General features: G+C 36.1%; 2 pseudogenes; both read left to right on the top strand.

Moving 5' to 3' along the window:
• The first annotated feature begins 9347 nt into the window (after window positions 1-9347).
• LOC122136036 lies at window positions 9348-16011 on the top strand (annotated as a pseudogene).
• Window positions 16012-18330: 2319 nt separating this feature from the next.
• Window positions 18331-45045, top strand: LOC122136035 (annotated as a pseudogene).
• The last annotated feature ends 5469 nt before the right edge of the window (window positions 45046-50514 follow it).

Raw genomic sequence — 50514 nt, 5'->3', positions numbered from 1 at the left:
GGAATGCAAAATACACAGACTTGTGGTCAATATAATTATCATTTGCATATTGCATGGACTAGTTCTCAGAAAAGTGCTCTGAGAGCAAGTTCGTGTCAAGTTCGCTTAAGCAAGGGATTAATTACTGACATATTTTATTGTCATAATTGCTCCCTAAAAAATTATCTGAAAGTGCTACCACAATATTATCTGATAGTTGTTAACTTTGTGGTTTTAGTTATTGTCTTGTGTAAAATGCCTTTACACTAATGACGGCCAATTTCTGCCACATAAGGCAACAAAGAAAACTGCTTTGGGTAAAATCATAAATCAGTGCCATGTAAAAAATCATTATTATGATAAAAAGCAGAATAATGAGATTAAAAGTCAAAATTTGAGATGCTTATGACGAAGATGTGCAAATGTATATGACTGTAGCTCAGTAAAAAATAGAAGTCAATATAGTTCTTACCAGAAAAACAAATGTTTGTGTTTGAGAAAAGAGAACTAACCACATTATTCACATGGATGCTCATTTAGGAAAACGAACTGCTTGCCAATTCAATAGTTGGTCTGTCAATGACATGTGGCGTTTTGTGAATGACATATTAATTCTCATATGGGGGAATTCAGAGTGGAGAGTATTTGTGAATTATTTGCATGAGTTTTACCAATGCAATTTCAGGGGTTGTGTGTTTTTTGTGTTTTTGTGTGACCACTGCTCCATCACCGTCACCCACATAAACGCTGGAATGTATGTCAATTCTCTGATGGCCGGCAGGCAGTGTGAAAGCAGCACAGGAAACTCCGTTATGCGCCAGGCGCTGTACTGGGGTGTCGGCCCACTTACAGCCGTAAATGTGTGGCACATCCTAAAAATATCTGAAGAATGCTTTACGTACATACAGGACAAAAGCTAGCTAGCTTTTGGACGGTGATGGGCAGTGTCCACACACAAAAAACCAAAACCCTAAAAATGCATTGGAAAACTCAGGGCAAAAAATTAACAAATACTTCCACTCATGAATCCCACCATATGCAGAATTAAAAATGTCTTTTCAAAAAACGACACACTGTAATTGACATGACAATAATAAATTGTCAAGCAGTTCGTTTCTAAATGAGCATCCAATGTGATAATTTTGGTTATTTTCCCCTTTTTTTACAAACACAAACATTTGTTTTTTTCTGGAAAGAACTATATTGACTTCTATTTTTTACTGAGCTACAGTCATATAACATTGCACATCTTCGTCATACCCTCTCAATTTTGACTTTTTAATCTCATTATTCTGACTTTATCATAATAATGTTTTTTTATGGCATGTTTTATGTTTTTACCAAAGCATGTTTTCTTTTTCCTTATGTGGCAGAATTGGCCTTCATAGTGTAAAGGCATTTACCAAGAACAATAACTAAAACCACAAGTTAAAACTATAAGAGGAATATTGTGGGAATCACTTTCAGATTAATTTTTTAGAGCAATTATTGACAATAAAATATTGTCAGTAATTAAATCCCTTGCTTAAGCTGAACTTAAACACGAACTTGGGACTCTCAGAGCACTTTTCTGAGAACAGTCAATGAAAAGTATGCAAATGATAATTACTATTGACCACAAGTCTGTGTATTTTAGCATTCTTTGCATTCCTCAAAATGTTTTAGCGTTCCACACTTATTTAGTCTCCACAGAAACATTCATTATCATTTTAAACTTAAATTTTTTAAATGTTTGTTTTCATGACTATCAGAAAACACAGTTATATAAAATGTAAAAAATATTTATTAATATTTATAGTCCTTAAATTTTCGCTTTTATTGAAATGAAAATCACTAATAGCGGAGTTTGGCCCCCCTCTCTGTATTACAATATCTGCAGCTACAGCTTAGGATCCTCATGAAAGTAAAATGGCTACTATTATGTAACGTTACATGGACGCTCTTTATGTACACTCTCAATACTGTTTTACATTTGTTTTTATTTTATATTTCACTCACGTTGAGGACCAAGAAATATGTTAAATAATAGACTACATTTATTGTTGTTTTTTCCACACAAGATTAGAATTTTTTTAAAAGTTAAAATCGGACAGGTCAGAACTGAAAGCTTATTCTGAAATCTGGAAGCGTTTTTTAACCACAGTGCTCTACCATGAGCTGCTACGCAATGACATGAGCCAATCACGTGTTCCGCCCCTTGACCGAAACCCCGCCCATTCCGTTTCATTCACTTTGCAACACGGACGTACTACATCATTTATAATCAAACAGAACAGTCACGGGTCGCACTATTTCTAAATTCATTCAGAGCAACCGTCCAAACCCTATGTCCGTTTAACGGAGTCTATCGCTTATTTTTTTATCCGTTGAATTACAGTTTAGGGTTTCCCAGTTAGATAAACATGGAGAACGGCCTGGGAAAACACAGGAGACAGTCGTCTGGATCTGGCTGTCACGCAGTGGCTGAAGTATGACAAGGTAACACCAAACATATACTGCTGGTTTTAGCTTTAATAGCTTTAAATATTGAAATCTGACCATCTTTAGTGTTGAAACTGAAGTTCAGTAGCTTATAACCAAGCCTGGTTTAAAAAAATCCTTTTAAGTGGCTTATTAACTAACAGCTCAGTTATGAATCAGTGAAGGGAAACACCCTGGCATTGCTTTATAACGTAATGATCCACCAAAGCAGTTTTCAGAACAGAGCTGCTTGTACAAGATGCTTTTCAGGAAGCGCTCTTACTAAATAAATTACTCAACATGATCTGAACAGCGATTCAGTCCGTTCTTATTGATATGCCATTATTTAAAATAGACTTTTGCTCTCCAGAGACCGATCAGTCCTGCATAAAATTGTTAGGTCTATACTCATATTCAACACACAACAGAAAAATTAATATACAAAACTTTTAATAATTTTGAAATCAATCAATAATTTTAACCAAGGCTGCATTTATTTGAGCAACAACCAAGGCTGTATTGTATTTTGAGCAAAAAAATACAGTACAAATAGTAATATTTCTATTTGAATATGTTTTTAATGTGATGCAAAAGATTCTTCAGTGTTACATGATCCTTCAGAAAGCATCCTAATATGCTGATTTGATGCTCAGGAAATATGTCTTATTTTCCATGTTGAAAACAGTTGTGCTAAGCTTAAAAATGTTTGTGAAAAACATGATTTTTTTTCCAGGATTCTTTGATGAATATAAAGTTCAAAAGAACAGAATTGGATTTGACATAGAAATCTTTTGTATAAACATCTTTATTTTTTTTTTTTTTTTTTTTTTTTACAGTAGATTTTACTGATGTTTTTAGATCCAAATTTAATATGGATCCTCACAGAATAAAAAATACAAAAATCTTACTGACCTATAGAACTTTTTGAACAGTAGAGTAGATGTCAAAGTATTGATCATTTGATTTGCTTTTTCATATTAAATCTCTATTACTTTTTAATTGCATATATTGGCAAAATCTGAGGCAGCTCTGAATCACTGTGTTCTTTTTTCTCAAAAAAGAAAAATCAGAGAAGCAAGAGATTTAGAATAACAAGCCTCCCGGCGTATATATCAAGAGAAACATTTGTAATTTCTGTTTAAGTGTTTTGAATTGGGCAAATGTGGCTGATTTATTTGCTACAAGCGCGCTGACTTGCCTTAACTCAAAGTGAATGAGCATTGTGCTTGGATAAACAAGAAGCATGGCACAAAGCAGTTTCTAGACTTATTTGCACTGAAACACTTAAACAGTATTCGAGTGTCCTCCTAAGACACCATTTAAATATGTAAATCAGTGTCAGCGGACAGTTCCATAAAGCACTTACAATATTAGTGCTATCATTACAGTAACTGGAGTCTTGTGCTTAACTAGGGTCACATGAAACAGATAAGGGTTTTTACGCAGGGAGTGGAAGGTCATTAATTAAGTGAAATTAGACTTAATCAGAATTAGGACTTAAGATGCCACTGACTACATCCCATCTGTAGTAATAATAAAATGGGACAATGCTGAGGAAAAAAAGAAAATCCCGTGAACTAGCCTCCATTGTCTGTAAACTTTCAGATACCTAAAGAGCACTGTGTATTTTAAATAAAGTAATTGTTTTTATAAAGTAGTCTGATTATATAATAAAAATAAAGTACATTTTGCATAAAATTAAATTGGACATAAAATTTATATATAAAAATGTAGCCAAGTGTGCAGTAACAGTGAAAAATGATAATTATAATCCTAACTTGAATTGAATTGTGAAACCAGTGAAGATTCCACACCCCTATTTTTGTAAGATGGCAGTACTGATATAACTATAAACAAAAAAAAAGCATAGAAACTGCTATTTTTGGTTAAAATGTGAAGTTATTACAGATGTGTACAGAAGAATGATTAATTAGGAAAAAATGTTGATTTTTGAATTGTTTTTGAATTGGAGGTGGACTCCCAGAATCGGATCTGATCGTGGGGAAGTGCCTAAACATTCCCACCCCTACTATTTACTTTTTTAATACACATTCCTGGTCTAATTGTGATTTTGTAAGTGCACATTATTTAAAAATATATATATATATTTTTAATCTAGTATATATATTTTTTTGTGTGTGTTTACAGAATCCAAAGACAGCTGCTGCTGTGCGGTCTATGGTTAGGACAGGGAGCCATGTCAGAGCTGCAGAAGTGTTTGAGGGCCCGGTATGGAGTTTGGCACAGCAGGTTGAGAGCCGCCATGGGACCTGGAGTGTCCTGCATGAATGACCTCACCATCCATACCAGGAGCCACAGGTGAGGCATGCACTGCTACAAAGCTTTTCCAAATCTTATCACTTATTATCTTTTCACTCTGAATAATATACAGGAGGCCTAAGCTATAACATCAGATTAGGGTATTCAAGTGCTCTTGGTGCCCGCAGGTGCTCTAGGCTGGAGGTTTGGTAGTATCTTGGTTGTATGTAAGCGACCAAGATAGTCAAAACAGCAGCTGATAATGTTTGTTAGAATAGTAAAGTAAGTCCTGGGAACTGTATAACCTCCTACTATGCAACAGCCACAACTCAAAAATCCAATCCACAACCCATTAATAGTGTATATACATGCCATTATACTTGTATGTACGTCACAATACATAAAAAAAGTAACTTCTTCCGTTTTATCATGACTTTAAGGTGCGGTCACATTTGCAAAATCTTGTGGGCAAATAATAGTGTAGTGTATGTTATGGATACCGTTGAGGTCAAAAGTTTACACCCCCCTTTCAGAATCTGCAATATGTTAATTATTTTACCAAAATAAGAGGGATCATACAAAATGCATGTTTATTTAGTACTCATCTGAATAAGATATTTCACATAAAAGATGTTTACATATAGTCCACGAGAGAAAATAATACTTGAATTTATATTAAAAAAATGACCCCTTATTCTTAATACTGTGTTGTTACCTGAATGATCCACAGATGTTTTTTTGTTTAGTGATGTTGTTCAGAGTCCCTTGTTTGTCCTGAAATTTAAAATGCCTGCGTTCTTCAAAAAAACCCTTTCAGGCCCACAAATTCTTTGGGTTTGCAGAATCTTTTGTATTTAACATTTTTTAAAATGAATCTGGGGTAAATTAAACTGGCCTAGGGGTCTTTTGTTTTCCCATAAAATCTTTCGTTTGATTTCTCGTAATTTGCTTCACCCTCTTTATTTACACACAATAAAATCGTGGGCGGGGCAAAACCCGCAGTGATTAAAGCAGCTTGATTTCTTTTGTGTGGTGGGTTTACCCACCTATTATATCATAGAGTTGTACATTCCACAAGCTGTTTTTGGCAGACTGGTTCAAATAACTTTTTTTAGACTAACAACACAGTTTTTGAGTCCTAAAATTAAGGATTTTTATGCCAATCCCCTCTTACATAAAAGATCAAGGAATTTTGGGTTTCTCAGTTCATGACCCTTTAAATCTTCAGTCAAGGTTTTCCTATTTAAATAACGGATTTCCCCTCGAAATGGAAAAAATGGTAAAGGGACCTCCCCTTTATGTTGCTGCAGTGCTACTCTCTAATTTTATATGTTTTATATCTATACATAACACTTAGTGTACTTTGGGCAAAATGGAAGTTCACCCCCTTTGGGGTCTGTTTTTTGCATGGAATTTTCTGTTCAAACCAATGAAAAATTGGGCAATGGGCTAAAAAAAAGCCATTTTTTCTGCATAAGGGCATTCAGGGAGTCAACTTTTCATTTCTGACACCTTTTTGTTAAATAAAAAAAACGATTTTTTTGCTTCTATTCCCTTTGTTGGAAAAATTGTTTTTGTGAGTGCTCCCCTTTTGTTGGCTGAAGATGGATGACCCCTTTTTTCATTGGGTGAACGGGCTTAAAGGGTACTTTTACTATTCCCCGTAGATTTTTTCTGGGGGCCCCGGTTTGGAAAAACCAAAGAAAAAAGAATGGGCAAAATGGCAGAAACCATTTCACTTTGTCACAAAAATTTGGTGTCCAGAAAGGCTAGGATTGATGGAAATTCCCCTCTTTTGCTTCTGGGGGGTTTCTTGCTCCCGGGGCAGTTTTTCGATCTGAAGCGGGGGGTGGTACGGGTTCGATGCCCCTCCCCCCCAATGGGGGAGTAAAAATTTCCGCTTGCTGCTTCTGTCTTGTCGTGGGGGCCCAGTCTACCTCTTTGTACTCCCAAAACCCTCCATGTGGCTATGAACCGCTGTACTCATAAGAGAAAGTTCAGTTTATTTTTTTTCTGATATGTTAAAATGGTGTAAGCCAAAATCTGATTGACAAAGTTTCAGTACCATTTTCTTTTTTTTCCCCCCATTTAATGTTTCTTAAAATAAAAAAAAATTAAATCTACTATTTTTTCCCTTTTCTTGGTTGCCTTGGGAATAATATATCACCTGGATTTTTGACTATGCCTGTACTGAATGTTCCATAAAAATTTCTATGCACATATTCAAAAATATAACGTTTTCCCTGTTTTCTTTCATTATTTAAAATGTTGTCCATTGTGGTTAGAGGTTTGTGTTCTAAATCTTTGAAATTTTCAAATTCCGCTACAAAGAAGAATCACAACCAAAAATCAAAAGCAGAGAAAGGACAGGGGCACCTACTGAACAAATGTGGTTGTTGCATAAAGACTAAAGGGGGTTTATGAAGATTCTTTACCAAATCAATTTTCTGTTCCCCGAGTACTGGACCGCTCTCACTCATTTTCCCTTTTCCTCTTTTAAACCCTTTTCCCTTTTAGCCCTCAAACGCTTTCTCCCTCTGGTCCTCTACCCAAAAACCTTTTTGGTCACGTTAAAAATTGTATTAGTCCAAAAACATTTTAAAAAGTAAAAAAATTAAATTTGAGAGGAAAATGTTTAGCCCCACAAACTGTTTCTCTCTGTAACTTGGTGGCCCCGGGGATCTAAAAATCATATTTTCGATTTTCAGCTAAGCATGGTTTCTGGATAAAAATTTTGGCACAGTCAGAGAGCTGCCACAGCATGATCATGTGCACCTTGCATGCTCCGAGCACGTTTGTTCAACTGTGCTTTTTTTGGACATGCACCATGTACTTTTTTATGTTGTGTTACTTTTATAATTTATATGATGCATTGTTGTATTACTCTTAATAAAATATGTCTACTATGAACTTAGAAAAATACACTACTGTTTAAAAATTTTGGGATAGTATGATTATTTATTTATTTTTAAAGAAATTAATACTTTTATTCACCAATTAAATTGATGCATTAAATTGATCAAAAGTGACATTAAAGACTTTTACATTGTTACAAACATTTTTGATTCAAATAAATGCTGTCCTTTTGAAAATTTTATTCATCAAATTTATCATGGTATCCACAAAAATGAATAAAAACGAATATACCATATCATTGTAAACCACTGTTTTGGCTGATGTTTTAATGAAAAAAAAAAAAGCAGATGCAAAAAAAAAAAAAAAAATTCTTCTCTTTTATTTAGCCTTTTACACTATACACATCTAGGACTGTGTGCTGGTGTCATGGTAACAGCCTCCCATAATCCAAAACAAGATTAATGGATTACAAGTTATCATCGATCCCTAATTAAATGTGTTTGATTGAAAAGAATACAGCATGTTTTGTTATTGGACCTCACTATTTTCAATGCTGTTGTTTAAGGTGTACTTGGGCCTGATCAATGGAGCTCAGATATCATGCGCCCCTCCCCATTGATTAAGGGCAGGTAGATGCAGCTAATTGAACAGACACTTGAGCCCGTGTGCCTCAATCATGGGGACACAGAATGGAGCTCTCAGAGTTCCCTACTCAGTGACCCATACCAGGAGATACACCAGAGAATACTGCATAAACATACAACAGCACTTCTGTCTCGTCGCCTCTTTAACAGGTACCCTCACGAAGACATGCCTGGCAGAATTCCCCCCTTGAATGATCTGATATTCATTTTCAAAAATTCCATGATTCAATACTTGCAGAACAGCCTTTTAAAATGTTTTTCGGTATCTACGGTTATATCTTATTTTATAGGCTACTTAAGAAAGGTCAACCACTTCAATTCTCTCATCATTTTAAATCCTCCCAATCGAAGCACATGTTTAGAAGGGTTACTCCCACCCCAAAATAAAAAATTTTTGTCATTATCACGTAACTCCAATCGTCTCTCTCAAAACCCATAAAAACACGCGTTGTTTCGTCGTCGGAACACAATGTTAAGATATGTTTGGATGAAAACCGGAGGCTTGTGACTGTGCACCATAGTCCTGCCAAGTAAAAGACCACACGCTGTCGCCGGTCGCAGAAAAGTATGAAAGACATCGTCAGATTACTTCCATGGCCATCAGTGGTTCAACTGTAACGTTATGAAGCGTACACTCTTCTGGGCTCAGCTGCACCAACAAGTATATGTTTTCTACATATATTTATATGCTTTGAATTTTTGCTTGTGATTGAAAAGCAAACATAACATTAGGGGTTAATTAATCACTTCATAAACGTTGGTATTTTAACCACCACTGATGGCAGATGGAGTATTCTGACGATGGCTTCGTACTTTTCTAGACCTTGACAGTGTATTTTACTTGGCAGTCTATGGACAGTCACACAAGCCTCCCGGTTTTCATCCAAAAAATTCTTGAACTGTGTTCCCGAAGATGAACAAAGCTTTTACAGGTTGTGGCAACGACATGGGAGGTAAGTGATTATGACAAAATTTACCTTTTGGGGTGGTGAGTAGTCACCTTTTAAGACCGTATATGGATCGTGAATTCAAATCTGGAAGTGGTGCTAATAGCCATCTGATAATTCGTCTGGTTTTCCACGGCATCTTTGTTCTCACCGGGAGCTAGATACGAAATTCCGAGGTGAAGATTGTCCATACCTCAGGTTCATGGGGTGGGCCATATTTTTGTCCAGGCCTGCTTTTAAGGCCTTTGACCTTCATCCTCCATATGCTGTGGAACAGCAGAACAGAAAGAATCCTGACCCAGAGTTCCCCACCGTCAAATACCCCAACCCTGAGGAGGGAGAAGGAGTCTTTGGTACAATACACTGACACACACACAAATGACATTGAAAAAGTGGATTATATATAATATATTTTTTTTTTTTTTTTTTTTTATTTTGGGGGTGGGGTTTGGTTTATGTAATGCCAGATGGAACAGTAACTATTGGTTTGTGTATGTAGACCGTTGTCCTTCGCGCTTGCAGATCATAGAGGGAGCAACTGTTATTCTGGCAAATGACCCTGATTGCCTGACCGACTAGCTATGCAGAGAGAAACAGGAGGAGGTCAGTGTAATTTGGCATTTTGTGTTGATTTTCATTCAGTTTGTCATTTTTCTGAATAGCAATAATTCTTCCTGTAGTGGGCAGTGGAGGGTGGTTCTCTGGGAATGAGTTGGGTGCTTTACTCGGATGGTGGATTTTCCAGTGCTGGAAAGCTGCAGGAAAGGAGAGGGAAAAGCCTCCATTAAGGACGTCCTACATGCTATCTTCAGCACCGTCTCCTCAAAAATCCTCCGTGCCATTTGCTGTAAAAGAGGGCTTCCACTTTGAGGTACCTCTGCTTTTTACCCTACAAAGTGTAATGGTTTCTCTACCCCAGTGGTTCTCAATCTTCCCACCCCCTTTCCAAGAATATTTGAAGGCCCTCCAATATATATTGTTTTTAGCATTCCAATTAAGATTGTTGATATTACTACAGTGTTGAATAATTTTAAAATCTCTATTCTTTGGCTAGAAATTTACTTATTGTAAGCACAAACAAAGTTCACATAAAATGATTTTTAAAAATCCTTATCTAGCCATCAGAAACAACAGGAAGAGTCTTGGAAAAATTATGGAAACACAGAAGTGCAGCTACTCTAAAGACATACTCTTCTTGTGGAAAAAAAAAAGGATTACTCCCTTTTGATGTTCTACTGTCCTGACTCTATGCATCTGTCCTTTTACAGGAAAACTCTAACAGGCTTTAAATGGATGGGAAATAGAGCCAGAGAGCTGATGGACCAGGGGAAGAATGTTCTGTTTGCTTTTGAGGAAGCTATTGGGTACAGTGGCATCCACACTTTTATGTGCAGATGCTGAACATTTATGCATGCATTTGTCGTAAACAAAGTCTGAATTGGTAACCCACTGATCTTGGGTTCAAACCACAGATCCCTACATAAGTAGTTGTCAGTGGGCTGTCCATTTTTATTCATCTCAATATCATAATTGTATTGAAATGTAAAAAAAAAAACAAGTGGTGCAGACTTTATTAAAAGAAAGCTTTAATATTTTTCTTTGGTTTTGCTCTGTTGTTTGTAGGTTACATGGTGTTCTCCTGCAGTTTTGGACAAAGATGGTGTGAGTGCGGCATGCCATTGCTGGCGAGTTTGTCTCTTACCTGGCCTTCTAAAAATATAAAACTCTGTCCCATCAACTCAGATCCATTTATGAGGAGTATGTCACAGAAACTTTGGCATTGACATCTCTAATAATTTATGTTCTGAATCTTCTTGTTAATCATAGTTTTCACATCGTCTTTTTTCAGGTACGGTTACCACTTTCCAAGAATTCCTATTCATCTGTCACAACCAAGGGGGGGCACTATTAAGCAGATGTTTGAGCGTCTTCGGAACTACGATGGGGAGAATTCGTACCCTAAAGAGTGTGGGGGCTTTGCCATCACAGCAGTGAGAGACCTTACGACTGGCTATGACAGCAACCAGCCGGACAACAAGGCCGGGGCGTTTAGCCCGTAATGATTAGAAGTTAGTTGTGATAGTTGATCTTATTTAAAGTTTTCTTATCCTATATCTGCGTGTCCTTTACTATTACTCACAGATTCTGCCCACCAGTAAAACCAGTCAGATGATTACCTTCACCTTTTGCTAACGGGGGCGTGGCTACAATAAGAACCAGTGGAACAGAGCCTAAAATCAAATATTACACAGAGCTCTGTGCTGCACCAGGAAACAGGTTTTGGACAGCTTCATTATTTCACACTATCACTATTGGCTTAATTAAAAAAATAATTATTATTGATATATGTAGAATTATTATTATTATTTATTGCAAACATATCATTGCAGAAGTAATATTACTTTGATTTGTTTATTTTTTATAAATTACATTGCAATATATTATTATTGTTATTATTATTATTATTATTATTATTATAGATTATGATTTTATTTTAATATTATTTTAATTTATAAAAATAGACAAATCAGATAATTATTACTATTGCAGTTTTTTTACATTCAATAATAACAATAATTATAATACATTAAATAAATATAATTATTTAGTAATAATAACATTATTATATAGAATGTATTATTCTTTTGTATCATAATATACTATTAAAATTATAAGTATTATACTATTCTATTCTATAATACTATTCCCTGTGACTATGCAATAACAATATTACATTAATGTGTATATTACTTTAGGTAGAATTCTTAATGTTGTGTGTGGATCTGTGTGTGTGTGTGTGTGCGTAAAATTATTATTATGAAGTAATAGTATGGTGATATATTTCTTTGATTTTTAGTTTTTATAAATACAAATATTTTTATAATAATAATAATATATTACATATAATTCTATATTATTTGATTATTATTATTATTATTATTATTATTATTATTATTATTATTATTGTTATTTTTTATAATGCTTTTACCACTTTTAACTGTATAATAACTGTCATCTGGGTTTATTATAATGATAAACGTATTTCCACCAGTAGCTTTGTATGTGCTGTTATCATCATACAGCATATTTTATTAACTTTATTTATAGAATATGATTAAGTTAATAAAATGAATGAAAGGTAAAAGGTAGGGATGTAACGATTAACCTTGAGCCGGTTGAAAATCGATTCAAATATGTGACGATTCAAATTGGTTGAGATGTTAATTTTTTTTTCATCTTGCCACCTGCTGTCATGTCTGAGGGGAACTTACTGTTTAGATGGTATTTTTTCTTTTCATCTTGCCTCAGTATAATTCTATCTAATTCAAGTTTATTTGTATAGCGCTTTTTACAATACAAATCATTGCAAAGCAATTTTATAGAAAATTAAGTTTCTACAATATTTAGTAGTAGCTTATCAGTGGTGACTGTCAGTTTATGTGCTTTACGGCAGAAATGTTCGGAAAAATCAATTAAAGACGTAAACAAACAGACGATGAACACTATTAACACCAATATATGCAATCAAACCTTATAGCAAAAATGTGGTAGTTCTGTATGTTGTTTTTTCAGGTTTAGCATCATCTGAGGTCCTCTGAGGGGCAAAACAGAGAACGACATAGAGACATAATTAGCGTAGCTGCTGTTTCCAGCCCAAGTAAAATTAATTAGTTTAAACCCAAGCTAAAGAATAATAATGCGCATTTGATCAGTATATAACTGCAGTCCAAAATTATGAGATTCATTATTGAATGCTTGGCCAAAGAGATGTGTTTTAATCTAGATTTAAACAGAGAAGTGTGTGTCTGAACCCCGAACATTTATCAGGAAGGGCTATTCCAGGGTTCGGGAGCCAAATGCGAAAAAGCTCTACCTCCTTTAGTGGACTTTGCTATCCTAGGTAACTACCAAAAGTCCAGCGTTTTGTGACCTTAGGGAGCGTGATGGATTGTAGCGTGGTAGAAGACTAGTTAGGTACGCAGGAGCTAAACCATTAAGGGCCTTATAAGTAAGACCTATAATATATTTGTAACTGATACAGAACTTAATAGGTAGCCAGTGCAAAGACTGTAAGATTGGGGTAATACGATCATATTTTCTTGACCTGGTAAGGACTCTAGTCGCTGCATTTTGGACTACCTGTAGCTTGTTTATTGAAGATGCAGGACAACCACCTAGCAGTGCGCATTACATAGTCCAGTCTAGAGGTCATGAATGCATGAACTAGCTTTTCTGCATCAGGAACAGGTAACATGTTTCGTAGCTTGGCAATGTTTCTAAGATGGAAGAATGCTGTTTTTGTCACATGGGAAAATATGATTTTCAAAAGACAAGTTGCTTTCATATACAACGCCCGATTTTTGACTGTAGAGGAAGTAACAGTACATCCGTCTAGTTGCAAATTGTAATCTACGAGATTCTGTGTAATGTTATTTGGTCCAATAAGTAATATCTTTGTCTTAAATGAATTTAATAGGAGAAAATTATTGGTCATCCAATCTTTTACTTATTTTTTAACACACCTCTGTTCGCATAACAGTGGAAACTAATCAGCATAACAGTGGAAACTAATCCCGTATTTTCTAATAATATTACCAAGGGGCAACATGTATATTGAAAATGACAGAGGACCTAGGACAGATCCTTGTGGCACTCCATATTTTACTGGTGATAAATGAGATGACTCCCCATTTAAATAAACAAAGTGGATAGCGATCGGAGGGGGAGGATCTAAACCATCTTAAAGCCTGCCCTTGGATACCTGTATAGTTTTGTAATCGATCTAGGAGTATGTCGTGATCTATGGTGTCGAACGCAGCACTAAGATCAAGTAAAACTAGCAATGAGATGCAGCCTTGGTCTGACGCAAGAAGGAAGTCATTTGTAATTTTAAAAAGTGCAGTTTCTGTGCTATGGTGGGGCCTGAAACCTGACTGAAATTCTTTATAGAGATCATTTTTTTGGCAGGAAGGAGCACAATTGAACAGACACAACTTTTTCTAAAATTTTAGACATAAATGGAAAGATTTGAAATGGGTCTGTAATTTGCCAGTTCACTTGGATCTAGTTGCTTTATTCTTAATAAAGGAGGCTTAATAACCGCCAACTTGAATGGTTTTGGGACGTGACCTAAAGATAACGACGAGGTAATAATATTGAGAAGTGGTTCTTCTGCTACAGGGAACAACTCTTTAAGTAATTTAGTGGGTACAGGATCTAATAAACTGTATAATGCATATTAAAGTTCATAAGTGTAGTGCTACTTCGTTTACAGCATAAACAAAGGAAACACTTTAAGCGTAGTATATTATTAAAGTTATATTTCAATGTTACAAAGAAATGTACAGCATTTTGTCCAAGCAATAATAAAAAGGACACATTTAATTCATAATTTGTCTTAAATATAATTTTGTTTAAAAAAAAAAATCAAAATAGTGAATCGAATTTGAATCATGAGTGAGTGAATCGTTACATCACTAGTAATAGGTCATCAGTCAGGGTATTCTATGCTGACAGAAAATTTGCATACTCTGCACACTGTACGCTGCAATAATAGTAAAAGCAGTATGTTAGTATGATCATGGCCGCCATAGAAGCCTTAATCATAGTCTTGGCACATAAATGGCTCATAATCTTTTTAAAACATTTTTCTGTCTGTCTTTTCTCTAGTGATCTTAACCAGCTGAAAACTGAACTGGATAACTTGGTTGACGCCATCGTGGAACACTTCTACCAACCAGAGAAAAACAACTTGACTCCTCGACCAGAGTGAGAGAAACTATCACTCAGGTTTACAAAGATTTTGTCTCATTCAGTTATTAGTCTTAACATACAGTACCACACATACCCACTCTTATTAAAACGTACATATTCTGGGTCTCAATCTAAAGAGGTTTACCCTCCACTTTCTTACTTTTAATGCAGGATATTTAGATCAAAGTTGGTGCCACATGAACATACCTATTGCCTTTTTCATTTTTGCACTTTTACATTTTTTCATCTTTCAGTTTTGTAATCTACAATATTATCGGATGAGAGATTATTTTATTCATTTGCCTTTTTTGACCTACAGTAGTGAACTATGAATGTAATAATTTTACAAAGAAGGTGTGCTTGAATTAATATAAAGCAGATATATTAGTTGAGTTGATTCACCGAAATGATTCCAAATTGCTAGAGCAGAGGACAATATCTAGTTACGGTTTAATTCAGCCAACCAAATAACCTCAGAAATCAAAAAGCCTGCTCATTTTATACCAGCAATGCTCAAATGCAGAATAGAGACCTAACAGCCTTACTGTGGAAAAAACTATAATTATATCTACATTTAAGTTTTCCACGTTTACATTATTCCATTGTGTCTTTGTTCAGTCATCTATGTTCAGTGACATGTAACTGTTTGATTACATGTAATTTGTCTGTAAATGTTTATTTACATTTTGAATATCAAACTTAACCAGTTTGATCATTTATTCAGAACTTTTAGTTGTGAGGTTGACTGGGAACATATTTGGAAGGTTTTACATTTGAACAGAAAACAAAAGTATTCCTTGAATAGATTAGAGTTTGTGACCAACCAGATTTCTTGTGTTAAAGCAGCTTGTTTTTTATACATTGCATTTTGGCAAATAGTTGTTGCACTGTGATTTAACAGAGCATATGCCTTACTACAAACTCCAAAGTGGACTATGTCATCTAATGTAAGGCTGACTAGCCAAACCACTAGATACATTAAAATGCCTGTTGACTTCTTTTTCATGGAAAGTGATTTGATATGTTTCAGTTGCTCTTCAGTTTAATACTTTTCTCAAAATGCTGTTTTCCTCCTCTATTTGGAATCAATAAATAGCAAGTGGTAACAACAATATGGTCTTTTGTCTGTGTGGGAGTGTGCGATTAAAAATGTAGAAATAAAATGGATCTTGTATAACAAATGAAACCCATTTTATTCCTTGATTGAAGATGTTAAATCAACATTCACTGTCTATTTTTAAAAGTCTCAAACTCATGGGTTCATTAAATTGTACTTTCCTGAGGTCTGACTATGAAAGCAGGAAATTGCATGTATTATCTTTTTAAGGCCAGTAGAGGGTATAGTTGATCCTAAAACGTTTATTTTATTTTTTAGCATATGTTACATTCATGTTTTTGATTTATCTTTATTTGTTGCCTTTATTGTTATTTATTTGCATTACTTAATTTTTGTATTGCTTTTTTTTTTCATTTATGGAAAGAACTACAATGTAAAGAAAGTTACACTAGAATTTAAAGAACTACAATGTAAAGAAAGTTCCCCAAAAATATAAATTCGGTCAAAAATTTTGCTCCTCCAATGTTAGGGGTCCCTGTTCACTTTTATTAATATGGAATAAAAGTGCATGTTGACTGTCAGTCATCAATTCTATCATTTCCTTTCGAGTTCTTCAGAAGAAAGAATTCGGGAAACAGCATGATGATGAGTAATAATGAGAGTTTTTCTCTCCATTCTTCTTCTTCTTTTTTTTAACTATCTCTTTAAAAGCTTTCAAAAATTAAACGCTAATAAACTGAGCAGCTTTACTATGCACTGTGGATTTCAAAGCACAGACGGACTGAAAAAGATTTGTTTTTTATTTATTTCCTGTTATTGCTTGCAAGTACTACTCCTCTCTCCGCTCTCTCTCTCTCTCTCTCTCTCTCTCTCTCTCTCTCTCTCTCTCTCCCCGTGATCTGCTCGGTGCTCACCATCAGAAGTTTCATTCAAACGTCAGTTCAGAAGAAGACTTCCTCAATCACACCCGCAGCGAGCACAACTCACACTGCTCCGTATACTACTTGTCGGTTATTGCGTATATATAGAGAGCGACAGATACTTTGATGAATCGACTATTTTGTAGAAAGGGCAACCTGAAAAATCAGTTCCCAATGGGACATAATAGCCTGTATTGTCAAAAATCTAACGGGACCGTTATTCAAACACTTCCTCAAGGCGGTGCATTGTAAGTAAAGGTAAGTGAAAGTTACAACTTGACTTCTATGTTAGTTTTTTGTTGTTGTTTGTATATAGAATACATACTTAAAAGTAACCTATTATAAAGCAAATTATGGCGATGAGGCAACCATATGACCTTGTCACATGTCCTTAAAATCTTAATATTTGGTGTTTTGAGAGTAGCTGATATGACTCCATGACCTGACTTATATTTTTGTTGTGACATATTGCCTTATTGCCATCAGAGAAACTTTATGTTGACCTCTCTCTAAATAGCAGTTGTGTCTCATTAGACATGCTTGGCTATTTATACTCACTGCTGGCTTCAATGTGTTGGTGCCTCATGAGGAACCCGTCTCAGATCAGTGCAGGAAGACAATATCTTCCAGTGCTTCAAAGCCTTTGTTCAGATTTACTCTGCAAAGTCTGTTCTGAAGGGGTGCATACATTGAGACTATCACTATATCACAAAAAGTTGCTCTGATCCTGAAAAATTACTTTTATTTGTGTAACATAATGCAGGCATGATTCTAGGTTTATATTAAATATGCTAGCTAGACTAATCAGGTTATTTAGATGTTACCAAATTAAGCATGGTCTTATATATATATATATCTATATATATATATATATATATATATATATATATAATATATATATATATATATTTAGCCATTGTTGTTATTGTCAACTAAAACTGTTTTAAAATCATTTTTTGACATTTTTGAATGAAGCTGAAATAAAATGAAATATAAATATTAAAACTGGAATGAAATTGAAGAAATGTCATGGTAAATGTAAATAAATTTAAGTGGAATTTTGAAAACTAAAACTGAAATAATGAATAAATAAATGATATAACAATATTTAAAAAAAAATAAAATAAAGACAAAAGAACATAAAAAAATTACTAAAAGTAAAATTCAAATAAAACCTGTAAATATATAAAAGCCAATTCAAAATATTAAATAAATAGCCTACTAATCAATCAATCAACTAATGACATAGAAAATGCCAAAATAACAGTGGTTTTAGCCTACCTTAAATAAGAATTAATACTAGTGACTATTTAATGAATGAAGGTTGCCTTTTCTCAAGCTTGTAATTTCTAAAGAGAAATCAAAGTATTCTTTGCCTGTGTCCTTGTGTAACATTTGCAGGGGCTTTCAGAGTAAACTGTTTTAATCCCCTGCAAATGGCAAAGTTGATGAAAATGTGCTCAAAGGGTTTGTCATAGGCAATGATCTTCCTTAAACCAGTGTGTTGTACCTTAGTTGTATCTGCTCACTGAACCGCCTGCTTCATTATGTTGGTGTTTTTTTTTTTTTTGTCTTTTGAGGTTACACCTAGTTCCTCATTTTTTTAACTAGGAGCATGGAGGGCATTTTGTTTCGAGGTCAAACCCAGGGATGACCCAATCAAAGATCATCCTCTCTGTGACCTTACACAAACACTTCCTGGATCAGAGGGTAAGAGGGAGAAAGAAGAAGGTGAAGAGGAGATTCAGTACAGGCTAACTCTGGTTGGATCTTTGGCCGTACATCCACAGACCACCATGGGCGATGCTTCCTTGGGTGGTGGCTGAAATACGGAGACCCCGGCTGGGGGAGAAGAACAGAAACCTTGAATTCAATGGTGCTCACTCTCCAGAGGTTAGTATATTTAATACTAATAAATGTGTTACCAAAAAAATTAAAATAAAAACACGGCTATGTAAAGTCTAATGTATTGTATTGTCAATTTATTGTAAATATGTATTCTCTGCTGTTTAAAAGCTGGAGTCACCATCAAAAATATAGTAAAACAGTTATATTGTGAAATGTTATCACAATTTCAAATACGGTTTCGTATTTTAATACATTTTTAAATATAATTTAGTCCTGTGATGCAAAGTTTGAATTTTCAGTAGGCTAGTCATTACTCCAGTCTTTAGAGTCACATGATTTTTTTCAGAAATAATTCTAAATCATGCTTTTAATGCTCAAAGAAACATCTCAGATGATCCCAAACTTTTTGAACGTTAAAGTACAAATGAAACATGTTTACTGAAGAATAATAGAAGAACTGGTGTTAATTATAAGGGGTACATAGAAGTATTATTTTTTAAATACTATGGTAATAATTATTATTGACAATACTGATGTACTATAATATGTTTTTTTATTTTTTTCCTGATGGTACAAGATGCAAGATCAGCCTGTGGTTACTGCAGATTTCAGCCGATTCGGTATGTTGCATTCTGGACACGGCAGGCCCGGGGAAGCTATGGGACCCATTGCAACATATGGTTCTGTTTGATCACAGGCCTCATCGAATCACCAAACTCATTCACAACAGCCAAGAGCCCAGCTATTTCGGCTGTCTGCTCAGAGAGAGAGAGAAAGCAGCCTGCTATGTATTCCGCTGCCAGGACCAGATGAAGGTAAGGGGACATTTTTTTTGGACTAGCAGCATTTTATTGATTGATATGAACTTCAAATTAGGTTGAAGTGCCTGTGCAAGCTAAATTGAAAATGGAATGGACAGCAAGCAACAGAAGCTTATTTCCACCATGGAATACAAATATAAAAGAGGTAATTGCAACTTTATCTCACAGTTACACTTTTTTTCCTCAGAATTGTGAGGTTAAAATTGTGAAGTTATAAACTCATAATTGCAAGTTTACAGGTCATTCTTTCTCAAATTCTGAGTTGAAATATCACAATTTTGACTTTTTCTCTCAAAAATTTAAAGGGGTCATGAAATGAGAAACCAAATTTGCCTTGATCTTTTGGAATATAAGAGGTCTTTGTACCATTAAAACGTCCTGCAGGTTTCATAGCTTAAGACGTCCTCGCCATTATAAACGAGCCATTTATTTAATCAAGCTCTAAATACAGCTCGTTCTGGCTCCATGGTAAGAAGTGACGTCACGGTGCGAAGTGACGTTCCAACCATTTGCAAATGACCGCCTCCAGCACAAGACAACTACGCTCATTTCGTATCGTTGTCGCGCCGCGCGCCTCACAAGTGTTCAGTCGACGGACAGCGAGTGGGTCTGTGTACAGGAAAATTACAATGCCACGCAGATGTGCTCAAACATATAAGGTTTTATCATTGCAAGAGCCATCGCTTCGAATGCATCACCCGCTACTAAACAGTTACGCTCAATCCGCAAATGTTCTGGCTGGGGGTGTTAATAATTGATCCATAAGCGCTGTCGTTAGCCAATCATAACAGTGGGCATTAACACTGAACTCTTAAAGGGGAAACAACACAAAAACAGACTGTTTGAATCAAAGGATGAGAAACAGAGAGGTGGGAAAAATGTCATAATTCACTAACATTTTTAAAAATTAAAAAAAAAAAAAACTATAGTAATACTATAATTGCACCTAGGGGACCATAATAATAAAATAAAAAAAACCATGTCATGACACCTTTAAGTTTACGTCTTGCAATTCTCTTCTTTATTTTTTTCCAGAATATTTAGACAACCATACACATGCAGAGTTCTGCAAGATGTCAATTCACAATTGCAAAATATAAACTTGCAAAACTAAAAAATAAAATTACCTTTTTATTTCATGGAGGAAATAAACTTTGATACCAAGCATTGTCACTATAAGAATAAAATGGTATGTTTGTGGCTGTTAGAACTATTAGAGGTTAACCATAGATGTTATTCTCACATGACTTTGAAGTGAATCTACTTTCAAGCTCAGATGTTTAAATGTCACCCTCCCTCTTTATGGGTGTTGTGCATCTGTGGTTGAGTTTTGTTTAAATAAGACAAAGTACCATAACAGCACAAATGACAATCATTGAAAACAACCATAAAGTCATTTTAAGAGAGTTGTGTCCATCCATGCAAAGCCACCACCACAATGCTAGAGTGTTGCAGGTAGATGCTTGGCCATTGCTGGGCGGTTGCTAAGGTGTTTTGGGGGTTGCTAGGTGGCTTCTTATTATTGGGCTACCCCAATCTCAAGGGATTGATACCATCATCATTTACTCACCCTCATGATTTTAACACCTGTATGATTTCTTTTCTTCCGTGGAACACAAGTTACGTATTTTGGAAGAACATTGGGAACTAAACATTTGAACTGACTTTCAGTTACAGTTTTCAAATGATCTTTTATATTCAACAGAAATCAAGACATGAGGGTGAGTAAATGACATCATTTTCATGTCCTTTCAAGTCAAATAATATTTTGTGAAATAAGAGACAAAATGATGTCTTTATTGTAGCAGTAAACAATTGTGGTTCATTGCAGTGGACAGAATGTTCATGAATATTGATTTGTAGTGATGGAGAGTCTGAGAATAAATTGTGAAGCTTCCTTCATCAACCTGCATTAGTGGCAGGATGTAGATCTAAGTTGTCATGGTAACCATTTCCTGTGTCAGTGAGCCAGCCACAAATGTGGCTACGGACTCCTGGTGTCTTTTTATTGACGTGGTAAACAGACCGAGAGACAGAAAAAGAGATAGACAGGTGTTTATGTCGCTGTCTTTTGACCAGCTGTTACTCATGCACTCACACTTTCCAAAATCAGTGTGTGCGTGCAAGTTTGAATGTCTGAGATATCTGAGATCATAGTGGTGTTCCCTCAGCTCTACACACACTCCGTGTTCTTTTTTTAAACTGAAAAACAACAGTTGAATGTCCTCTTCATTTAACCATAAATTATCAGCTTTCATGTTAGCTTTTCACCAGCCAATTCAACCACATACTAACAAAGATAATTCCACATCTTTCATGTGAGACTGAGAACCCCACAGCTGTGCTTCGGCCTTTGGCTCAACAGCTTAGCATACACCAAATACCTTTGTATCCTTCATGTTGTTCATAATATCTCTGTAATATTAGAGTGACAGCTATAAAAATAACAAGTCAAATTTAAGCTATGTGTTTTATATGTAGTTATGGGTAACTTAAATTCGTGATGAACAGAAGAAGTGACAGATCTTTTCTTAAATATTGTGATGTACATCTGTGTGTAATGTATTATCAAAATGCAGGGCGATGACTTGGTTGTGTCCATTGGTGTTGATTGGATTATGAGGTGTGGCCTTTGTGCTTGCAGTTGATTTCAGTTGAGTTAAAAAGTCAGAATAGCAAGATAGAAAGTCAGAATGGCAGTATATGAACTCAAGATGTGAGTGGTGAGTTTGTATCCCGTAATTCTGTATTTTTTCTTTCAATTCTGAGTTTATTTCTGGCAATTGCGAGTAATACAGTCCAATTCTGAGGAGAAAAACCACTGATGTTCTCAGGAATTCTGAGTTCATATTCACAACTTCTGAGAAAAGTAAGAATTTCCAGTTTATATCTCGAAATGTCTAATTGATTTCTCATAACTGTGAGTTTTTATCATGCATTTCTGAGGAAAAAAAAAAAAAAGTCACAATTGCGAGATATAAAGTCGCAATTACTTTTTAATTTTATTCAGTGGTGGAAATGGGCTTCCATGCTGATGTATGGAAATGAATTACACAGTTTATGGAGCGAATCATGTTTTTCGGGAGGTGGAGGGCTTTTTAATAACACTGTGTGTCGCTTATTTTAATATTAAAATGAACTGGACCAATGATGATTCTGAAGGGAAATTGCCCCCCCGGGACCCTACTGTTGTTATAGCAATGACTGACAACTTTTAAACACATCGGATTGACAGATAAACTGCACACTTTTATCTGAGTGTTGTTTTTTAATTTATGTAGATATATTGTAGATATTTAAGTATGCTGCGTTAGGCATTCAGTTTAACAACATTAAGTTAAAGAGGATAAATGTTCTTGTTTTACTCTGTCCATGCATTAGGAATTGCATGTGCAGTTTTTCTAGCATAACTTCTTAGGTAATGTCAATGATGATCAGGTTGCTTCGAGGAGGCCAGAACTACAACAGCAGTGGTTACATATAAATATATTTTTATTGTTTGATCAAATTATTGCTAGGGGACAATTCAGTAATTCGCTGGATATTGTAGGAGACATGTCCCTAGGATCCCTACTACATTCTGCACCATTGTGCAAAAGTCCTGGGTTTACAGGAGGTTAAAATTAGAATATAACTTTACACAAAGTTATTTAGTGATTTTGTCAAACTAGTAGCCATGCCACATGTATAAATATGTTTAAGTCTTGTGGCTATACTTTAAAACTGATTGTATTTTAACATTTATTTCATATTAACATTATCCGATAAAAACAAGATATTATGGTATTATTTATTTTGTACGCCCTTGATGGCTCATGTATCATATTTATCATAACTTTAAGGAGGGAGATTTGTGTTTGCTGGTTTTCTAGTAGTAAGGGAAAAGAATTAGATGATATCCGTTACAGTATCAAGGTACCGGATCACTTTATGTAGGACAGAGAGAGAGTGGGACACGCAGACGAGGACACAAATTGATTTGAAATCATATAAATACCATGTCTCACTGGATATATTAATTTAGTTTGGAACTTTTGGAGAGTCACTTTTGTTCCTGTTCGTGGTCCAAACTCTGACAGCATATTACGCATTTAAAATTGTAAATAACGATTGTTGTTGAAAACAATCCACAGATGCTCTTTGAATCATTCTGGAAAATACTGATTGTCAACGAGTGCTTGTCATTAAAGCAAATTCATTAATACAAAGAATTCTAAAATGTATGTTTATTATTTAAAAATGTTTGGAAATTGTTAGGCTTATAATTTGCAATTAAAAAATAAATAGCAAAAAATGCGCTTAATGTTTAATAGATATAATTTTGTAATGAAAATATTTATAAAATGAAAAAACTATATGTTCCTGCAGTCCGTCAGTATATACCGTGTTATAATTTTATTATTTGTGATGAAAAGTATTGAGAAATACAGACAATTAAAATGCTATATGTTTCTGCCTGTCAACGAGTACAGGGATTTTATTCAATCCTATCTGCCCACAATGGTGGTGGTCAAATCTGCACCTTGGAAAATCCTTTAACGCCGCATGAAGAGTGAATAAATATCTTAGCCAACAAACCTTATTAATCTTAACCCTAGTTTTTAAGTTCCACTAAAGTTAGGTTTAAATTTATTACGGCAACTAGATTAAATGCACTCCCTTGCCCATAGGCATCTAAACGAAACTTATTTTAAGCTCACAATTAAACACTTTTCACCAAACAGAAACATTGTCAGAACACCTGGCTGGAAACAGTGTAGAGGATGTTATTCTGATACTCAAGTGCAGTTTTCTCCATTAATTAGACTCTACGGCTAACTTACCGGGGAGTCCACATCCCAACCGAGCGCCGTTCAAACGGCTCCAACACCCAAACCCCCACCACACAGACCACACACACACACACACTACAAACTCCCAGTATTTCACTTTCTCCATGAGATCTGGATGGCTGAAAACGATGAAAGCGCGCTTCCACATCTTGCATTTAACTGCGGAGGGATTACGTGAAAAGCGAGCAGGAGACCGTGAGTACCTTTATGAACTTGTTTTGGAATTTGTGTTGGTTGAAAAAAGTGTCCTGTGTGTGCTAGCATGCGTAATACTAGTCGGTTAGACCACTAATGAAGTTTAGAGAACATCATACCCCACAGAAAAATAATTAATCCCTGTGTTATTTCTTTAAATTGTTTCGTTTTCCCCTCGTGAAGAGAGGCAATATCAAGTGTTATATATAAAGCATTAGCGAGTGTATGTAGATAGGTCACTTTCTTTGTAAAGTTGTCGCTTAGTATTTTCTGTTTCAAATCTTACCGAGCTGCCTATCTAGACTGCATTTCTGGGCGTTGATTCAAATGTTCATACGCGCCGAAGGGCATCACAATGCTGTCTCGAGGTTAGGTAGTTTCACTATAATAAATTTTGAGACAGACAGCCAGTCTGTCAGTTTGCTAATAAAATATTTAGTTCGCATATATTATGGTTACTGTCAAAAAGTAACGTTAGTATTGTACGATTAAGGTGTGCTCTACAATACAATTCTAAATTAGTCTATGTAATATAAAGACCGTAAATACAGTTTTGGTCATTCAGTCAACTGTTACAGAAGCTGTTGTACGGTATTTATCTGTATGTAGGAAGATATTTTTAACTTGTTGAAAGCTGATTTTTGGAGTTGGGATAGCTAAAAGCAGTGTTTTATATGTAGTTAACTAATACAATGTATTAATGTTGAAGCAAAAGGGTGGTGCAGTTATCAGTAAAGTGTGGCTCATTCACACACAGAACTCATGACTCTCAGGCATTGTGAAGTGAGACTGATGGAGTGTCAGGTGTGTGTGAGAGAAAGGGACGTCAAGAACAAGGGAAGTGTGCATGCGAAATGCCAATCCATAAAAGCAGTTTTTTGCTCATGAATGAAGGCAATAAATATAATTCGACTTTTTCTCCCAGCTTGTCATATTGTGTTGTGGTTCACTTTTTGTAGTGTCTGATTGTCTGGCCTTTATTTACATTGCGTTGTGCTTAGTGTAGCTCCAGTAATTTGGGGTCGATCAGGTTTTCCTGTAGTGTTTTCGTTTTTCGTGCTGTCCCGGATATTACCATTCATAGATAAATGGAACCATCTGAAAGATCTTAGGTCTGTCGTTGTCACAAAAAAAAAAATTTCAGTACATGTTCCCACACTTACATTATCCACCGCATGTGACCGCTGCTCTCTACCTCCTCCAACCTTTTGTAAACAGTTCTCATCAATGTATACCTTCCTGTGTATGTGTGTACTTTTGCAAGCTTTTAATTTTAACAGTGAACACCTGTCGATTTTGTGTGTTTTTTGTACGTGTTGGTATCTAGTAGCAATAGTTCATATATGTATTTGATGGTAGATACAACCATTGCTGCAACGACGATTAAACATTTATGGGGCAGCAAGTATAAACAAAAAAAAACCTAGTAAAAAGAGGGTTGAATCATGTTCTGAAAAAAAACGTGTCATTTGACAGTTCACACTATTGTATCAACATATTGTATAAAATGAAACCATTTCTAAACTTAATAGTTTGATAATACTAATAGTAATAAGACTAATTCTACTAAAAACTATTATTAGTTTTTTAAATTATTTGATTAAAATATTTAAATTAAATTATTATGCATAATTAATTAATTGTTATAGAACTCTTATACTGCTGGAAAATATTAGTGTTAGTTGTTGAGTTTTAAAGAAACAAGTTTTAATTATTCTCAAATTTGTTTTATAAAAATAGACGTTTGTACACTAGTAGTCTATGCCTAATTATTCGTATTTTTTATTATCTTAATTCAAATTATGAAATTATTTTATTTGATAATTATTGGTTCAGTTTTAAATACACTTTTATTAATTTTAATGACAATATGATGTCAGTGCTCGAAATGGTGTATGCCAACTACCCGGATATGGAGTGTTGCTTGCGATTTTGATCTGCTGTTATACCTATTACGAATTATGCCCTTTACGTTGAGGCATGGGTGTGCTTCAAATATAAAATATGACAATCATCATCTACGTATTTCCTCTATATCTACTCCTGTGACTTGATGACCTCAAGTGCCGTGGTGCTCGGGACGCAGGGAAATGTTCGTGAGTCATGGGGGGAGTTGGGGTTCTAGGGCGACACTGCTGTTGAAAAAAGTCTAATAAAAGGGCCAGTCACAAAATTTTATTGACAGATACATTTAATGTAACTGGTAGTTGTTTTTTTTTATGGGAAAACGAACATAGCGGGGGTTTCATCAAAGGAAAGTACTAATATCGGGGACATTTTCGCCTGGTTGTTTGGTCCAGAGGAAAGGTCCCTTGTCCGCAAACAATTTCCCCGTATTGGTGTGTATGTTTCTGGAATAAATTACAAAGCTGGTTATTTTTTTTCCAGCCAGTGGGAATTGTGTGGCCCTTTTCCCAGACTCCCTTGGGTTCTTCTAGCTCTAGGTCCCCCCTCCCTTGTCTCTAGATTGGTAATAGGGTTTGGTGTGGTGCAATCAAAGTGCTGAGACAATCTTTTTTTCTAGTTTTAATGGATATGCCAAGAGCTGTGTTCTAACAGCTGTATTTGTGTCTTACCCAAGTTGTTCATCACTTAACTGTTAAGTATATGTAGATAAAAAGCCCAAGAAGCATTTCAACTTGAGCTCACTGTTTGACTGCTTTAATTGTTGCAAGGTGAACCAATCTTGGTGTCTCCCCCACCCCCCCCCCCCCCCCCCCTTGTTTGCTTATAATAACCTGATCTGGACCAAGCGGTCTGCTGCTTTCACACAATACTTCCACTGAGGGACAGTAGCTTGTTTTGTGTGCTCGGAGGGTTTCTTGCTCTTGTTCGGTGTTCAGGCCAAGCGGAAACGTCACGGCACTGGAGGACGTTTCTCTTTTAAGATTTGGACTTACGCACTGTTTCCAGCCCTCCTGACTTCCTCTGTGTGTGTGAGTGAGTGTGTTTGATTACGAACAGACCCATGTGTTTGTCTGTCCTTAAGTGTTTTTAGAAGGCACGGGGCACAGAAAACCGGGGCTTGTTCTTCACGACTGAGAGGGATAAATAACTAATAGCACAATCATAAATTTGAAAAGGTGTCTTGAAAGTCACAATACAAAAAACAAAAAAACACAAAAAAAACACCTCTTAATATTTTTAATAAAAAAAAAATGGTCCATTTTAATTATCATATTTTTTTTTTCAGTTGGGATGTTTTCATGAGGTTTGACCCATGAACGCGTGCCAGTAGGGTTGTAATGACAGGCTTTGTTAGCCTTTAAATACTGGTAAGCAGAAAACCTCCACACAATCAAACACGTTGTTTACCACAGCCGATAAAGCCATCCCCAGAGGAGACGAGAAGAGAAGGATGTAGGAGAGTATGAGATATTGTATAAACTTTGCTGTGTTACTAAAGAGGCTTGATCTTTCCTAGAAGGATGTCACGGTGCGGCGCTCTGAACTAAACGTCATTGTTCTGAAATCAGCAGGGGTCGGCAGGCGAGCCAGAGTCAGCCCTAGGTCCCTAACAAAAACAGAGGAAACCAGCTAGAAGGGAGAAGTGAGTACAGAAAAGAACAGAGAAATCTTTGAGGTACTCCCACAATTAAGGTGGGGACCCTCTTGAAGGTACAGGAAAGTAAAGTTGAGTGAGGACGTAGAAAAGTGAGATACGATGGGATTGTAGGGAGAACACAAGACAGGTACCGGTCAGGTTTGGACATGCCTTCTCTGCGCGTAGATGGCTGAGTCAGGTTTGGTACTTAAAGTGTGTATGAGAAGTGTTTCATTGTTAATTTATGATCATAACATTTTTAAAATGCGAAATCAATAAATTACACTGTGTGGCTGACTTTGTTACTGTTCAATTGGTATGACAGCATGGGTCCCCATTGTTGTCTTCCTCAGGTAAATCGTCCTTGAGAGTCAAAAATTTGAGACCCTTGGAAGCATCTCAAACTGTATTATGTGTTTAGTTAGGTCGGAGTTTGTGAACGTTCCAAACAGTACTAGAGAGACATCATGTTCTTGCGCTATCCCTCTGTTTTTTGATCTAGCAGCCAGTACTAGTACCTCTGATGCATCCTGACTGCAACAGGCTGGTCATGCAAGACAAAAGCCTTGGTTTGCTACTTGAATCTACAGGTCATTCTGAGGAGGACAACTGTGTGGGCACAAACACATATGCAAAAGTGCACTCTGGCGTTCAATGACGGAATAACAGCAACAAAATGCCTTGTTTGAAAAACAGGAAAGGAACTGAAAAGGTTACATTAAATTCGTTTCCTTTACGCTCCTTCTCACATTTTTCACCTGTTTTTTTTAAGCGTGTGTTCCAGACGGATCTGTGAGCATTTCATAAGGAGGGTTGATTAAATTTCTTTCCTCGTTTCACAGAGACGGCGCATATGTGTTTCTTGTATATTGTTAATTCTCTTCTATAACAAAACAATTGGGCCAGAAAATTAACTCTCGTCCCGACCCTGTTATCGGGTTTAGCCAAGTCTAAATGAAATATTATACCGTTGGATATAATCTATGCTTACATAAATAGATTACAGGCAGTTTGGGTGCAACCACCCTTTTAGCAAGGTAACGAGAAGATTTTTAAAATTAGATGAGAGATTAACTGTGCGGCTTAATTGAACACAGATTATTACAACTAAATGCTAGTCAGGTTATTTCTGGGAAGTTGTAAAGTTGTTAAATCTTTCAAAGCTAGGTTCAAAGTAACTCTGTGGGTGTGCTTTTTTGGGGCATGACAGAATGCTTCGTGTTAAACGATAGGTCAAGTTTGGGAGTCAAGACGGGCATCAGTGGCGAGTCAACATGAAAACATAGAAGCACCTTTGACAGGTGACTGTTCAGCTTAAAGGAATAGTTCATCGGCCAAAAATGAACAAACTGCTAGCAGTCTAGCTCCCCCTTTTTTGAATCTTGCTTCAATTGTAACATTACATTCCCATTTCTACTCTTATTGGTGGTACAAGTAATCATCAATGCACATTATACCACAGTAAAAGAAAATGGCTTTGTAATCGTTTGCTTCAAAATACATACCCAAATTGATACATTTATGCCTTTTGGCAGATGCTTAAACCTGAAGTGGACTTCCATTTTCGTTTCAAGGTCTTACATTATATCAGTTCAGAGCATCTTCCCTGGGAGCTACAGCACCCAGGTGAGCCTTCCGGTGCTTTGTCCTAGCCTCCTAGTGGCTTTTCTGTTTGAGATACATGATTAACAATACGAATAATTTGTTTCTACTTTTTTAAATTTGTGGTGTTTTGGCCTGATACGTGTGAGGTAGGGCGAAATGGGCCCACAATTATATAACGATATTGTCCAGAATCCTTTGCGATAATGATTTGATCAAAATGACATCAATAGAGAAAAAACGAAAACCATTAGGGAACAGAACGTTTTTCTTAGTGATTGCGCAAGCTGGCAGCGACATGTAATTAGTGCAAATACAATAAAGGGCATTTACCATCCTTTTCCAATGAGCTTGTGTCATTGATGACAGACTAGCTAATTTGAAGTGCAAATCTATTGTCATAAGGTGGCAGAAGCAGCATTATAGTGCAAAAGTAGTGACCAGTGTTGGGCAAGTTACTTAAAGGGTTACTTAGGCTGCGTTTTACTCACCCCCGAGGCATCCTAGGTGTATATGACTTTCTTCTTTCAGACGAATCCAGTCGGAGTTATATTAAAAATTGTTTTTGATCTTTTAACACTATATCATTGCAGTCAGCGGGTGTTGCATTGCTTCAGTCCAAAAGACGTGAAATAAAAAGCGCCCTTCCATTAAAAAAACTATCTCAAGCAGCTCTGGGGGGTGAACAAAGGCCTCTTTTAGCATATCAATGTGTTTTTGTAAGAAAAATATCCATATTCAAAACGTAAAAATCACTTGAATCTACCTTGCGCTCACTGTTGTGAACGGAAGAAGTTCTGGGGGAATTATGTATGAGGTCAGCTTTGCGGAGCCGTGTGAGACACTTTTTTTTAATTTTTATTGAAGGGCGCTTTTTACTTCTCTTCTTTTGGACTAAAGGAATGCAACTCCCGCTGACTGCAATGATAGAGCTTGAAAGATCAAAGACAATTTTTAATATAACTCCGACTGGATTCGTCTGAAAGAAGAATTTAAAATTAATAAGTTAGTAAAATAATATTTTGTGGTCATTTTGAGACCCCCTTTTTTGAATCAGGCATGCAAATAAATGCAGCCTTCCTGAGCAGAAAGGAATTCTTTTAAAACATTATAAAAACATTACAGATCCCAATTTGAACACTATGTGTGAATGTTATAATAAATGTACTAATAGAGCTGTTGTAATTATTACCATTATTATTGTCTTACTTTTTAATTTTATTTAACAGAACAGCAGTAGAATTACCATACTAACATTTATGAATGTTGATGGAGCTTTTATTTTGATGGAAACCTGCAGGGAAGTCCTTAGTGCTTCTTTTTGTTGACAGCAGCAGATGTATTAATTATTATTCTCATTACTAATTTGGGAAGATGCACGTTCACATAGTCACATGCCTTGTAAAAATTCATAAAAATGTTACTGAGCAACTGACGAGTAACATTGTTTCAGCCCAGATTTCAACCACGGCTAAAAATACGAACCCTGGCAAACAAGGCAGCGTTTGAACACATGCAATTCAAGCGTTTATTAGAAAACATAATGTTCTGCAATGTATTTAATGAGATGCAGTACTAAACTGTCTCTCGCTATCGGTGCTTGTAATGTTTTTTGCGTCTTTCTCTGACACTTTTAAATGGTTCCACACTGCCGTCATGTTTGCTGCATTAGTGTGTGCCTCTATTTGATCACGTCATGTCATTGTTTTGGTCATGATGAATCAGTATCCAACATAATATCCTGGTCTCATATCCTGAAATTCTGATGATCAGGATCAACTGTCTTCACATAAACATGCACACACACTGACTCATACTACCGAACATGCACACACACTGACTCATACTAGCGCATGCTGAATCAGACCCAGGCATATTAAAAAAAAAAAAGAAAGAAAATGCTTTGATATCTACACAGCATGTACCAAATAAAATAACTAAAACCAAAACATCCAAAACATCCATCTTAGCCAATAGCCAAAGGGTTTGCCCCAGATTGCCTTCATAGTGGCATTTAAGGTTATTTAGCTAATCATAGTACATCTTCACATCTCCATCAGATAGCTGAGGGTGAAGTAAGTTTAAACCAGCGCAAATATACATAAGCACAGAACCAGTTAACTGTGCTCTCTGTCCTAATTTACTAGCCACATTCTTTGTATGCTCACTTTGAGGCCACAAAACATATTTGAACACTTTAAGCCACAATTAAAATATCAAACTTAGTTGCATCTGCAAACAAATGATGGAAGAGTTTTTCTCATAACTAACTTCACTTTTAACCAGTTTGACCCAAGGTCATTTTCTGTTGATGGTAGGAAGTTCTAGTTCACACAGATTTTTCTAGCAGGTGTATCACATACTCCGCTAACATTTGAGAACCAGAAAGCATCCAATTACTTTGTGTCTTCATTTTGATGGTAAACGTGACATACAAATGAGGAACGAAGAAGTTTGTCAAAGAGAGCCGGTAATATTAGTAATCTAGTTGTTTATTAGATAACTAGGAATGATTAGGAAGCATATTTTTTTTTTTTAAGTATGAGTTGTGTGTGTTTAAGTGCATGAGGTAAAGAATGTGGGGGGTAATAATTTTCTCACCCTAATGTTGTTCCAAACTTCCATGACTTTCTTCCTCCTGTAGTACACAACAGAACTGATTTGAAAGAATGTTGGTATCCAAATGGTTTTGGTTCCCTTTGATTTCCATTGCATGTTCAAAAAAATATAATGAAAGTAGTGCTGTCAAACGATTAATCGCGATTAATCACATCCAAGATAACATGCGTGTGTGTATATACTGTGTGCATACCGTGTTTATTTATTATCTATATAAAAGTGTACACACATGCATGTATATATTTTGAAAATATTAACATGTATTTACATGCATTAAACACATGTATATTCATATAATTTACATTATTTATAAATATATTTAATATATAAACATATTTTTCTTAAATACATGCATGTATGTGTATTTATATATACATAATAAATATACACAGTACACACACACACATTATGTAAACAAAAACTTATATTTTGAATGCAATTAATCGTTCGATAGCACTAAATGAAAGTAAGTGGGAACCGAAACAGTTTGGTTACCAACATTCTTTAAAATATCTTCTTTGTTGTTTCGAGATTATGAATTTAAATTTTGGGGTGGACTGTCCTTTTGCTGCTGTTTGATATGTTAATGTCATTCAGGCAACCCACAGTTAGTCAGTTTTGAAAAGAATGGACAGTTTAATGATCCCTACTTGTTAATGCAGCTTGCTTTGACATTTTGTGTATGCAGTATATTCAATATGCTTTTAAGAGACATTTATCTATTCTTGCAACAGAGAACAGCAAGCATGTCATTGCGCATGGTAGTTTTCTGTGTTCTTTTTTTGTTTATTTATGAATGTTTATTTACTTGCCCTTTACAGAGGCATTTATGTGTAAATACAACAAAATTGGTTCAGTACTTTAAACTGGGATTGTCCCAAGAATTTGGGGCCAATGCCACAGTCAGCATCCCAGAAGGTTACTTCAAAGTTCAATGTTTTTGACCCCTCTTAATAGTGTATTGTCCCCAAAGAACCAACATTGGTGGCAATATTATACTTTAAAAGTTTATTGGAATGACAAAAAAGTTAGATTGGGGTGTGGAAACTACATTGACTTTCCTGGTTCACATGACCTATAACATTTAGGTGCTTTAAAACAACTCCAAATTCCAAGCTTGTGCTGTAGCCTGAGGTATTTTCCCAAGTTGTTCGCTGTTTTCTCCTGCGGCCAGCCTGTGTAGCTTTTTGTTTTGTTTCTATGGATGTTGCTGAAATAGGACTGTAACTTAGCTCCGCAATTCCAGTGAAATATTTAAAGATTTGATTAGCAGGAAAAAATAACCATCTGCAGTTAAATGCTGCAGCTGTCTGTGTGCCCCCCCAAAAACAGCCCTTTCCTTAAATGCACTCTACTGGCCCGTTACAGTGAGGTGACCGTTTGTGAAGTAGTTGGTCAGTGAGCTATATCTGACATAGTGTTTTTTTAATACCGGATTTGTCTTGATTAATTTAACTACATGGGTGGGGGGGTGATGAGATACATTAAGTGTAAACACACATCATAACAACTCAAAATTAGCACATTGACTTGCCATTAGCTCAACCTCTGCAGAAAAAACAAAATTCCAGTTTAATAGATCCGTCTGTTTTTGGCCTTGTTAAAAGAGGATCTTTGGAAAATGTCCTACAGTTCTTGTTTTGAAAATGTCCTCTGTGGAAAATCATCTGGTTTTGTGGTAAATGCTCTGGTAGTTTCACTCTTTTCAGTATGATGGCAGTGAGTTTGGAGTGGCCACTGCTTTGTTAGTGCTGGGAATAGCCTTTCCTTTCCTTCGTGGGAATTTAAAGTCATATCTTTGTTACTGTTGGTGCATACTTTGAATACTAGGTCTTTTCCATCTGTCAAAAGTGTGCACCATGTAGGTTTTCTGGGGAGGAGATAAGTTGTAGTTCTTATAAGTTCAACAAAATATACTCTTTATAATATTCCCAGCCACTAAGAACATTGTGAGGAAATGGAAGTGTGGTTTATGGTCATGAGAAATTATTATAGGAATTATTTTTAACTAAAAAGTGTAATATTTAGCAGTGGACAATAAAATATTTATTATTATTTAATTTATTACTTGATTCTAATATTTATCACTCCTGCTGATGTTTAGACAGCGGTTCTTCTATAGTGACATTTACACTCAGATTTTCCGGTAACGCTTTACAGTAAGGTTCATTAGTTTAACCGTATTACCTGTATTAGTTAACACCAAACTAAGCATGAACAACACTTCTACAAGCATTTATTCAATCTTAGTTAATGTTAATTTCAACGTTTACTAATACATTATTAAAACTCAAGAAGTTTGTATTTTGTTTAACAATTAGTTAATGCACTGTGAATTAACATGAACTAACAATAAACGACGTGTATTTTCATTAACTAACATTAATAAAGATGAAAACTAAATACTGTAATAAATGTATTGTTGGTGTTGTAAGTTTTGTGTTAGTTAAATAATTAACTAATGTTAACAAATGCAGTCCTTATTGTAAAGTTTACTGATTTTAGTTATGGTAATATATGAAAGCTTATGGAATCATGTTTCCTCCAATCACATCAAAATCAGAGCTACTAAACTAGCAATGATATAAGTTTTAGACATATTTTTCCCAAAACTGCTATTCATCCATATACAGGGAAATTAATAGAAATTAATAATTATGGGGACATTTTCAATTTTTATAATCTAAAGAACCTTTTGTGCAATAGAAAAGGTTTAATGGATTTTATGGAAATGTGGATGCCACTAAAGAACCTTTATAGAAGAAACTTAACTTTTTAAATGCGAAGGGCCAAAAAACAAATTTGATTGATGGGGTAGGTCAAAGTACATGTAATGTTGGCATTATATCCAGCGCTACAGTATATTACTGTTATTAATTTTTTTTTTTTTTTCAAAATTTCAATTTAACATTTTTAAAGATAAAACAATTAAAAAATAAATGTAAAATAAAAATAAAATTAAAAATGTATATTAAAAAAAAATATTTAATTATTTTTGAATCAAACTCATTTCAATCAAAAAATAAAAATAAAAAATGTGAAAATAAATTTTACAATTTCAATGCCATGTTTTTCTCCAACCTTTTTTCCCCTCTTGATGTAGTATGGCACTGCGGGCCAATAGTCATCCAGTTGTTAACTTTGGCCCGTGGGCCCTGCTTTGAATCTCTGCTTTAGAGTGTGTAGCTGACTAAGAATAGGGCTTTTCTTACTAGTAATATTTTTGTGATGCATATCGGGGGTCAGTGTGTGATCATAAAGGGGTTAGTTTACATTGCTTACTTGAAATCATTCTCTTTTTGCATCTGTCCTCCAGGTTCCACAGATCATCAGCACTCTCAGGCAGGCCGGCAAAAGTTTCTGCCCGACAAGAAGACACTTCCCTCGTCTCTGCCTAGCAACGGCCAGGCAGATGCCTCCTGCTCCACAGCAACGATGGCTGATGCAGCAACAGCCTTTGCCAAGAAATTTGAGGTGTTGTTCTGTGGGCGAGTGGTGGTGGCCCATAAGAAAGCACCACCTGCACTAATAGATGAGTGTATTGAGAAGTTTGGACGTGTGAGCGTCACAGGATCACTTGCAGCGGGCATCAGGCGGGCTTTCTCGCTCAATCAGTTCCAATCAACATTCACGTTTTTAGATTCTCAACCTAATACTAGATACAGTATATGTACTAAATTTAACTTTTGGATTTTTCTCTGACTCTTCATTGATGTAGAAAGTACTTTGTATTGTGATTAATTTTGCATTAGGTTTTTAATTTTCTTCTTTTTTTATATTAACATTAGGGCTTTCAGTCTATTAACATATTATTCAGTTGATTAAATTAATCTTGCAATCTTTGCAAACTGCAGCAAAGCACACAAGTCACTGATAGTCTCCAATAATTAAATAATCAAATATCTTCCCCAAACTCTATTATATTATATATATATATTTTTTTTACATTAAATAACATATAATATGTCTGCTTTTAATATATATATTATATCTGTTATCATAGCTTCATTTTCATGGCCATTCTCCCCCATCCCGGTGTATTTTGAAATGTTCATTTAAAAAAAGATATTTCTTTTAATTTAATTTTGTTCTTAATAGATTTTTTTTCTTTCAGATGGTGAATGGAACACAAACGAGGGAGCAGACGGAGGAGGAAAGCGACCTCTGTTTTTTAAAAGAGATCAGAGTTTGCCATTTCTGCAGGCATTGGATGAGAACGGCCTCTCAACGGAGCTCCAGCGACGGGCATCAGACGGAAGCCACCGGGGTCCAACCCACTAGCTTACAGGAGAAACAGAACCATGCTGTTCACGGTGAGTGACGCACACTCTCCACCTCACACATGCGCCACTATAAGCAACTACAGCTCTTTCACCTTTGTTTATCCATCTGCGTGGTGGCACTTTTATGGTCATAGCACTGTGAAGCATCAATCAAATGTTTTTTTTAATGTTCTTACTTTTATTTTCTCTCTGTCTCCCTCACTTTGAATTGCACGTTCCTCACCCCCATGTGGAGTGTGAGATGGTATGTCAATGTTGTAGCCTTAAGGACATAGAGATTCTCTTGAAACAAGTCTGTGCTAAAACCATCACTGCTTCTCCTTTTCAAACAATCTGTTCACTTACAGTAGCCCAAAAATCACACACAAGTCATAAATTAAAATGGACAATTATTTTTTGAATGGAAATTTGTAGTAATTATCATAAATGATTTAACCATGCACGGTTTTATTATTTTTGTTGTTGTTATTATTATTATTATTTTTAATCCTCTTTCTCTAATGATGTATTCACAAGCCTGAGGGCGGGATGGGGGCTTCTCCCCTCCAGCAGTCTTTCAATCACGTGAGATCGCAGCAATAGCCAACGACAGTGAGATCCACAATCCATTCAGTTCCTGATGGACAAAATCAAGTCCCATCCTACTTTTTTTCTCTCTTTTGGGAAGCTGGTTCACTCAGATATACGTCACAATAGGGAAGAAAAGATGACCACCACCTCTGTTTTCATATACTGACGTCATGTCATTGCATTACATCACAAAATATCACACCAATTGCCATTTCTTTTAATAAAATATAGTACACTTTTGAAATAAAATATTTCCCATTTAAAAAAAAACTCTGTTATGTTTTAAATTATACACATATACAATTCATTAGTTTGGGGTCGGTAAGATATTTTGATTTATTTGAAAAAACTTTCTTTTGCTCAACAATTTGTTGTGAAATTTACAACAAAATCAGTAATATTGTGATATAATTTTACAAATCAAAATAATGTTTTTCTACTTACATTTTTAATTATTTATTCCTGTGATGTAATACTCAAATTTCAGCAGCCATTACTCCAATCTTAAGTAACATTATCAGTATTAAAAACAGTTGTGCTGCTTGCAGTTATTTAAAATAAAAATCAATCAAAAAATTATTTTTAATTTTTTTCTTTAATGAATAGAAAGTTCAGTTTTGCAGTTATTTGAAATAAAAATTAATCAAAATAATATTTTTCTTTCAAAAGAAAGCCAATTTGTACTGACCCCAAACTATCTAAAGTTACAAAATTTACAAAATGATAAAATATATTAATCATATAAATAACCATAAATAACAGACCAATTAAATAACAAATAATTAATCATTTGTTTTCCTTGTAGTTTGATTGGTGCACATGATTATGTGAGGGGTTGCACACTTTCATATTGTCATAGTCTGATCTAGAAGCACACGGAGTTCAAATTTGGACTGTGCTGTGTCATTTATTGTTCAACGACGCACACAGCAAGCTACACATATTGTTGGCCAAATCTGATTAGCACTTCCTTTTTCTCTGACAGGAAGCTGTCAGCTGCTCAGGAGGAAATTACCTAGCATTAATGATGAGCATCACGGTTATCAGTTAAAAAATAAATACCAAGTTGCCTGCAGCAGCAGCCCCAGTTTTCTGAAACTGCATTGCAGCCACTCTGTTCCAGTTTTGATTGTTTGGTCTTTTCTTCATAAGGAAGTCACACCAAATGTGTGGTGAAGTGTAGGCTAATTGTGTAATCTTTTTTTTTTTTTTTTTTAGAAACTGTGTGTAATCATCCAAGGGGGAAGAAATGGTCACAATGTGTGCATGTTTTTTTAATGTTCTCTGAAGATGTGAACAGTCTGTGATCTTACACACGGTGACAGTATACTATAGCCTGTGCCCATAAATCAGACCAGTGTTTTTCATACACTCTTTTCATTGGCTGTGCTGCAAAATACATTATATTTAAGCTGAGTTGTGAGTTCAAAGTCTGAATTGAATGTATTATTATGTATGACCCAGTCTCTCATGTCAAAAAAGACAACACACTTTTGCTGGCTGCATGCAGAAAGCAAACATACAGCGACAGTGTTGTGATCAAAGATGATTCTGAATGAACATTTGACAATGATTTTTGATGCAGTAAAGTTTACAGAAATGCTTGGTTCTGGTTGGTCAGTCCTTATATATCAATCACACCGCAAGATGTGCTCTTTCCAGATTCATTCAAATGCAAATTCTTATTTATTGTAAAATGAAAACTGGAGAAGTTCAGTATTAATAGTAGGCCTATGGTAATTATTGTTGTAGTCTATGTCTTGTTGCTAGAACAATTGTTTTGTACACTGTAATGGATTATAAGAAACGCAGGTGAGATTTTAAAATGGTTTCTTCTCAAAATCAATATTTCATGTCCTATTTATGTGGTAAAAAGAGCTGGTATGACTGTACAGTATCATGTTTGAAACTTGTACTACAGAGGAAAACTGGAGGCGGGTCGAATATAATTGTTACACAGAAATCTATCTAGTCTCATGGAGCAAATATGTGTGCATGGTCATCTAGTAAAAACTAAAACACACACACAAAACATACTAATTTGAATTTTAAACATGATATTTACACTGCAAGGAGAATTTCACTTTCCATCCTTTTTTTACCCATACACAAATATTAATTTATGAATTTAGTCTGTCTGTTGCAGATTGGCCGCTCTCAGATATTTCTGTGAGTCCTGACACATAGAGAAGTGGCCATAGAGAAGAGCTTCAGAGAGATTTCTTCTGTTCTCAGGTCTGTTTGATGATAGGCTGTTTGTGGCAGCCAATTCGGTCTCTTATGTCAAACATAACGGCTTTTTCTCAAACAGAAAGTCTGATCAAACACAATCGGGCATGATTGAGCAAGATTTGAATTGAAATAGCTGAATGAAATCTGAAAAGAAATCATCCCTTTGTCTTTACGTTTGTCCAGACCGTTATGTTTACAGTTATGTTTATTTAAACAGATTTGCCAAATCAGGTATTGCAGCCTGTTAGTGGATGCTTCACAATATTAAAAGTTTCTATTATTACATTTATTAGTTATTTCTTTTGAATTTTTTTGAATGAAAAAACAAATTTGCTTTTATTCAGCAAGGATGCATTAAATTGACCAGAAGTGACAGTAAAGTCATTTATAATGTTACAAAATTAATTTCTATTTTCAAATAAGTGCTGTTCTTTTGAGCTTTTTACTTAATCATACAATCCTGAAAAAAACTATCACACTTTCCACAACTGTGTTCAACGTTGATAATAATAAGAAAATGTTTTCTTGAGCACCATGAAGGATCATGTGACACTGAAGACTGAAGTAATGGCTGCTGAAGATTCAGCTTTGCCATCACAGGAATAAATTACATTTTAAAATATATTTTAAAAGAAGGAAGTATTTTAAATTGTAAAAATATTTCACAATTACTGTTTTATAGATCAATGCAACCTAAGTGAGCATAAAGAAAATCTCATTCAAAAAACATAAAAAATCTTACTAACCCCCAATTTTTAACAGTAGTTTAGTTGTGTCTAGCTGGCCCCTTTAAGTTTTTTCCCCTTATGAATTTATATTTGTACTTTCTTTAGGGTATTCGTCATGTGGATCACTTTGGCTTCATATGCAGGGAGTCGGTGGAACGCGGAGGCTGCCAGTTTGTTTGCTATGTTTTCCAGTGTGCTAACGAAGCTCTGGTGAGAACCATGGATAAATAGATGAGGAGAGATGAATACATTGTTTCAGTCTGAAGAACATATTCAGAATAGTTGCTTTAGGAAAAGACAACAAAATTTATGTTCTTGTTCGGTCAATTGAGAATGAAAATACTTATTTTCTTATGTTGCTGTTTTTAGCACACAATGTACAATGCACAATTTTTTATGTACATAAATATTTTGTTGCATGTTTACAAATACTATATCATGAAATTATGAAATTTTACTTCAGTGAATTTATAGCTATAAATAGTAACACTTCTACAGGATGCAGTTATTGTTCTCTAAACTCTTTCCAATCTGTCAAGTTAGACACTTACAGCTGTTCTGTGTGAATCTCACTCTTTAATGTTTAGGTGGATGAGATCATGTTGACCTTGAAACAGGCCTTCTCTGTGGCCGCCCTCCAGCAGAACAGTAGGACCCAGAGTCAGCAGTGTGACAGTTGTCCCCTACAGCAGTTGCACAAACTGTGTGACAGAATAGAGGGTGAGACATCTACTTTTTGTCATCTTACTCATAGCTATCACGTTTTATCCCTGTATCAGCCCATTCCTTATTCTTACTGTATTCCTTTATTTTTGCACCTGTCAGAGGTTCTGAGTAACAAACCTTCTAGTGCACACATTTATTACCAGATTTTCTAGTTCACTAAGGAAAATAGCTCATCCAAAAAAGTACAAATTCTGTCATCCCTTCTTTTTTTTCTTGAATCATAAAAGAAAAATCATATTCCTTTTCCATACCAAAAAAACTATACACTACATTAATGTTTTTGAGAAGTCACTTGGTGCTCACAAAGGCTGCAAAATACAATAAAAACAGTAATATTCTGAAATATTTTTAAAAGTATTTTTATATATAAAAAAAAGTATATAATATCTCTGTGATGCAAAGCTGAATTTTTAGCAGCCTTTACTCACTCTTCAGTGCCAAATTATCCTTCAGAAATTATTAAAATATGGTAAACTGATGCTCAAGAAACATTTCTTATTTTTATTAAAGGGGTCATATGATGCGATTTAAATTTTTCCTTTCTATTTGGAGAGTTACAAGCTCTTATATTGCCATAAAGAAGATCTGTAAAGTTTGCAAAGACTAAAGTCTCAAATCCAAGGAGATATTCATTATAAAAGTTAAGAGTAAACCACACCCCCGTTACAAAAGGATCATTCTAACAGGCATAACTAGATTTGCATAATGCCGCCCAAATGTTCACGCAAAGAAAGAAGGCGTAACTTTTTTTTCTCTCTGTTGCCGCTGCTGCCATGTCGTGGAGTCGCTGTGTGTTTCGTTGTAAAAGCGAAACTACTTTGTTTGGCCTTCCAAAAGAGGACACGACTAGAAATCAGTGGTTAAGTTGTACAGAACAGTCCAACCCAAATATTCCGATGTATTTTCGATGTGTGCCTGCTCATTTTATGGAGGATGAGGACTGTTTTCCCTGAACCCAGTAGCCTGCAATGCGTCTGTGGTACAACGGCTGTTTCTATAAAGATGGGCAGTTCAAACTTTGCAAGGACAGTCTGGCGCTTCTGACTCAGCCTGTAAGTAGGTTTTTTATATTTAAATAATTTGCCAATGAGGTGATTCAAACCCTACGCGGCGTTTTGAGCAGTCGAGTAGGCTTGTTATTTGTTGTTTCTCAGATCACAAATGAAGACATGGTTTTATGTTTATGCACACCACGATACGCATACGCAACGCGTTAAAAAAGACAGTATTAGTCATTCTAATCAGTAATTATGTCCCCACTGGATGCAACCAAATGCCTCGTTTGTAATGGGGTTTTATATTGTGCTCTAATCCACGTCTCGTCTAGTGATGTCCGGATCACGAACGAATCTTTTTATTCAACCGGATCTTCTTAGTGAACCAGTCGAACCAGTTCACCAAATCAAACTGAATCGTTTGAAACAGTTCGCATCTCTAGTATGCTCTAATCCACAAATTACTTTGTTATTCGGTTTATAAACGTGCCTTACACTTCCTCTGACGCGAAATAAACCAATATCTCGAGTTATTCAGTTACTCCTAACAGTACATTGACTTGACTGCTAAAAGAGAACCGATGATGGGATGTGCACGAGCAGAGCCAGCTGGACTGAGGGTCTTGTGCTGCTGACCTGGGAGACGGCATAGGCCCTTTCCCAAATGGAACACTTCATGTGCACTTTTGGCCATGCGGACTTACCATGGCTGACGCGTGTGTTAGGTATGGTATCGCATATGTCCGTTAAGTCCACGAGACCGTTATGTTGTCCCATTCATCATTTTAGTGTTCAAAAGGGTGCTTGCGAGACTCAAGAGGAAGACCCCAAGGGTTTCGGGTGCGATTTGGGACAGGGCCATAGTATGTTAAGGGGCATAACATTTCCGTCACATGCTTGAGGTATTCGGCCAATCACAATGCACTGGATAGCTGGCCAATCAGAGCACACCTCGCTTTTTCAGAACGATGAGCTTTGTAAAAATCAACGTGTTTCAGAAAGGCAGGGCATAGAGGAGAAACAATAATGTACATAATATGGAAAAAAATGTGTTTTTTTGAACCTGTAAAACGCCAATAAACACCTTGCCATTTACACCAAATACACAAAAATATGTTCTTTTTTAGCAGCATCATATTGACCCCTTAATGTTGGAAGACAGTGCTGTGCCTAAATAATATTTTGTAGAAACCTCTTTGAATTTATTTTTAAATCGATTTTTTTTGTCACAGAATGTAAAAAGTAATGTCAATCTTTTGATCAATTTTAATTTAACGCATTCTTCCTGGATAAAACTATTGATTTATTTAAAAACACATTTTACTCACTATAGGCATAACTTGACTTTGAGCTTGGCGGGGCCGATTAAGACCAATTAAGCAGTTTATATTGTAAAATCTATGTTTAGGTTTTGTTTTTTGTAAATTTGGATGTACAGTAAATAGTCCTCTTCCTGACATAAATGTAGTATACCAAGCCACTACAACGGAGCGTCCAGCGGATCACTTTTATGACACTATGCAGGTCTGGAGTCGTCAAGCACGGCTTCTTCATCTGACTTTATTTTGGTTAGGTCCAGATTTCGTCTGCAGTAGTAAAAAACAGTGAATATGCAGATATGCCAGAATTTTCAAAAATGCTACTAACTTATGCAAAATGAGATTAGGGAACACATTGCTGAGTTTGATTTCTATGTATTTATTTACAAAAATAACAATTTAGAATGTATTAAAATACGACTACATTATATGGACATTTACTTTAATTTGTTGTCATTTTTATTAATTAAAAAAAATACTTAAAATCTTTCAGTCACTTTCATTTGCTACAAAATACACCCATGTTACCGACCCCAAATTTTGTTATTATTGTCATATAGTCATATGGACTACTTTTATGGTATTTTTTGCTTTTTTGCACTTTTTGGCACTTATCACCCCCTTGGTCAGCATACTTTTATTTTATGAATTTTCATAATATCATCTTTTGTGTTGCATTTAAGAATGGAAATCATATAGATTTGAAATAAAATGTAAGTTATGACCAGAGTTGTAAGATTTTATGTGAAACACTCCGGGGCCTTACACACCCACACTACACACACACACACACACACACAAACACACATAAATAATGGCCGAAAGAATTGAATTTTTTGACTATTTTTTTGTATTCAGAACATGATTAGTAGGATGAGAGATTTATTTATTTCAGAATTCTGTGGGATGCAGCGGTGCATACTTGTGTTTGTTTCTTTGTGCATGACATGACTCTGTGTTTATGTTCAGGTCTTCATCCATCCAAAGCTAAGCTGGAACTGCAGAAGCATTTGGCAGGTCTGGATAATCAGGAGCAGGCAGCTGTGTTTGAGAGCACCATGGTGAGTTCAGTTATTCCAAATTTAAAACCGCTATAACAGCAACTACACAAATACGATTTAGCTCCCTCCGTGTTCTTAGGATTAGCCAGTGTGTGTCAAATCTTTAAGTGCGGCATTTCAAGGAATGTGTGTTCTGTTCAGAGGGTGCCTATCTGACTGGTTGTAAATGAAACCAGTTAAGTAAACTCGATCTAGCATCCTGAAACTACACTCAAACTGATGAACTGCATGACTAAACATCTTTTCTGCATGATAAATGGACTGATATCCTCGGAGCATCTTTGTGTCCTAGATATTTTACTTTGTGGCAGACGTTTGAGATTTAATTTCAGACTTGAATGGTGCAACTGATGACTGCAGCAATTTGTCTTTTGCAAATATTATTTTTAAATATACCCCTTGATTTAAATATATTGATTTTTGAACCGACCCCTTCTTTCACATAACTTTTATATATGTAGTAGTTTTGGTCCTCAGACTAGACTTAAATTGTTTGTTTTTGTGAAAATATTGTAAGCTAAAATTTGTAAAAAATGCTGAGTATTTCTTTCTTTCTCTGGCTCTCGTAAATTTACTTCTGGTTGGATTTCTCTCTGACCATGTGTGTTCTGTAAGATCGATGATGCCACCTCGATGGAAGTTTTGCAGAAATTAAATAAACCATTGGTTTATGTGTTTGAACAGGAAAACGCCAGGCCTAAGTCAGATCAGGAAGAGAACGAGTTTATTGTGTCTATGTCTAAGACGACTATATGAGGACAGACAAAAGACACACACCTCACACACGATGAAGGGACAAACAAAAAAGGTACACCTCCTTTTAATGTCATCAAGCTCCTTATGGACTCCCATTACGTCAGTCTGTTTGAAGTGAAAGTGAAAAGTAAATTTTACACTTCACCAAAAGTACAACTGAGATCTTGGGGTATTGGATATAGATGTCTGTCCATATACAATTCTGTATGTATGCATGTGGTCTCATTTTCCGCTCCAGCCTCTAGACTTCTCAGGAGGTTGGCTGTGAATGGCTTGAAGGCATCCACCGTCAGTTCTCAGCCGAGAAAGTGCGTCTGGAGGGAGCTCAAGAGACTAGAGCAAAAAAGATCCCTCACTGAATCACTGGAGGGGATCTGGGAAGGGGTATGCAAGCATTTACACATTGAACATGAGTTAGATATAGGACTGGTGACGTGTAGCATATACATGTAATTAATGGAAAATTGGATGTCTTTACATAATAGGGCAGCAGTAAGTCCAAATCCCAGAGGGAGAACAGTGAAGGAGAGAGCAACTCCTCCAGCTCCACCACACTGAACAGCACAAATCAGGTCTGCAGAACTTTTACGTTACGCCCCTTTCCATAATCGCAAGAGGCTTCATTCTTTCAAAATAAATGTAAAGACAGTTAATAATGTCCTTAGTGTGAGTTTTACCATCGATGTTTCAAGCCCGAAAGGGGAAAACAGAGGTTGTGTGACAGGACACGAGTGATGAAGCCGTATTTTTGTATGTGTTTGCAGTACACAAGCCAAATGGACGGTTAAGGACAGCTGAGGTGATCCGACTGTGTGACCCATGCACGCGGGCACACAAACAACAAAACAAAAAAACACCACATTATAAAACACACACACACGTGGCTCACAAAACTCCACATTTGAACAGTCAATAGCAAATACTTAAACTAATAACAAAACATACTTACAGTAGCTGATTCAGAATCGCCAGATTGTCGTAGCAAAGTCAGAATTACCTCCTTTCCTAGGTTCACGAAACGGTCATAAAATGGTAGCATAAAATGCGTTGCTGTTCTGTTTGTAAGTTAATCTTAAAGATTCCTAAATGCACTCTACTTTCGGGAAGGCCGATGTAAATAAAGTGCTTTTGCTTTCGTCTAGAAACACACAGTATCTCCTGGTCTGACATGTCTGTTTCAAACACTTAACTGCATGGTATCGAAACCACGCCTTTTTTCTTTGACGTGAACATTTGAGCCTTCATTACGCAAATATATTAGCACACTAGTGAGGTAGCCACTGTGCGGGGGCGGTGTTTGAAATGGTCGTTTTAGGGTGCAGTGTGGCAGAGTTCGATCTTAACTATTGATATGAAGATTCTCTTTGGATTTTTGAGACTCTTTAAGTCGCTTTGGCAACGTTACAGATTTTTTTCATGCACCAAGAGAAAGGAAAAATTGAAATCGCATCATATGACCCCTTAAACATTTTTATAGAAAATATTTTATAGTTTGTTATAGAAAAATAAATTATGTCCAAAGCCTTGAGCAAAACTTTATAATAGGCGATCTCTTTCCGGCAGTAGAGACCTGCATAATCTCGGGACCCCACGGCTGGAGCGCAGAGGTGGTGGTGTGGGACAAAACTGGATGGGCGAGGTGCGGGCGGGTGTGGGGTAGTGGACTCGTTGTGTGCGGGATGTGTGGAGAATAAGGGTGTACTCACACTAGGCAAATCTTAACCGATGCGTCCTGAGCGCATTGACCCCTAAAGCCCAGTTCATTGTGACTAGTTGCGATCGCCTCTGTGCGCGCGGGCCGCCGTTGGGCTGCACGGTTCGTTTAGGCGACACTGGCATCAGTGTGGAAGAGCATGGGGCACGCAGAGTGTGGTTCAGTTATATATAGATCAGTGAGTGTGAGCACTAATCACGCCAGAGCACGGAACTTCTGATACATGGAGCATGATTGCGTATAAATATAAGACTGTGATCAGGGCCGTGTGTCACCGGTGTCCCAACAGTGACTCAAAATAATTAAACCACAAAAGTTACAAAACGATGGGCACTCCACTGTGCTGAGCAAGAGCGCTTCTCTGCGGTCTTCATGTGCTATTGGAAATTTCATGTTTCCCCACTTATGAAGTCGTGATTTCGAGCATGCTGCATTCTTTTCTGTTAAAAATAACAAGCAGTGGAGAACAATAGTTCACTAGTGAATGCTTAGCCGTAAATAATTTTATTGGGGGAGCGTTCTAAATTCTAAAATGTAAAGTCCACTATTCTCTCATTAGTATAACAGAAGGATGTTCCTGTTTACAACTTTGTGATTTCTTCTGTCATGTATAAGGATCCATTATTCAAAACCCTAATCAGTAAGTTGTAACGCAAGGCACCTCACATGAAACTGTATTTCTTTTAAAATGAGTTTCTTGACAAGCTTATGTTTTTAGCCCAGGGTTGTTGACATGTTCTATTTTTGATTTTTAAGGAAAATCATTGGAGGAGGCCCCCTCTGCTCTTTCCTTCCCTCAGTAGTCCACTCCGCTCCCAAAATTCCACAGGGGATCTGAAGCGTCTATTGTGAAGGCTCAGTAGGAGGTCAGGAGGGTCGCTGAGAGCCCGCGCTCAGGGCTTCAGGAGAAGTGGCAAGCAAGCAATTAGGTCACACTCTACCATGCTGTCTGTCCTCGGAGCATTGAGTCTCCGATCCGCCCACTACAACCCTCGTACTGCCGCCACCAAACCCCAAGCTTGTCCGACACTACTCTGTCAGCACAGATTCCCCACAGATCAGAGCAAGTGAGACTGTGTGTGTGGTGTGTGTGTGGTCTGTGTGTGTGTGTGTGTGTGTGTGTGTGTGTGTGTCTATGCTAGCTGCTTCTTTTGATCATTGTACATAGTTTGTGTCTGTGGAAACAAAATGTGGACAAAATCCAAACCACCAACTGCACTGGCACAAAATCAAATTTGTTGATGTGTTTTTTAGTTGTGCACCGCCCCTAGCCTCATCAGACGAGCTTAATTCGCAGAATAGAATTTTACAATTTGAATATTTGCATTTTCAAATATTTCATACTCTGTTTACATGTACAATGTCATTGACGCCTGTCAGTCAATCACTGTGGGAGGTGCTTTTAGAGAAGGGTGTGTGGATTTCTCTTTTCTTTTCTTGCATCACATTTTTTTTAGGCTGCAGTGTGAATTCAGTTTACTGTGTGCTTCACTTTTTCATTCTGTGCCTCTCTGTGCTTTCATATTTCCTTTGCGTCGGCTTTTATTTCTTCCAATCCTTTCTGTATTTTCATCAGTCCTTCATCCCCTCCGGCTTCTTCCTCTCCTGTGTGTCAGCGGGCCGTTTGAGGCCAGTCGTACATTTGCTCTGCTTGATCATTCCACCGCCGGCCCCCATCAAGTGGAGGGTGAGGTGTGTGTATGGTGTCTTTCTCTGTTACTACTGTCATTCACAAACAGGTCAAGGTAATGTTTTCCTTAGGAAAGTTATTTTCTTCTGAAGTTTCTGTGCTTTTTGTCCCCGAGAAAAAGTTTGTTGAAAACACCATTGGGAGATTGTCACTTATAAACAAATTGAACTTGGAGAGGCTGGTTGCTGAGAGCTAGGTTGTTGATGGACACCACAGGAGATAGCTAGGAGTGTGGGGTCTAGTTTAGACCTCTCTTCTATATCAGTACTTGCTGCGCCTGCCATCAATAGAAATGATGCCTTTCAATTAAAATACTCTCAGTTTACTGTTTGCAGTTTATGTTTATTTTTGTAATCTTTCGCCAAAAGATTTAGGTTGAACCGTTGAACACACCCGTAGCAGCTACTGATCTGAATTAAGGACAGATCTGGGATCTTCATATTCCAATCGCGTCGCGAAAGCACAGCACAGACATGTTTTTGGTGGAGGCTAATGGGCTTAGGTATATTCAGCCTGAGGATGGCGCTCTGATGTTTGATTACGCATGACATCATGCATAGAAATGTGTATTTTGGATTGCCTCTAATGGATCTCGAATGTTGTTTTAGAATGCTATAAGTTGTGTTGTGAATGATAAATTAATGTCATGTTTAGTCTCAGATCAAACATAATATGTGCAAAAGAACCAAATAATGGCTATTTTCAGGAGTAGCATGTTTAAACTAAAAGATTTATATCGGACATCATGTTAATTTGAATGCTGCCTCCACATGAAGAATCAGATATGCCAACTAGTTAACTGATGTAGGCGTGACTAGTATACAGCGGTTCTCAGTTCCAGTCCCTCGCGACCCCGCCCCCTGCTCTGCAGGGCATTTTGTAGGTAGTCATATCTTATCGTCTCATATCAGACGTTTGTTCTGATTATTCGATATGTTAAGTGCCCTGCAGATTGGACATCACAGGATATTGATGTCACGCTCTTGGTTTCAGTTCGAAGGCGGGGGCGGAACGTATATACTCTCATTCAAAGTGTGCAGTGAAGTGTGCAAGACGTGAATTTGAGTTTAAATTGTATTCATCAAATCTGTGAATGAATGTTCCCAAAGTGAGGTAAACTTCAAGCAGGATTCCCCCCGGCTTAGGGTCTCGGAATGAGGTAGGGAGCAATGAATACTGTGTAGGGGGACCAATGTCAATGGGAACACAGTTCATGCACGGAGGCTCACTTCTACAACGAGGCTGATTATCTGAGATCAGGTGTGTTAACAAAGAGAGAGACATAGAGAGCAAATGTTCAGAGCAGGGGGGTCGCAAAGGACTGGAATTGAGAATGTTCTGGCTGGCCTCGTAATGTAGAGCTGAAGTGGATTGATTGATTCTTGATCTGGAGCAAGGTTTAGTAAGTTAACGTGAAAATAAGTGGGGGCCCAGTAGTTTCAAATCTGAGTGCGAATCCAGTCTCTGATTTGTCCAGCATAGTAAATTATAGGGCAGACTGTAGAGCTTGGGGAAGGCACAGGCGAGCCTTTGCCCCTCTCTGTATCATAACAGTATGCCTGCAGAAGCCATGCCTTAAATTTTCAATATACCCTGCTCACTTTACAAACTTAAAAACTGGTTCTAGAAAAATCCAAAAAAATAATATTATTGATTAAATTTATTTAGAGGTCTGTGTTATGTATGGATACTGCGTATGATAAGCCTGGGTGTATGAAGGTACAAATAAATTAAATGTTATATTGTATGCCATAACCACGCAATTTATATAATGTATATAATTCTAAGTGTGTAACTGCCACGTTTTCACTATCAAATCAATTTTTGTAGGTGCATAATATCAAGTTAGCAGTAATGGGGAGTATTATTTTTCTTTCAAAAACGGCCATTATAAATAGTGTTATTTTGGTATTATTTATGTTGACTGTGCTTATTATTTATATATATTTTGAATTAGCAGTTTTATTTTGTTATTATTTTCAGTTGGTCATTTTATTTATACTTTGGTTTTAGTAATTATGTTAAAGCTTTTTTGTGCATTTTTATAGTATTTTTTAGTTTCTCTTGATTTATCTTTCATTTTTGAGGATTTCTAGTCTTTTA

Source organism: Cyprinus carpio, chromosome B1 (assembly GCF_018340385.1).
Source record: "Cyprinus carpio isolate SPL01 chromosome B1, ASM1834038v1, whole genome shotgun sequence".
NCBI classification, from domain to species: domain Eukaryota; kingdom Metazoa; phylum Chordata; class Actinopteri; order Cypriniformes; family Cyprinidae; genus Cyprinus; species Cyprinus carpio.
This window is presented reverse-complemented; position numbering and strand designations above follow the sequence as displayed.